The sequence below is a fragment of the Phoxinus phoxinus genome, assembly GCF_949152265.1.
Source record: "Phoxinus phoxinus genome assembly, chromosome: 6".
NCBI lineage: Eukaryota > Metazoa > Chordata > Actinopteri > Cypriniformes > Leuciscidae > Phoxinus > Phoxinus phoxinus.
The window spans coordinates 7,490,244-7,550,326 of NC_136881.1; the positions used below are offsets into that span (position 1 = coordinate 7,490,244).

Sequence of the window (60,083 nt, forward strand, 5' to 3'; positions counted from 1 at the left end):
AAATAATGTTTTTATGGGTTGTAACACAGTCTCATCTCAAAACGTCACATACTGACGTGGTTTGACCATACGGCAACATACGACGAAAAGGGTACCCCTATAACGTCAATATGAGACGGTTCAGGTTATGGTTAGGTTTAGGTATGCGTTAGGGTACCGTTAGGGGGCGCTGCTGGTGTGCTTATGTCTCCGTCTCATCTTGACGTTATGGGGTACCCTTTTCGTCGTATGTTGCCGTATGGTCAAACCACGTAAGTAACAGTCTAGGAATGTAGTCAAAGTTTTAAAAAAGATTTATCTTATTATGTATTTTAATAGAGATAATATGGAACTGGTAAAATAATATTGTTATAATATTGTATAACAGTTGTATTCGTGTTTCTTGATGTAATAAACACATCACCAGCCAGCAGGTCATATTATGCATAATGCAATGCGTCGTGTCTCGTGTCAAGTTATTTACAATAGTGAAAAGGACAGGGATTTTAATCGCGTAATCATTCAGTCGGTTGTACCGCTCGCGCCCGTTAATGAAAAGTGAAAGAAGACGGTAGTTTTCTGATTCTCAGCGAAATAACAATACAATACACTAACCTGCGTTAAAGAAGGTTTTAATTGACTGGGATCCAACAACTCTCCTGGCCTCCCTCTCCTTCTTTTCGTGGCGTTTCTGATAACCAGATTTGTATTTTCTTTTTCCCGACATTTTTCCAGTGAGTCAGTTCCACCAGATTAACGTCTTCAGGCAATGCCGCCTCAACTCTGATTGGTTCTCTTCACGAGCTGGGGCGGGGTATTTATTAATAACTAATAAATAGATCGGACTAAACCATTTTTAGGGAGGTAAGAGAAGCAGCTATTTGGAAAAAATATTTAACCAAGTTGCATGTTTTTTTGTGGTTTTCATTTTAAATCTCAGGCATACAACTAATACATATTATAATTATTCATGCAATAGTGTCCCTATAGTATAACTGCTGGATTTTGTGGGGCCCCCTGGGCAGCGGGGGCCCCTATAATTGTCACCACCTTTCACCCCACCAGCGACGGCCCTGAATAGAACCAAAATAATGGAATCAAATGTCATGATGCATTGCATTGTTATTAAAGACCTGTAATCAAATTGTTGTGATAGCAAATAATTACTCATATACGTGTGTATGTGAACTGTTTTTTGTGCTCCTGGGTTTGTGTAGAGATCTGAAGCTGGATAATGTGATGTTGGACGCTGAAGGCCACATTAAGATAGCTGATTTTGGCATGTGCAAAGAGAACATGGTTGATGGGATCACAACCAAAACCTTCTGTGGCACTCCAGACTACATTGCCCCAGAGGTGTGTATGAATGTGTATTGTGTAATGTGTATAGAGCGAGTGTACACCAGAAATATAAATGCTCTTCTGTGTAACAGATCATAGCATATCAACCGTATGGGAGGTCTGTTGACTGGTGGGCTTATGGAGTTCTCCTGTATGAAATGCTGGCGGGACAGGTAAACTAATGCTACGTTCATTCTGGGTCTAAATTCCGATCGGATGAGCCATTTTAAAAAGAAATTGTGATAGATACAGTGATGCCAATGTTTTTCCACCCTTTTAGCCCCCTTTTGATGGTGAGGATGAAGATGAGCTGTTCCAGTCCATCATGGAGCATCATGTGTCTTACCCGAAATCCATGTCAAAAGAAGCAGTGGCCATATGCAAGGGGGTAGGCGACACACACAAGCACACGCTTTATACATTTTGGTCTATGCTTGGATACACTAACAGACATTCTGACATGTTTGTAGCTGATGACCAAGCACCCAGGGAAGCGTCTGGGTTGTGGACCGGAGGGAGAACGAGACATTAAGGAACACGCTTTCTTCCGCTACATGGACTGGGAAAAGCTGCAAAATAAAGAAGTTCAACCCCCCTTCAAACCTAAAGCAGTAAGTAATAATGGAGCTATGTGTGTGCGTGCGTTTGTGTGTGTAGTTACATTTAGTTTCGATAGTCCACTTTAGACATTCTACTAACTTTTACATTTTTAGTAGACTGTCTGCTCAATATCTGCTATAGGCCAGGACACACCAAGTACGTTGGGAAACGTTACTTAGTTTTTCTGTTGTGTTCCGCACCGTTGGCTGTAGTCAGACGCCATCTGTTTTTTTGGGCTGATTCAGCATATTGAATCCCCGTTGGGCCATCGGTGAGAGAGAGCGAACTCTGAACTCGCTGTTCAGCTTAGCGAACGAGTCAGTGCACAAGAATAAAAGCAAATTTAATGAAAGCGAGCTAAGAAGTCAAGACGGTACTGACAGAATGCTTATAATTTTGCGTCATCTTGCATGAGCTTTCGAATGCACAAATATTTTTATAATAACATGAGCCATCTGGAATGAAGAAAGTGATCAACATGATTGATATTCAAAATTGTAAGCAAGCGCTGCTTTCTTCACGGTTTGTATGTTTGCAGTCCTAGTTTTGGTTTCCCTTTTTGAATGACGAAAATAGACTATTGATGCCTGCTGATACATACAGATATTAACTTATCAGAACGCACATGCTAGTTGACTAGTCCTTTTGGTGTTCAAGCACAGCTTTTTGGCCGAGAGGCGGCAAACTCAGTCGGCTATCGTCGCGGCTAGTTCTTTGACGTCGGCTTGGTGTGTCCCAGGCTTAACACTGTATTTTGATGGTCCCCCAAAAGACATTCTACTGACTATAAGTAGCTTTGCAGGTACATGTCAACTTATTCTACTAACCCTAACATAAAAGTCTAATAATACTCTAGTAAGAGTTAGTCTACGTGTAGTTGCAAAGTTACTAGTAGTAGAATGTCTAAAGTGGACCATCTAAATAGCGTAACTTTGTTTATATCAGGAGGGTGCATTGCAGCACATGTGGTAATAAAAGTACATTGGCATCCTTTTTACACTTCTCTATCTCCTAGCACAATGTATTTTAGCATATCTCTGTTATTTAAGTGCCTAAGTTTCAGAGATGATTTGGTGCATGTGGCCAAGATGCTGTGGTTCCAACAGTCTCAGTGCAGGAAGTAGCACGTCACAGTTCATGCTCCGCTGTTAAACCGCAAAGATTATGTGAACACTAATATGTGAAGGTTTGCTTTCAGATTCAGACGCACGAATGTTGTAGAAAACAATAATGGAGCATTTTAAGACTTTAAGCATTTTTTGACTGTGCAGATTTTATGGGTTTTCAGTGTTGTTTAGTGTGGTCTGACACAGGATGTGGAAATACAGTGACCCCAAAACATATTTGGACACTTAAACCACACGAAAATGTATGAATGGCATTTATTTTTAGGAAGTATAGCACACTTTAAGAAGAACATTTCATAAAAAATAAGTTATTAATGATAAAACAACAGCTGATTTGGCTGAACAATGTGCAAGCGATTAATGGTAATCCGCTGCTTTTTTATTCACACACACACACTACTGTTCTGTAAGATTTTTTTAAGCTTGCAAAAGAAATGTCTTATGCTCACGAAGGCAGCATTTATTTAAATAAATAAAAAAACAGTAATAGTGTGAATTATTAAACTTTAAAATAACTGTTTTCAATTTGAATATATTTTAAAATGTCATTTATTCCTGTGATGGCAAAGCTGAATTTTCATCATTACTCCAGTCGTCAGTGTCACATGATCCTTCAGAAATCATTCTAATATGCTGATTTGCTGCTCAAGAAACATTTATTATTATGATGAATGTTAAAAATAGTTGTGCCGCTTCATTTTTTTGTAGAAACAGGGATATCATTTTTTTCAGGATTCTTTGATGAATAGAAAATTTATAGGAATACTATTTGAAATTGAAATCTTTTTTAACAATGTAAAGTTCTTTACTGTCACTTTTGATCAATTTAATGCATCCTTGTTGTATAACGGTATTTATTTTATTTATTGATGGTAAAAAATCGTACTGACCCCAAATTTTTGTACGGTGTATACAGTATGTGCAATTTTATATTCATGACAATAATGCTAAAGTAATTGCCTATGTTTTATTGTTAAGCTTTTAAGCGTATATTGTATGAGTGTATCCATGGCAACTAGGCATTTAAAATCATGTCGTACATGTTAGGAGGGGCTAATGAGATTTTTCAGATCATTACTAAACACCTGCTCTCTTTTGCTACCAAATGCTTTTAATAGAAATTGCATTATGAGTATTCGTATTTGCATATATGAGTATTTGTGATGAATGTTTGTGTATAGATGACCATATAACAGTGCTACCAGTCAGATTAACGTTAGATAATAAGTGTAATAAAGCATTTGACTGTGGGCTGATTGGCCGGTTTAGTAAGCCCTGCCCCAGTTCAGAATAAACATTTAAATATTTCATTAAAACGATTTCATCCATTCACAGGTAAGTGATTTGGATACAGATACCTTATTATTTCCTCACTATCCCTCTTCACTCTCTCACTTCTTTTGAAATACTTGGAATTGTCTAATTCCACGGATCACATTTTTCTGAATGCTGCACATTCATCGGCTGAACACAAAATGCTGCTTTGACATGTTCTGTAACTTGCAGCATCAGAAATATGTTTCCACCACAGAAAATGATGTGCATGAAATGTTTTGCAGGAAGGTGACTGTAATCCTTTGACTGCCAATATATTTTAGTTATGCAATACAGATATGTGCTCATCATTTTCTATCATTACACATTCCCTCAATTAAGACTGTTAGTACAGAAGGACAGTTGTTGTTGTTATTACCACGCTTTTGGATTAATTTTTTTTCTCATTTCTTTTTTTCCACATTTGAGGCTTCCATTTGTCATGAATTCCTCACTTGGTTGCTCATGCCGTATCATCATTTTCCCATCCCATATCTCTCTTCTCTCGTCTTCTCCACAGTGCGGTCGAGACGCAGAGAACTTTGATCGTTTTTTCACCCGCCATCCTCCCGTCCTGACCCCTCCTGACCAAGAAGTGATTCAAAACCTGGACCAAGAAGAATTTCAGGGCTTCTCATACGTTAATCCAAGTTATGCATCTGTGAAATCCAAGTAGCCAGTTTTAGCCAAGCACAATATAGGGACCAATGAGATTACAGATCTTGAAATGACATAGTTTGAATGAGCCAATGAGAGTTCAACCATATTGATGGAGGTAATTTCAATCTATATTTCTTATTATTTCTTGTTTGATTCAAAGGATCAGGAGAGAGATTGACTAACTTTGTAAATGAACTTATAATGAGTGAGTGTGTGCGAGATTTTGAGTATTTAATTCTTGTATATCATGGACTGTAGTGTTACGGGTCTCAAAAAACTCAAAAGTATCTGGGTGAATCCAGTGTCCACGTCCCATTTCACCCCAAAATCAATATATTTAGCAAAAAGAAATGAGCCTGTTTTGGGAGCATAATGATTATTTTTTGTTGTTGTTGCATTGTGACAGTGTTGTCGTGACAATTTAATGGGAATCAAACAAATAACATGCTTAATTGTGATGAAAACGTCACAATAAAAATATATATATATCGTTTTAAAAATAGGTTTAATTTTCTTTATCCCTACAGAGCCCTGCACATAAAATGCGGGGAGAATGTGGCCATGAATTAAGAGTTCATTCCCACGACTTAAAAAGAGGGCGCAAATTATTAAAACGTGCTGACGTATTATTAAGTATATCATGCACACAATATAATAATTTGTACCTTGATTTTGACCAATTGTGGCCATGTTGTAATAACTCATTTCCTTGTTTTATTTAAATCAAAACGAGGGAACGAATTAGTTCAACGTGGCCACGATTTACTAAACGAGAGAACGAATTCTTAATTCGTGGCCACAAAATATATTTTTGTCCGCATGTCATGTCCGGGTGCTCCGTATATTCCAAATGTTTCTTCGTTTTCTCCAGTTTGGAGTGAAATGTGACCGGGACATGTCCGTGACAGGTTTTATGAGATTTCTTCATTGCCTCTGATGTAACATATCTTTAGAATTTTATATATAGCTGCCAAATCTATCTGTCTCCCTATAACACACACACACACTTACACAAACCATGCGCCTCAAATGAACCATTTACCACTTATTGATCAGGATGTTTACTGGGTCACCCCATTTTAGTGCTTTTTTCGTTTGGGTGTCGTACGTGTGTTTGTGTGAAACTGTGCCAAGTCAGAGATAAAAGTTTAGGAGCTGGTCATGCAACGTGTAGTTTTTCCAACCAGTGCTGCTTGGATACTCATAACCACATCCTTAAACCAACTGGAAATAATAGTGATGTAACTACAACAACTTAATTCCAGACATGATGATGTTGTAACTACTTACGAGAACATATCTTTTTATGTCATTATTCTGCCAAATCTGTGATGTATGACATTTTTTTTGACTTACCTGTGTTACCTGTGCCTGGCAGTGTTTGGATCAAATTACTGTGAAACTGTGGACAGACTGTTTCTATAGAGGAAAATATATGAATATGTATTTGGAATATATTAATGATCTCTGTATGTCTGTATATTTTCCTCCTCTGTGTTTATTCTTGCACACACAAACAGTGCCGAAACAAAGGATCTAGACGTTTTAGATGTGTACGTTAAAATATAGGCCATAATGTGCAACATCATTTTTAGATGAATATGAATACAGCTGGCTAATATATGTCTGCAATTTAAGAGATGTCTTTAATATTTCTCAATGTTTCTGAGTGTTTTTGAAAGAAGGCTGCATTTATTTGATCAAAAATACAGTAAAAAAAACAGTAATATTGTAAAATATAAATATGATTTAAAACACTTCTATTTTAACATGTTTAAAAATGTAATTGATTCCTGTGATATTAGAAATCATTCTAATATGCTGATTCGGTGCTCAAGAAACATTTCTTATTTTTGTGGAAACCTGAAACATTTTTTTCCAGGATTATTTGATGAATAGAAAGTTTAAAAGAACAGCATTTATTTGATATATAATTATGTTATCTTCATTGGTACTTTTGATCAATTTAATGCATCCTTGCTGAATAGAAGTGTTCATTTCTTTCTCTCTTTAAAAAATTATAATTATTTTTTTTAAATGATCCATTGAGTATGAAGAAAACAAACTCCAGCTACAGCGATACCAGATACTTGAGCAGGATAATCCAGCAGGGAAAGGATGATTATTGACATAAAATTGTGATAAATAGTGATACATGTTCACAATGTGAATAGTTAATAATTCTCCACAATGCAAGTACACGTTCACTAATTGACTAGTGTTCAAAATATTCTACATGCTTAATAACTATTTCCTGCAAAATAACCATCAGCGAACAGCAGATCCATGAGAACAAAAGGAGTGTTTTTTTATATCAATTGTGCATTTGGACTTATGATGACGCAGTTATTGAGTAGATACAGGGACCAGACTCTCAAGAAGTCCTTCTCTCCAAGGGCCCTTATTGTTGAGCTGGTTCGGGCCTCTAGCAGAAGGTAGGACCCTGTTGACTGTCCTGTCTTGACTGAAAGGGCATTTGGTGTCTCTGTTCCTGGTTTATGTGTTTAGCAGAACTTTCTTGAGCTGTTTGTCTCCAGTTGGTGCGGCTGGACTTGATGTCCAAATGTTCATCTCATTCTCATGAGTGTGTTTTAGATGTTAATGGTCCAGTCTGCTCTCCTCTGTTCTGTCCCTCTATGTTTCTTGTCTTTTAATTCTGCCTATTCCAGACTGACTCTCAAACTTCTGTTTTTGTCTCGAGTTTTTGATTCTGATGAAACCAGCTGTGGGTTTCTCTTCATCAGTTTCCTACTCTTGGTCTTTTCTGGCTGTTTCTGACTCTTACACTGATTATCCTCTGTGATGTTTTTGTGTGTTGTCATGCGTTCATAATGATATAGATGTTAGCTTTAAAGTCAACATAAAACCTAAATGGTCCCTATTTGATTACTTAATACATGATTTCTTGGTGGTTTGGCTTTTTTTTTCCAAAGTGCCTAAATCATCAACTTGCTCCGCCTCTGATATAATTTGACTTTCTGCTGATGCCACCAAGGCCTTGTGGGCTATTGGATATGTTAACCAATAAGCAATTTCCCATGGATCAAGTTTTTCTTGTTGAATATCCTGTTTCTGTCAGAAACGCACTGCAGTTTTTAAAAAAGTTGTAAGCATTTTGTAGAGATACTAAAAATATATATTTTTACAACATTTATTAAAGGGGTGGTAAAATGCCATTTTCACAAGATGTAAAATAAATCTCTGATGTCCCCAGAGTGTGTGTGTGAAGTTTTAGCACAAAATACTCCACAGATATTTTTATATAGCATGTTAAAGTTGTCACTTTTTGAGGATTTGCAAAAACGCACCGGTTTGTGCCTGGCCCTTTAAATGTAAATGAGCTGCTGCAGAGGGCGGGGTTTCAAGAGCTTGTGTGTGTTAGCAGCTGCGATTACCTCACGCAGACACACTAAAATGACAGAAACTGTTCTGCCTTTAATGTTAAAACGGAGTCAGACAAAGATGGAGAGACTCAAGAAGAACAGGACGTCTCTGAATGGTTAGTTGATGAATTTATGTTGCTGATGTGGAGTTAACTATCTTCAATTAGGATATTCTGTCATGATAATCTATAAATCGCTCGTATAGGAACTGTTGTGAGATGCACACAGAGTGACTTTCTATTGCATGTGAAAAGATGGATGCTAAAGTGTGAGCTGACTCACAAATGTACTCTTATACAACAACTCTTCCTCTTCTCAACATGGACTGTGTGTTCCCGGGGGCGGGGCTTATGTACATTTTAGGGTTGGTGATGTCACTAACCCCGGAGGAATGTCGTGTAGTCCCTACCAGCCATTTGTTGTAGTCCTTTTCTTTAAACGCAAATATCTTACTTTGCTTTGAACTTTAAACGTTGTAACTTTGCAGATGTTGTTTATGCTCAAACAGAAACATTACACACTTAGAAAAGTGAAATCATACTTTACCACCCCTTTAATGATATTAATTTATAAATATCTTTGTTCTTTCTCAACACTGTGATTAATTCATGTTAATTTATGCAACTTCAAAAGTTTGGGGTCTGTAAGATTTTAAAAATATATATACTTGTTTTATTCAGCAAGGATGTATTCAATTTATCAAAAGTGACAGTAAAACATTTATATGAATAATTTTGAAATAACTATTTTTTAAAATGCTGCTCTTTTGAACTTTCTATTTATTAAATAATCCTGAAAAAAAAATGTTTAATGGTTTCAACAAAATATTAAGCAGCTCAACTGTTTTCGACATTCATCATAATAAATGTTTCTTGAGCATCAAATCAGTATATTCGAATAATTTCTGAAGGACCATGTGACACTGAAGACTGTAATAATGTTGAAAATTCAGCTTTGACATCACATGAATAAATTACATTTTAATATATGAAATTATTTTTAAATATAATAATATTTCCAATATTACAGTTTAAAGAGACTTTCAAAAACATTCAAAAATCTCACTGACCCAAAACTTTTGCACAGTAGTTCTAACCTAAACACTTTGATAAACGTTATGATCAGTGTCATGGTCACATTCATAACTCTCTCTCTTTTTCTTTCAGAAAAATCGACGCGACACTGGGAATTTCGACAAGGAGTTCACCAAGATGGTGGTTGAGCTGACGCCAACCGATAAACTCTTCATTATGAATCTGGACCAAAATGAATTCCAAGGCTTCTCCTACACCAACCCTGAGTTTGTTATTCAGGTTTAACGCCAAACTCCAATCGATTGTTCCTTTAGGTCGTGTGAGAGGAGGAGACGCTCGTATTACCCAGAAAGCATTATTTTGTCCCAGTGCATCTTGATTGTCCTCTCTCTTCACTTAAAAAGGCACAAAACCAGCAGGATCAAACTGAACCAAACCAGGATTATACTCAGTTTTTCAACCAAGGCCTCGGAAACTCTTGAAATTGAATTTGACGGAGGAGAGAGAACGGTTATAAAAGAGTGTATTCATAGTCTCCATGAGAATGTCTTGTCTTTTCATCTCCAAGAGAATTATCCTACCTCTTTCTTTTATACATTCTCTCCATATATTCAGTGCAGCGCCTCGTTTCCAGATGAATTAGCCTGACAACATGCAGCACTAATGGATTTGTTTCTCCAGAGCTCATTAAGCCTTACGCGACCTTGAACCTTTCAAGTTCAAATCTGGTTTAAATTCGAAGCAAAGTTCCAGTGCGTCGGTAAATGATAGATACGCAAATATCCTCAAGCATAGATGTTCGTTTAAATGGTTGATATCTTTCAGCTTGCTCTGAGATTCTCGGCATTAGCATATCATCAGAAGCACAACAGTCAAATAATGATATCCTAATGGCCTTTAGTTTGCTACCGGCATAATGGCTTCTGTTCATGAGATGCTCTTAAAAATTAATTATTTGTGTATGTCATGATAGCTGGAGGGAATATAGGCCATCAGGCTTCATTTATAATTTACATGCAACTCAAAAGCACATCGAGCTTTGGAAGTCAACATTTTTATGTTAAAACAGATCACTTGAGTTTAGAGGCAAAAATATGTTGATTGTTTACCTGTATTATATCATTTGGTATATTTTAAATAAATAGAAATCTGGTATTAAAACAAAATCTTAAAGAAAGAGATTTCTGAAAAACATTGATATTTGAAATATGTGCTCCTGTTATGACATACTTATACATATTTATTATGAGATCAAAAGTCAATTTTATGACATAAAAAGCCATAATTATGATATTGAAATTTGAACACTAGGCCATTATGACATACCAAGTCACAACAACAAAAAGTCAAAATTAAAAACTAAAAAGCTGATTTTTTTTTTAGAATATATTTTTTTTGATTTGATAATATATAATTTTGACATTTAATGCCACAATTTATTTTATTCTTAGAATTAGTTTTTTACTAACTTTAATAAAAAAAAATGTGTCAGTTGAATTGTCTGATTTTGACTTTTTAGCTCATAATTATGACTCAATATGTCACAATTTAAACATTTAATGTCAGAATTATGATTTACCAAAGTATTATTGTTTTTTTCCTCTTTTGTGGTGAAATTTGACTTTGACTTTTTTTTTTTTCTTACTTAATTCCTATTTTAGGGTTAAAAAAACAAAGAGTTTGAGAAAGAAACTTTCTGAGACCCCGACACAGATTGTAGCATCAAGTGATATGAAACAAATAGATGAAAATAAGCTTGAGGATAATGAGACATCTTTTGAGGGCAAATGCTATTTTATGATATTGCAGACTTCTAGTTTGCAAAATGATGAGAATTACAAAAAGTGAGCCCTGACGTACTGGTAAATGTCATGCACTTTCAACCTTTATTGTGTTTAGTTTCACAAAATGTAATTTCAATTGATTTGCAAACAGATGACAGGCGCATGCGGTGGCAATCCTTGAGAAAGTGCGTTAGTGCTGTGAATTGAATTGGCATCAGAGGTTGTTCCATGCATATCACTGGCTGCAGAGAATGTGATTCATGAGCTGAAAAACTCCAACTAGCAGTCTTGACTGAAACCCTATAACATGCCATATATTTGGTTGGGGAGTCTGCAGTGTTTAGGGAGCTCATTATGTGCCATGTGTGTGTTAAACAGACTCCATAAGGAGTGTTAGTCTACCCTATGCATGCCTGGTAGAGCCCTTGCTCTTTAACTCGGTGTTTACTTATTAACCAAGTGTGTCAGTAATGGTTGGATCTGTTGTAGCATAGATCCTTATAAGGGTGATGGTGTTTAAACATTTCTATTTGTTAATGTTTCATTTTGTAATTAGATACATGAAATAGAAATATAAGTATTCTAGTCTTCCAAATGAAAACACATTGTGTGATCATGTAAACAGTGATAACATAAGTATAATCTGCTTTTCCCGAGGTGATAAATGGAAAAGTGAGGATAATGTAAAGATAATATTTATTGTATAGTGAATATGGAAGGATACAAGTTTATGAAGGACTTATATCCTGAACTAAAGATGTGAAAGCCAGAATGAAGGATAGACACGCTGTTATCTCAACTGGATGTTTTATGAGAACGTGCAGATTAAATAAGCGATTATACAAACTGACAGCCTTATTACCGTTCCTGTCCTGAACTATTAAATCGCTTTGGCATGTGTACAACTGTAAATTAATAATGTGGCCTTTACGTGATCAAAGTAATTGTCACACCTTTGAGGGAAAAGGAAAAAAAACGTGCACATTTTAGCATTGTAAACCCCTTGCCCTGGTTAATTTTTTTAGTTTTTCTATCATGTTTTAATGATGAAGACTTTAAAGGGCTTCCTGTACAAGAATCAATCCCCCAAAATGAGTTTATATACTATGCAAGACAGATGCATGTCAACAACGACACATACACATTAACATCCAGACAGCAGCAGTGGTTGGCTTTGGGGGAGGGCTATCGCTGGTGATCGAGATATATTTTGCATGTTATTTATTTATGCTATGTGGATTATTAAAGCTGAAGTTTTCAAATGCCAATCTGTGTGTTCATAACTTTAAAATTGTAAAATTGTGTTATGATGATGGGTCATCCTTGATCCTTGACGAGTCATGAATCCTGCAGGGGCCCATTCACAAGAAACTTGAACAAGAAATTGTCTGAAATTTACCTGAAGATTATGGGATTTTTTTTCTAGCATTTTATTTACAACAGTTACTGCCTAACTTTTGCCCCAGACATTGTCTTTATGGGAACCAAATGTCCCGACACAAGTATAGTAATACCAATTATTTTTGACCTTGTGGGGACCTTTATTATTGGTCCCCATGACAAAACAAGTGTATAAATCATACAGAATAATCTTTTTTGAAATCTAAAAATGCAGACAGAAAGTTGTGTGTGATGTGTTGGTTTAGGTGTAGGGTTAGTGTAAGGGGATAAAATATACAGTTTGTACAGTATAAAAACCATTGTGTCTATGGAATGTTCCCATAAAACAGCAGAAACCGTGTGTGTGTGTGTGTGTGTACACCATGATACTGAAAAACTGGGACAATTTTGTTGTTGTTGAGTTAAATCTAGTTGTTGTTTTATATAGTATCCATGGTTTTAATATAGCAGTCATTGTAGTAAGTCGTCATTGGGACACAAATAGTTTCCTGAGAATAAAAGTATTTAAAAAAGCAGCCAGCGACTGTATATTAGGAAACAGTCAGGCTTAACATTATCATTCATGTTACATTCAACATGACCATTAGAATTTTTACATAAGCAGAATACTGAAAAATTATGCTACAAAGTAGCAACTTAGCAATGAATACCTTAAAAAATAGCAGTGCCCATTTATATTGTTACAATCATTTTATCATATTTGTATGCAATTTTATTATTTTTTATAAGATGTACATAACATTTTTGTTTTAAAAAATTGTCTGCGAGGACTAAAACTAATTCAATTTAAGGTGGTCTAAAAAAAGAGAGAAAATTAAACATCAGTTAAATATATGCGTTAAAACGTGTTGCTATTAACGTGTCGCCCACGCAAAAAAAAAAAAAAAAGAAGTCCTACCCACTTCATTTTTTACAGTTTTAAAATGATGTTAAGTTAATTTGCTAGCTAGTGCATGCTCTTCTTTAGCCTACAGATGCTCTTTTACATTGCGTAACTTTGCACTATATCGAGCGCAAAGTAAGAGGCGGTGCTTTACATTCACGAGCACGAACAGAGACCCACCAGAAACTCGACCAAAACCACCTTAGCATGTTCCACAGGAATGCGCACACTTCAGTCATGGGCAAACTTCACTTATCTGAGGGAATACGGAGGAAATCTGACATCACCGCAATGACTTTTGGGAGAAAGTTATTCTTGGAGTTGATTTTTGATGTGTAAGGTAAGTTTGGAGCGTCAAAATGAGGATTTACCCACTTGAAGGAGATAATCCCGAATTATCTCTCTCACTTAACGCGTAAAAGTGCACAGCGTGAGGGACGCGTGCCAAAACTTCACTGACATGTTCGCTGACATGTGAGAGTTCATTAACACCAATGAATTTCCTTGTGGATACGCCGGTCGTGGCCCTCACGAGTGTACACTGATGCCAGAGAAACACGATGAAGGTGTGTAACCGTGGAGTGCAGATGCTCCTCACCACGGCGGGGGCTTTCGCGGCCTTCAGCCTGATGACCATCGCGGTGGGCACCGACTACTGGCTGTACTCGCGTGGAGTCTGCAGAACCAAGAGCGTCAATGACAATGACACGAACCGAAAGAATGAAGAGGTACTTACGCACTCGGGGCTCTGGAGACAGTGCTGCATGGAAGGTACAAAACTGCTTTTTACTGCATGTTTATGTGGATGTTACCTATTATATGTTTAGGTAATATTTCTAACATGATAATAATTTCCAGCTAAAACACCTTACCACTATAGTTTTTGTTGCAATACAACTGTGGTGTATTGGAAAAAAAATTGGTATTCATCAAATTAATGAATTAAATGACAGAAAGGTTATGAAACCTTCATGCAGTGATTGGTTGAGATTTAATGGTTGGTTTAATTTAATGTACTGAATAATTTAAATATTCTATAACACTTTGTTTTACTCTTATATAGTGTCATTGTTAGTAATAACTATAAATTATGCATGATTACATGCAACTAACCCTAACCCCGAACCAAACCCTTATCCTAACTAACCCTATACATGAAGTTACTTAATATTACTCAGTACTTAAATGTACAATTACAGTGACAAAGATACTTTCAAATGAAGTGTAATGAAGTTTTACCATGTTTTTTAGATGTTCCATGCTAGTATCATGCTAATCTTTGAAGTATTTTGGATTACTCATGAATATAGTAAACACTACTCAATATTCTCTATTACAGATCTATTATTCTATACAATCTCTCACTTTTTTTTGTAATGTGTTGGGTATAAATGTATCAAAGTTGGAGCAGAAACAAACCCCTTTCCTGTAGGATGATTTATTTATTTCATTATTGATTTAATTATTTTTACTTTCTCTCACAATGCGCCTTCCTCTAGTTTCGACCCATCTCTCACACCCTACTCTCTGACCTATATCAGTTCAACGTCAATTCTTTTAATGGAATGTGTAATGAAGCGTTCACTCTGTTAAAAGGGCATCAAAGTGGCAGCGTTCACTTTACGTGAGTGAATGCGAGAGCGAGTATGAGATGTTTATGATGAGTAGACAGTCATGAAAGATGGTTGGCACAGACCACACACTTTCTAGATTCAATTATGCACACATCAACAGAAATACAGCTCCTAAACATATGTGGCATCTTCCTCACACAATAACACGTACCGCCATGTGGTAACCATTTTGTTGATTTTGTTGTTGCACATAACAACTAAAAAGAGCAATGGAGACCCACTTTTTAAATCAATGCCTCTTTAATCAGCTTAGTTCATGATATTTGATATGTGGAATGACACGAGAAACTGTGTTTAAAAGAGAAATAGAGTGTTTGCCTGTCTGTGTGTTTTGAGAATGACTAATTAGATGGGAGGATATTGATATTGTTAATGATTTGATAGCATTAGTCCAATCATGTGGAAAATGGCATTGGCCATTAACTGACGCATGTGTGACTGTGAAGGCGTCTGGATGTGTGTGTGTGTGTGTGTTTCTTACAGGCATGTTTATTGGGGTTTGTAAAAGCATTGATCATTTCTCAGAGGACGCAGATTATGAACAAGATGCTGCGGAATATCTACTACGTGAGTATCTGCAAATGCTTGACATTCAGTTACAGGTCAAACACATGCAATAAAAAACATATAATACAAATAACACTTAAAACTCTATAGTGCCCACTTAAATACCAGTTACTGGAGTTATCGTCACTGTTAAAAGTGGTTAAAATATGAAAATGATGGATTCTGAAGACATTTTTCATATTCACTGTAAAAACAAAACCTCCAATGCATGAAGGAGATCCCATATTGAGTCATTATGATTTTACATTAGTTATTTAAAAAATCATAGCAACATTTGACTTTCAGTTCAATTATTCGCAACAAGGTAGCACTTTATTTTACAGTGACCTTGTTACACGTTACATTTAGTTACTGTAGTAATAACTATAAAATATGCATAATTACATGCAACTAACCCTAAGCCAAACCCCAATCCTATTTCTAACATGTAGTTAATTAATATTACACTGTACCTAAATGCATAATTACACTGTAACATGGACACCTTAAATAAAGTGTAACCCACAACAAATACTGACTTTAGATCAGAGACACTTTATGTACTTGTGTGTGAAAAGAAATAATATGGCAAAAATATATACAATCAGTTACGCATACACTTTTGTTGTGTGTGTGTGTGTGTGTGTGTGTGTGTGTGTGTGTGTGTGTGTGTGTGTGTGTGTGTGTGTGTGTGCGTGGCAGGTGCTGTGCGTGCCTCTAGTCTTTTCCCTATAATGAGTGTGGGACTGCTGTTCATTGGTGGAGTGTGTGTAGCCGCCAGCGAGTTCTACAAGAGCCGACACAACGTCATCCTGTGTGCAGGCATCTTTTTTGTTTCAGCTGGTATGTCCATGCACATATATAGACTTTTACATAGTTCTTTAAATAAGTATGCATCATAGATGTTATTTTCAAATACATATAAATATGAATATATCTGTATGTGTCAATCACAGGGTGAGCCACTCCAATAGCAGCCTATTGAAAGGTCAAGATTTTGCAATATTTGTAGCTTTTTAGCCTTTGACCAGTAGGTGGCACTGTAACCAAATTTATGGCAATGACATGGAAGCTAATTTCTGCCACATGCAACACAAAATATCATGCTTTAGTAAATCATAACAGACCCTAAACAAAGCTCTCACGCAGTGAAAACTATATCGCGGAGCAAATAGGACACTGACAACGCGTCAACAGACAAGTCAGAATTACTTTTAGTATGAAACAAAGTCTTAGCTTTCAAATTTTGTAAATTTTTAAGAAACTTTAAACAATAAATACCATTTTGTTGCTCTTTGTGTCATGACTGATTGCTGTAGCGCCTCAGTTCCAGCAGCACGTGAACCGATAATCTCTTCCTATAGTTCTAGCACGAAATAAACATGAATGAACATCAGAAGTTATGTTGTTTCAACCGCGGAAAGACACTCCATTTTTCAAGTTCATGTTAACCGACGCGAACTCTCCAGTCTGGTTTGTTTGTTGGACAAAATGGCAGATTCACAGATATGATTTGTGAGATCGCTTGTCAATCAAACTCCTGGAGAAGGGTGAATTAAGAAAAGTCATAATAATGGCATAAAGAGTAGAAATTATGAGATAAAAAGTCAAATATGACAAAAGGTAAAAATTATGACAAAGGTCATTGACAAAACCACTTATGACAAAAAGTTAAAATAATGATAAAACGTAATTGTCATAAAAATTAGATTTGATTGAACTTTTCATTTCATAATTATGACTTATTTTCCCCACAATTTTGACTTTTATCTCATAATTATGACTTAATATCTCATAATTTATTCTCTTTATGTCATAGTTATGATTTACCGAGGCATGATTTGATTCTGGGTCCCCCTCTGTACTGTGGATATCATGTCCAGTACCCCCTCTCTGATAAGGGCCCCTTTAATCATCCTAACATGATAACTTCTACTGACATTTAGCTTACTTCTAGGCACATTTTTGAACAAATATGTCCATTGAAACAGTCCACCGACGTGGATTGCAGCAAAAGAAGAACAACTGATCGCATGTTTTTCTTTCAGGTCTCAGCAACATCATTGGCATTATCGTGTACATCTCGTCCAACGCTGGCGACCCCAACCAGAGCGAGTCCAAGCGCAGTCACTGGTACGGCTGGAGCTTCTACTGCGGTGCTCTTTCCTTCATCATAGCAGAGACTGTGGGGGTCCTGACCGTGCACCTGTTCATCGACACGCACCGTGTGTTGAGAGCGCGTTCGCATCGCACTCTCCAAACCAGCACGCATTCCCTGCAGCATCGCTCGAGCAGCTACCGTTCCCGCTACCGCTGGAGGCAGGGTCAAAACCGCTCGTCTGACTCCCGGTCTCGCGAGCCCTCCCCTGCCCGGCAAGGGAACGACCTTGGGCTGTACGCCCTGGGACGCGGGCTTGCACCCACAGCTACTCACGCGCTCGCGCACAACTCCCTCAGCACTGGCCATGGTTTTGCACATTTTCACAACTCTGTCATTGCTAACAACAGCTTTGTAAATCGTCAGAACTCTGTGAAATCGGAAAGAGGGCTTCCGCACATACAGAACTCGCTGAGCACCGAGAAAGGGTTTGTGTCACCAAATGCACACGGACAAAATTCCGTCAAGCCGGAAAATGGAGTCATGCTGTCGCAGAACTATAAGCTCAACTCAGTGAACGCCAGTAAAAGCCCAGTGCACGCGCATAATTCTGGGAATGACATTGCACACATGCAAAATGCTGTAAAAGAGCCCTCATATGTGTCTCAGAGTGGCACTGCGACAAGAAGAACAACTCCAGTGTGAAATGAAATGCTGCTGCTATTTGAAAAGCTATATGAAAGATCTGAGTGAAGATTAGCTATGACATTCACTGAATATGTGCATATTATTTGCTTTTAGCTTTATGTACTAAATTAAGGTGGCAATTAATTGGTGCTGTTTATTGACCCTCTGCTGTACCTTGTCCTTGGATGTTTTTTTTCGGATGCAATACTCACAATGGCCACATGAGCAGCAAAGTGCATCTGTCATGTCAAACAGAAACTGTCAGTATTGGTTCATCCACCATTTCTAGATCCGTATGTATCGTAAAATCAATCCAGTAAAAACATAATGCATGACTCTCAAGTCAGTGCTGAGACATCTGCAAATTCCCGCCAGTGGTAAAACTTAATGTAAGGATGTTTTTAAGTCATAAAACACAAACTGGTAATGTATGCTAGTGTTTGGTAACTGTTCAAATTTGTATTATCCTCAAAAGCTAAATTCTCAGTGCAGTATAGTAGCAAGTTGCATTCGGTCTTTGGTGTAAATTTTAGGTGTCTATTGGATTGGGTGATTTAACAGACAATTTTATACAAATTAACTGACAACACAATTGATAGGACAGATGGCCTGGAGCAACGGGGTTTAAGTGGATTGATTTTAGACTCAATGAGGACAGAACAGGATGGTGACATTAGTGTCTGGCCTGTGACACACATGACTATGACTGAACCTTGAACCCATGTTTTTGCATATTAGCCAATCGGAAAACGTAGAAGCGTCTCACTGCCTCAGTCATTTCACATGTCTGGGTTCTCTAACTCCAGGGTTGTTGTCACACATCGGAAAGCAGAGTGGAAGTGTTGCGAAATATTCTCAAAAACACATTTTTGTTTAAAGATTTTTGTTTTTTTAATATGAAAAACAATAAAAAGGTACCGCATTTTATTTCAATTAGCACTTACGAAAAAGTTAATGTACACTACCTCTTAAAAATGTGGGGTTGGTGGGATTTAAAGAATTCTCTAATGCTCAACAAGGCTGCATTTATTTGATCAAAAATACAGTAAAAACAGTCATATTGTGAAACATTGGTACAATTTATAAAGAACTGTTTTATGTTGTAATCCATTTAAGCTGTAATTTATTCCTGTGATGCAAAGCTGAATTTTCTGCATCATTATTCCAGTCTTCAGTGTCACATGATCCTTCAGAAATCATTCTATTATGCTGGTTTGCTGCTCAAGAAACATTTATTATGTTCAATGTGAAAAACAAATGTGCTGCTTAATTTTTTTGTGGAAACTGATTCATTATAAAGTTCAAAAGAACAATTTAATGTGTTCTTGATAAATAAAAGTATGAAAAAACCTTACTGACCCCAACGGTAGTGTACATTTTGCAGAGTACACTAGAAGCAGATTTTTTTTTTGTTTAGAGTTTTTATTAAGATAGATCTATATGGTACAACAATGGTGTATCTTAAACAGATCAAATATTCTCACACAGATGAAATATTCGCACACAGATGAAATATTCTCACACTTGGCCAGAAGTTGTACTGTTTTTCTGAATCTCCGTTAAGCTGTCCAGCTCTTCTCTAAATCTACAAGTTCCATTCCTTCACAGTAAGAGCGAGGACGAGACGCTTTCACCTGGATGATCAGCACAGTTTTGTGTCATTCAACTACAACAATATAGATATAGAGTCTGTATTTGTGTCTTACCGTAGTTGTATTCCTGGTGAGCTGCTGCAGTAAAGGGAATGGCGTCCATTGAATCGGCTCAATCGGCCAGCTACACACTGACAGGTCACTAGCCTTCCCAGAATCCATCACACCATCTGCCAAGCTGCAGTTGCTGAGATCCCAGCCGTACTGAGAACTGTAAGCCCAAACATGCATAGAAAAATCAAGTAAACAACTACTATTTATGTAATATGGTATTTTGGAATATTCACTACTGATCAAATATTGTGGGGGGGGGGGGTGTTGAAAGAAATTAATCGTTTTATTCAGCAAGGGCTCATTAAATTGATCAAAAGCAACAGTAAAGACATTTATAATGTGACGATTCCTATTTCAAATAAATGCTGTTCTTTTAAACTTTCCATTCATCGAAGAATCCTGGAAAAAATTTAGCGTGGTTTCCACAAAAATAGTACGCACTAAATATAAAATATTCTTAAGAACTAAATATTAAATTGATTTCAGAAGTATCATGTGACACTGATGACTATAAACTACATGCAGCCTTGGTCATTTCAAAATCAATACAAATCTTACCAGCCCCAAATTTTTGAGCAGTAGTGTACCTGTAGTGAGCACTGTGATATTGACAGTGTATTTTCAAGATTGCCATCGTATTACATGGCACCGTGTCCAAAAAACAATGGTAAACCATTGTTTATACAATAATATGCAAATAATCTTACGGTACCCATGAGGATATATGGTGTTGATGTGTGTTCCACTTCCATGATATGTGGATACCACAGAAAGAGTGTCATCGTGGTAACAGCAGGTACGATCAAGTGCTCTCAGATGTAGTAATTCATCTGAGCGGGTGAAGGCAGGGTTATCCAACGAGTCCTCAGAGCCTGGCCAGGACCTTCCCCAAAAACGAGCCGAAAGCTCATCAAAGTGATTGAATCTGCGATAACTGTATCCACACATACAGAAGAAGTATATTTAAAATTCACATTTAAGAGTGTCTGTGTGTGTTCACTTGACCCCGTACCTCCCTGTGTCACTTTCAGTGGTGCAATCTCAACCTATGGTTTGTTTTAACTAGCCAATGATTTCCTGCAAACTATTTCCAATAACAAAACCAGGCTACACAACAGATGACTTTATGGGAGTGAGCGTGTGTTTTTAAAATGATTGCACATGTGATACCTGCTGCGTGTTTGTTCCACTTTGGCTTGCATAAGCTTGCTTTTAAAGCGGCGCACTGCGAGATAAGACAGAAGAGCCATGACTGTAGTGACAGCGACCAGTACCCCAAAACACACGCCCACCAAACGCGGTCGGGTCATGTGGAGGTCACAGCGCTGCCCCATAAACCAGTAATCCTCCCCAACAGGACACCTGCAGAAAGACAGAGTTTAGTCAAACCTGCAGGTCACTTCAGCAAGTATTTTGAATTAGTTCTCCTAGAAAGGTGCATTTAAAAGCTATCTATATCCATCAGAAGGTTTCTTTGATAAATGGGAAGATCTTGACCTGCAATGAGGACCAGATTTTATGCCGCAAGTCAAACTACACTGTATGTACTGTAACTGTACATGTAACTTACTGGCAGATAGGCTGTTGCCCGAGGCGATGGACACAGATGCCCTGATGCCTACAGTATTCAGAGTGGCACACAGATGTACATGTGGTATTACTCTTCGAAGAAACACACTGGAACCCAGATGGACATTCAAACAACCATTCACAAACATCTGTCTGCAAACCTGAGAAAGAAAGAAACAGAAAAAATAAAGGTGGGATGAATGTTTGAGATACTATGGAGACCCTAATGGGACATGGTGATGGTAAAAAAAAAAAAAATTAAACAGGAGGGGAAATTATTTTCCAATGCTTTTGCATTCTCTTGAAAAAGTATTGCATTTCCCCGTGAAACTTTGCGGAAATAATATGAGGTGGAAGGAACAAACTATATTTCAGTGATTTTGAGAGCAAATGCAAAGTTTCTCGAGTGACACAAATGTTATGCAAGAGAACGTAAATGTTTTGCGAACAAATGCAAAAAGCATCAAAAAATATATATTTTTTTTAACCATAAAATACAAATAAATGCTAGAGGTATTAAAAAAAGTAACTGGTTAAGATCTAGTTGTTCAACACTCACCTCCCACAGTCATATTTTTGACTCTAACTCCTCCCACTAATATTCCTGGTAGTGGGTTTAACCCCGCCTCCTGTAATAGAGACTCCACCCTTCCCAGCCAGGAGAGCGCTTCCACTGTTTGGAATTGAACTACTGTTTGCAGAACTGGACCACTGATGAAAACACCCATGACAGAGTCAATCAAAAGGAACTTTAAGGAACGCCTTAAGACTGAACATGTAATACACATCGCTGACATTGCTGTTACAAATTAGTGTTTTTGTAGTTTACATCAACAACTTCTTCTCAAAGACTCACTGAATGAAAAGTTTAATCAATGATTACAGTCAAATCTAGTCACTCAGCTAACTCACAGTGACTTCAATGCACATCTCTAAACAGATGAACTGCAATTACAGGCCAGTAAAGCTTTTTACCTGTGCCAGTTCACATGTTGATTCTTAAATCCAGAAAGTCTCTGAAGAAATGTCTCCACCTGCAGGAGCGGATGATTACCAAACATCATTGCAATGCCAATCAAATGTCATCAACCATCCTCTGACATGAATGTGCATCCCGTTCAAAAGTTTGAGGTTAGTAAGACATTTAAAAAAAAAAAACCATTCTGAAAAAATACATTAATTTGGTCAAAACGGACAGTAAAGACATTTATTGAACTTTCTTTTCCTCAAAGAATACAGATTTTTTTTTACCAAGGTTTACACAAAAATATTAAGCACAATTGTTTTCAACATGAGCACCAAATCAGCAGATTAGAATGATTTCTGAAGGATCATGTAACACTGCCGTCATAAAACATAACATAAAACATTTTTTTTATTGTAATAATACTTCTCAATATTACAGATTTTACTGTATTTTTGATCAAATAAATGCAGCCTTCTTAAAAAAAATTATAATACCAAACTTTTGAACAGTAGTGTATATAAAGTAATTCAAATGGTTTCACCTCAGGCAGTCTCAGACTAGGGACATAATCCTCTTCCAGGATGATTTGTAAGAGTACTTGAAATGTTTTCTCTGAAAACAAAACAACAAATGTTTTTCAATAAAACAAAAAAGATCAATTTTCACTCATAAATGTGGAAAAGTGATAAATTAAGAGTCTTGGAGAAAGCAAAATTGACAGAAATGTTTCTCACCCTTGATGATCGCTGGCTGGTCCTCCACTATGAAATAATGCCGTCCGTGTGGCCACTTCCTGTCAAGGCTGGATGCAGTAGAAATGATCTGAGATGTTTGGGTGACTGCTGTGTGAGCTTTTGTTTGAATAAGATAAGAGCTTGTGGTCATGTGTTGGGGAGGTCTGACAGTGCTGGGTTGAGACACTGGAATATGCGTATGGACCCGGGCTGAAGTCGTTTCAGTGGATGTGGCATGTGGATTCATCTGCAGGGTAGTCATCGAAGGTGGGTGAACCGCAGAGGTCTGACTGGTTTCCCAATATGTAGTAGTCGTACTAACAGGTGGGCTTGTTTGAAAGGCATGATCAGTTGTACTGACCTGAGAGATGTGGGGAGCTGTGATGTCAGATGATGAAGTACTCAATGATATGGTAGTGTGGGCAGTAAAGCCATTAGTGTTTTTTGTGGATCCATTATGAATGTCATTAAATGATGATAATCCAAGTGTTGTCTTCGAACTTGTCGCACTAGTCTGAGTAGGACTCGAATGACTTTCACCTACTGTTGGACCACTACTCATCTTGTTGATTTCAGTTGCATCAGAAAATCCCACATTGCTCTGTGTGTTTTCAGAAGATGGAGTTGAATACTGAGTTGTAAACGTGTATATAGGGAATTCAGTATGCATACTTGATTTTGTGTTGGTATTCTGGACTTGTGATGGGGACACTTCAGGTTCCTCTACATCGGTGTGGTTCTCAAATCTCAAATATGTAGTGCTATCTTCAACCTTGAGGTCCGATGTCACGGTAGGACTAATCTGAGGACTTGCAGAACTCGACAAAGAGATTGATGGAGGGTTGGTAATGGGGCTTTCTTGTTCTCCTCGTACTGTAGATGGTAAATACGAGGTGCATGCACGACCGAGACAATCACTTCCAGGTGGTGACTGACCCTCGTCCTCTTCTGGTGTACTAGGACTTTTAGTAGGAGTCAGGTTTGGAGGGATGGTAGTTGGAAAAGTGGTGAAGGCACTGATTTCGTTATTGTTGTGTGCTGTCAGATCAGACGTTGATGCAGATGCGGAACTGGTTTCTTGGGTGCTTGTATTGTGCTGACTTTGGATGGTGTGTGAGATGCGAGTGGTTGATGCTTCCGAAGAAGTTAAAGTTGGAGTTGCAAGTGTGTTTCGTGAAGTATGCATGAACTCTCTTGAGGTTGTTGGCTCATTCTCAGTGGTAAGATTTATTGTCGGCTCACCTATTCCACTTGGAGATGTGGAGTAACCTGAGTATTCAGTTGTGTCACTATCAGAAAATGCTAATGGTTTGGTTTGATTAACGTTTGGGACCTTTGATACTGTAGCAGGCGTAATACGAGTGAGTACTGAATCATCGTAGATTGTTTGATTTTGATTAGTTGACCTTGGAGAGCGATCTGTCCTGTCCATATCCGATGCTATAGGCTGGTCATCATCTGTGACTGTGTTCGAACTCCAAAAAGTTGCATGAAATTGACTCGTTCCGACGTTCTCTGATATTGTAAACACATCCTTTTTTGGGACCGTCACTGTTGTAGCTTTAGCCTTGTAAACAGTGTCACTAAGGAAGTCTTTATGTTTCGAAGTTTTGTCGAATGGCTGAATGTTTAGTGGACTTGCTGTAATAAAGCTGGAAGTCGGAAACATTGAATTTGGATTACCTCTTTTAGCCATTTTAGACTGAATTGTGGTAAATGCATGTGTATATGTGTGCTGTGAGTGTGAACTTCCTTTATGCAATTCAGTGTGTGCAACATCAGTGGTGGCTAAAAGTGCACTTGTTTTTGTCGCAACATCAGTTGCCTGTGTGGCTGTAGTTTGAACAGACAGCAATGGTGATTGTATTTTAGTGGGAGCCAAAGAAGGTTCATGAGACGACCCGATGAGCGTGTTCATGTGTGTGTCAAGGGCAGAGTTGGTGTGCGTATCAAAATAAGAATGTGTGCCAGCGAGTGTGAGGTCGGAGATCCAGGGTCCAGCCGTTTCCTGTCCATTGTTGGTGATTTCCTGCGGAAAGAGGGGTCTGTGCTTATCGGCCAGGTCAGACACACCTCCGCCCTGCCGTATATTCTCGCCCCTGAGAGTGTGTGTTTTGGGGGCTGCATTGCTGCTCACTGGAATGTCTGGGGTGTAGGTTACATCATTTGAGCCACTCGGAGAGGGAGACACTTGGTCAGCGTCAAAGTGGCTGTAAGGAATCAAAGCAAGAGTGTGACTGGCCTCTGACATGTTCCATCCTGAGAAAAAAACACAAGAGATGAATGGAAACAGGAATTATCAGATTATTTAAGACAAGATTCTGGGAAATAAACAAACATACAACGACCTTCTCACTGGGTATTTTTCATACTTTTCACTTACACTACTGTCACATGATCCTTCAGAAATTATTCTAATGCTGATCGGTGCTCAAGAAATGTTTCTTATTATATTATCAATGTTGAAAACAGTTGTGCTGCTTAATATTTTTGTGAAAACAATGATAAGTCTTTGGAATTCTTTGATGAATAGATATTTTCGCAGTTATTTGAAATTCATTGAAACGTTATTGTCACTTTTGATCAATGAATGCTTCCTTGCTGAATAGAGTATTTTTTTCTCTAAAAAATGTAAATCTTGGCTCACCCCAGACTTTTGAATGATAGTGTAAATAACTATTTTAATAAGAAAATATTTTACTCTAATATTTTATTGATGAACCCTGACAAAATACATCAGCATAATAAGAAACTTGTTTCTTTTCTGATGTGCTCATCTGAAGATTAGCAGATTATATGTGTACAAAAAGTACCCCTTACCCAGATGTTACTGTACCATGTCCTTACAGAAAAAATCATGGTATAGTGATGGTAATACTATGGTACTTTTAAATTTACCATGGAATTCATGTAATTTACATGGTATTTACATGGCAATCTATGGTACTTCCTAGAATAACATGGTACAGGTACAAACTTTCGATACTTGGAATTGGCATGATAGTATGTGTCCAAAAAATGTCTAAAAATGTGTTACTATGTCTAAAAACATCATCATACTGTCATGTAAGTGACTTCATTAAACTTACTCAGATGTAATGTGGCAAATGGTTTGTCAGTCCTTCTCAAGCTCCATTCAATGATGGTTCTCCCAGTGCCAGAGAATAACGCCCGCTCCTCTTTTTCATAAATCAGTGTATCCCCATTTCCAAACTGAATCCCAATAGCACCTTTCCCAACAGAAATGACATCTATCCAAACAGTTTGTTTTTTATGTGCATCAATAATCCAAGTGCAGGAAACATCCAACAGTTTTTCAGTGCTTCCGTTGGTTATTCTGTTAAATAAAAGGCTGTCTGGGTGTAAAGAGTACCGGATTGAGCCGCTCCTCTCTCCAAGAATTTGACCGCCACAGTCTTGCCTCAAGTTTAACAACGTGTTACCTACAGAGAAACAACATTATCATCATATTCTTTTTCAATAATTCAGCATTACATGTTTTTATTTAAAAGTTATAGGCCATGAATTTCAGTAGGCTACCATATTTCAAAGTCACAGTATTAACATCTGATACTAGCACTATTGATGGTTCAGTAGTATAGTGAATTTAAAGGTTAGGATGGTTAGATTTTTTGTAGGGATATTATATATAAATCATTTTTTAAAAGAATATAAAATATTGCTAATCGATACATTTGAAATATAAGTTAGGCTAAATATGTCTAGCATTTAAATATCTCCTCGTCTATTAATGAAATGATCTTCTTACCTGGAGCGAAAATAAATAACAAAACAAAGACAAAACGAAACATTTTGCGAGCCAAAACATTCCAGGAAGGAATCCGTCCCCACAGTTAATTCCATAAAGAATATTTTGCTGCTCTAAAATATGACGTAGACAATACTTAAACTAGTCGAAAAGTATGTGTAACGTGGATGAATAGCAGTTTTCAATCTTTAAAAAGACCTTTATAGAAGAGTCAAGTTCATCCTTCAGTCCGCCGCAGAAACTTGAATAGAACTGACTGCAGCTCGCTTTAATGAAGCGCGCGCGTGTGTTTCTGTGAGCGCGCGAGCTCGCCTACCAGGGTGTAGAAAACGGCATCGTGCAAACATATGATTACGATTAGGCATCTTTTTTTGTAAGGGAAAATGGGACGGAAGCGGTTAAAAGTTAAGGGGACAGAAAGAGGAGATTTCAAGATTAGGTTAATGACTCAGGTTGTGTATGTTTATGTCGTGTGAGAGAAAACAGAGAGAGTGTTTGTTTTCGCTCCCCTGACGAGCTCAGCTTGTGCTGTCAATTCAAACTAGAAAATAGATTAACATAGAAGGTCATTCAGAGATCATTCATTGTCAATGTTGAGTCAGTGGCTGTTTGTCTATTTACACGGCAGTTTTTAGGGATTGAATGCACCTTAAAAAAAAGGTAGCCAACTAAGGATGGAATACCATAGGCTATTACCACAATATATTTGTGTGAGGGTAGGCCTACTATCAGGTTTTAAACACTAGTCCACATCAGTTTCGGTAACACAATTTGTGAAGCCAAGTGAAAACTAAAACGTATTTCAAACTCTAACATCATTGCATTTAAAACTTTGCTTAACCATTCCCAAATGCACAGGAATTCTGACACTCACAAACACACAAAAAAGAAGGAAATGCCTGAAGCGTCCCTCCCTGGCTTCTCATCATCACAGTGAGAGGTAGGCCTAAGTTCACAGACATCCACTGACATTAACACAATGGGGGGGAGAAGGGTTTATTACACCTGAACAGGAAACGTGGGCTTATTTAAGTTCAGAAGTGGAAGACAGGAGTGTCTTTTAAATCCAAACCTTTTGAACTTAACATCAACTAAGGTTCTTCTTTCTTTCATTTCTTAAGTCGGAAGATTAAATGTTAACCCAAGTCTGATTTTAGGACAATGCCATATTGCTTATTTATTAAGTCTAGAAAAAGGTTGTATCATGTAAAAAATCTTCTTCTTTTTTTATATGTAATCCTAAATGATAAATTGAAGAATTGATAAAGATTAATTCTCACTGAATTTGTATTCTCTGCATTTTGCTCCTCAAGCAGACTATTTTTACTAATATGTGTACCGGTAATATTGAATAATCTGAAGGAAATACAAGGAGACAGACACATTAGTCCTTTTATGTTCAAGAGCAATTCCTGAAATACACAAACTTTAGAAATGGCATTAAAGGAATCCATGTGCATATGTGAACAAGAATGTGAAAGTATCACTATTTTAAGCCACGCTGCAATAAATGTTAATAGCTTGGTACTATTCAGGGTGTGTGGGTTATAGTGGAAGATTAAATTAGTTTTATTAGCATTTACTTCAGGGGGGTGACGATTAAGTACTGGACACAAAATGTTTCCTAATATGACCCGTTTAAACTCTTGGCTCCAACTCTGGAAAAGTCTTGGGGTACATTTTTAGACTTGGTAAGCATTTCCAGTAGGTGGTGCTGTAACATACCAAATACAACAACTTCTAAATGTGAACTCTTGCAGTTCGTTACCATTCAAAGGTTTGGGGTTAGTAGGTTTTTTGTTTTGTTTTGAAGGACATTAAATACTTGTATTATTCAACAATGATGCATTGAAAAGATAGTAGACAATTATAATCTTATAAAAGATTTCTATTTCAAAAAAAAAAATGTTCTTTTGAATTTCATGTTCTTCAAAGAATCCTGATTTTTTTTTTATCACATTCCTCAAAAATATTAAGCAGCTCAACTGTTTTCAATATAGATAATAACAATAAATGTTTATTGAGCAGCAAATATGCATATTAGAATGATTTCTGAAGGATCATGAGACTGAAGACTGTAATGATGCTGAAAATTCAGCTTTGACATTACAGGAATAAATTACATTTTAATCAAATAAATGCAGTCTTTGTGAGAATAAGAGAATTCTTTCAAAATCATTAAAAATGATTCAACCCTTATCACCCCCAAACTTTTGAACGGTGGTGTACTTCATATTGATACTGAATCTTACAAATACTAAATTGCGATTACATGGTTTATATTTCATAAAAAAAAAAATCTAGTCAAAAACAAAACTAACTAACCGATCAATGAGCAAACCAATCACACTAGCAAAGATTCACAATGTGCATCCGAACCCAAAGACATAAACAAGGTCCTTTAAAGTGATTTAAAGTCTTTATTATTGTAGTATTTATATGAATAATTGACTTTATTTGCAAGCTCTTATTGTATGAATGAGGAGCTTGTGCATGCATCTAGCACAGAATGCTGCAGACCACAAGCGGCTACAGACAAAATGATGAACACCGATTTAAACATGTATCTAAATACAAAAAGAATGAAGAAGAACAGCAGAAACATAAACAGTTCATGAGAAAACCTCCATGGTCTCTGTCATCTGATAGGATGATTTTTATCTGGATGAAAAAGAACAAATAAACATTCAGAAGCATTATCTCCACCTGAAGTGAATTTGTGAATGGTTAACTACACTCACAATGAATGTGTACACTCATTCATAGACATCCTTCTTGTCTGCGATGTACTGAACAATCTCATGTGGAGTCATCAACTTCTCTGCCTCGCCATCAGGGATCTCAAAACCTGAACATGTGAGAAAACACTGCATTAGCTTGGTAAATCATAAGCATTCATATGGATTGCACATTCATAACCTTCAATTGCAAGCATCAGATTATATTAAACTAACAAGAACAATGCATACATTCAAAGAATGCATAAATACAAAACAATGGTCAAAATGTGCTACTAGGGAAAACTGATCTGTTAAATGTAATACATGATATTAGATTATAAATAATTGTAAATGCAAGTACAAACCAAATTCATCTTCCATAGCCATGATGATCTCCACCTGGTCTAAACTGTCCAATCCCAAATCCTTCATGAAGTGGGACGTAGCCTGAAGCTATAAAGATTTGATCATCAAACAATTAATCTGTAGAGTGCAATATATTTGAAGCTAATTTGAAATATTTCAGACTAATATGTTGTCCATCTGATGGTGTATTTACCCTCTCAGGGTTGATCTTGTCATAGAGCTTCAGGACGTAGAGGACACGGTCATGGATAGTCTCTAGGCTCAATGGGGGCAAGTCACCGTACTGCCTCCACTGTAAGACCTGAAATGAACCGCCAGAGATCTGCAAAAGAAAACAAAACGTGTATTTTAAACAAAAAAATATTTTTAACAGACAACAGTGTTGTTTTAATATAATTTAGAATTGATTATGGTATTAATGTTTTGAATTTGCTTTAGTTTTTTTTTTTCATTTTTAGTAATTTTGTTATGCGCTATTGACATTTCTAATTTTCTATTTATTTAGCTTTATTTTAATTTCTTCAACAGCTTGTTGCCAAGGAATTTTTTTTATTGAAGTTTCTAGGTAGTAAGTATCTAGGCCTATTATTTATATTTAATTTAATTTCAATAAACGAAAACAGTTTAACAGTTTTAGTTAGCAATAACAACACCGAACAGAACTGTTCAGTTCAACGATAACTGGTTATATATGAGTATTATTATGAGATAATAAGTAAACTTATATAAACTATATATGACAGAATATCAATGTTAAGTAATGAATAAAAGAAAATTGCTGCCAATATACTATACCATTTTTTTTTTTACTTTTAAACATTCATAAAGGTATACGTGCAATCTTGTAATGCAATATAAACCATTATAACTGTAGAAATCATAACTGATTGCAGAAAAAAGAGATCATTTAAAGGTGTAAGTTATGTCACATAAAGATAAGATAACACATTAAATTAGAAACATTATCGTTGACTACATTCAGCTTTTTTTTTTTTTTTCAAACCTTTTCCGTTGCTGCACCCCGTACAACATACACTGAAATTAAGTGAGCAGAGGCAGAGATGTTGAAGTCATTATAACTAAAGACAAGGGTAGGTCATTCGATGTCATCAGTCAATCACTAACACACACACACCTGCGCCAGCGAAGACTTGTGTCCATTAGTCAGATGTGAAAATGTTCGGCCATGAGTGAGCGGAGGTGCTGTTAATGTCGCTGCAGTATTTACACGGTTAAAATACACGGAACGCTGGTTCAGGGATCGGACACACCGGGCAATGATGCGCGCCGCCATGTTTCTCAATCCGCTCCCACAATGCACGAGACTGCAAATGCGCATGCGCGACAGACTGTTTTCACGTAACACCCTATGGTAACACCCAAAACAGTTTTTCGTATTACTTTATATATGTACATTTTGATGTAAATAATTAACATTTTATTCTGATCACACATACTATATTACATAATAGTACATATTCAAAGAATATTCTACAACATAAAATATCAATGGAGAGCGTCTAAAATTACCATAAAAGCAATGTTGTGACCTTTTTTTGTTTTATTTTTATGTTGCGTTGAAATCGGCATTCATAAAAAAAGGGAAAAATAATATAGTTCAACACTCTCCTTAAAACATTAAGAGTTTTTAATCTTTCACAGAAAAAAAATCCCAGAATCATATTTTATTTTGTAAAATATATTTTTACATATCACATTCAAAAAGTACAAATATTTCTCTGGTTATGCATATATTAACAAACAAATAGTTGTGCCAGTATTGAAATTTAACTAAACACAAACACAAATCCATCTTGTGTAGTAATCTTGAAATTCCTCAATTTTTTTAAATGATTTTAACAGTGTAATATTTTGTATTGTTCAACAATGGTGTTAAATAACACTTATTTTTTTCATTTAACAAGTAATTAAAGTTGGATCCGTTTATGTAGATTTATAATGAAACACACTAACATCCCCATTTAGATATCCCGTCAGCAGAGTGTTTGGCCCTGCCCATCGAGCTAGTCGACACAACTCATCCAGCACAACAACAACTTTAGCCACGCTTCCTCTGAGATCCCAAACAGCAAGATGACCAGACTGAAAAACGCCAACAAGCCCAGAGCCCAAGACATCACCATCTATTAACCTAGAGAAAGAGAGTAATGTTGATTCAACTGTACAGTTAACATTGAATACTAATATCACAACATTTATTTCTTCAAGTCTTACTGCTGTTTGTGTTGATCAGGATAGTTTATAGAGGTCAGTGTGATGTGTTTGCCAGTGAGAGGATTTGTTGCAATCAGAGTAAAAAGGCATGCGTTACTCTCTTCATCGCACACATTTCCTGCATTTTGAAGCAACACACACAGCACACCCTGCAGGAATGAAAGCACAAGGCCATTACTGACACATACTCATTCTAGTACCACAAGAACAATACACTTAACTTACTCTGTAAGAATATCCCTTCATGCAGTTTGTCATGGTTAAAGTCTTTTCAAGGTTTATAGTCTGAAGCAGCTGGCCTGAATTTATGCTCCTGAAATACACAGTTATGATAAAATAGATAATCAATTATAAAATTAAAATACTAACAAAACAACATATAAGAAGTACTAAAAGTCATTTACAGACTCAAAATTTAATACAGGCGTCAGTACCATATCAGAAAATAATGTAATCAGAAGGTAATAATAAAAAAATCTCAATGTACTGGATGGATACAGTTAAAAAAGTTTCCTAAAAAAAAAAAAGACTCAATATTGCCCAATTCATCACCATATGAGGAGGGTTTTACATTCTGTCCAACCAATCAGAGCATCCTTTTCCCCCTCTACAACGGCAAGGGTCCGAATGTTCTGCTTAGCAGAGACAAAGGGAAGAGTGTTCCCTACCCTGAAACACAAGTAAATAATGAATAGTTTTACTAAAATATTTCAAGTGAATGATATATTAAAAAGGTTTCATACACATGATGGTTTGTTACCTTCCCTCTTGAGTCACTGTTAACACATTGACTCTTTGTTGATCTCCAGGGGCAGAGCAACACACAAGCCGACAGTTAGACACACCCACCACTGCTTGCAATGTGTCCTTGCACACCACGTTCTGAGAGAACGTCCCATCCATACTTTGACAGCAGAGCACTCTGTACTCAAGAACACAGAGTGAATTAGCTTAGCGTTTAAGTTTATTGAATTCTTGCACAAAAAAACACATCTTGGTCAGTCTTCATAGGGTTTGGGTTCAGTGAGAATGTTTTCAAAAGAGGAATTAAAAAACAATTGAGGTGATGGGAGACGAAAATAACATAGTTTTGGTCCACATAATGGTTGCCATTTTATATTATGCTATTCATATCACCTTGCTTCTGTGATTTCCAAGTGACCCAGAGTCACACAAAGCAAGCCTGAAGAGTCTGGAATCTCTTGCAAAGAAATGACGGGCTACAAATACAAACACAGGAGTGAAATCAGAGGGATGTAGACATATTTTTTTTTAAATATATTGTGATAAAGAGTTAGTCACCCACAAGTGAACATTCGTTCATCATTTACTCGCCCTCATGTTGTTCAAAACCCATAAGACAATCTTCAAAACACAAATTAAGATATTATTAATGAAACCTAACAGGTTTCTGTCCCTCCATTGAAATTCCAGGTAACAATAACTTTTATTTACACCTAAACAAGGATAAACACACATACATAGAGCACATCACATGTGGTAAACACAGAATCTCAAACGTGCGTACGCGTTTCACGAGAATCAACGAGACTTGTTCTAGCGTAAGACGCTAGCATGTGATGCACGCATAAGCTTCAGGGTTTACCATACGTGATGCTCTGTGTGTTTATATGTGAATAAAAGCCAAAATGAAATCTCTGCATCATATAAAATGATCATATCTCTTCACAAGATTTGGATTAAACCACTCAATTTATATTACCGGTATATTATAAATTCGGTTTACAATGCCTTTTAGAGTTTTTTAGATCATTAAGTTTGGGTTATTTGAACTTTCAATGGAGGGAAAGAAACCTCGCAGGTTTCATTAAATAATATCTTAATTTGTGTTTCAAAGATTAACCAAAGCCCTACGGGTTTGGAATGGCATTGAGGGTAAGTAAATGAAGACAGAATTTTCATTCATGGGTGAACTACCCCCTTAAAGTTGGCATAAAACAGAAGTTGTGATATCTTTTCTGCCCTATTGTGATGTGTATCCAAGTGGAATGGCTTCTGGAATGAGAAAAAAAAAATGTAAGGCGGGTTTCGTCCTCTGTAATTGATTGGATCGTAGGAATTTGAGTGTTGTTTACTAAATGGAGGCAGATTTCAGTGCCAATTTGCAGTCAGTTGTGCAGGATATTTAGTTCCACCATGAAGAGAGCAGGTGCCTTTTCGAGAGCGAGAGGAGGATGAGGTTTTTAATTAAAGATTATGAAGGCACATGAATTAAAAAAAAACTATGTGCAAAGATAAAAAAATTATAATAAATACTGCAACATTCTGTAAAATAAGAATAATCAATTATGATATCATGATGACTTTAAACTTCCATGCCACATGTCTTCCATGCAATTCTTTTAATTTACGCTGTGATTTACGATGAAATGCTGTAGCAAACTGGATTACCTGTGCAAATCTCCAGGTGTGTAAAAGACTCCATGGCTGAACTCCTTTCATCTGAGCCCAAAGACAAACGCTCCATTCTCCTGCCACACAAATGCACCAGTCCTCCGACGGCCATCGCACCAAACACAAGTCCAACACGCATCCGCCCTCCAGTGCCTGAATACAAAGACAAGCACCACCCACATACATTTGCAGGTAATTATATAATCAAGCACATATATCATTGCTTTGCCTATCAATAAATTATTTATTATCATTTATTGACACCTTAAAAGTGTGCATCTCTTGCAGGACTGCAGAACAACCAGCTGCATCGGAGAGTGATGTGGCAGTTAGGGTTTCCTCATGTAATGTCCGATTGTTGGATTCATCAGTGTTACGTTCCTCTGGGTGAGTTCTGTTATTGTCGGAAACTGTCGTTGATTCCGTTCTCTGATTGGTGGAAGTTTCCAAAGAGGTTGTCTCAACAGGAGTTTGACCTACATTACCAGATTCAAACTGTTTCACATTTGTAACGGCATTACTTGTAACGGCAAAATTGTTCTGGGTTTGGATTTCAGACTCCGAAAGATTTTTCTGAGAAAGTTGAACTTTATTTTCTGGTGTGCAATTGATTTTATTTCCATATTCAAGATTGCTTTCTGTATCGAAACCGCATTCACGTTCCAGTTCCTTTTCCGAGATGCATGAGGACTCCCTTTCTGGGCTGTTTAAGTTTTCATATTCCAGTGTAGTGTTGTTTCGGGATGGAGTACCTGGTTTCACAGTTTTTTGAACTTTTGTCATTGTTTCTTGACTCATTTGAGTTTGATTCTGTGTTTCAGAACCTCCCTGATCTCCACTTCTAGTAAAAAAACTTTTTTTGATGATCCCTGATGTTTTTCCTGAGACTGATTCTGGAGACACACACCCCTTAAGTGAGACTGAAGAGGGAGACCTAAGGACACCAGACGAAGAAAAGAGAGGTGACCGGAGGTCTATGGGTGAACCTGGAATCAAAAAGTGAGGGGACATTCCCAAAGATGGTAGAAGAGGATCTTGACCTTTCTGTATTTGTGGGGTCAGAGATGGACTTAAATTCAGTATCTCGGGGCAAAGTGAGGTGTTCTCAGAGAGCATGTGTGATTCTTTTAGCATCTGGTTTATGTGAAGCTCACTAATGTTTTCAGATTCTGAAGATTCCACTTTTTTATCATTACTTATTCCTTTGTCTGTTTCAGTTTGGCAAAACTGTCTGCTGTCCATCAGATCTGAAGAGATGGTCTTTGTTTCATTTACAACGTTAAGGTCCTTCTGTATTTCTGTCTGTGATTGGTCAGTGGGGTCTGAATGACAAAGTGGTAAACTATCCTCATGAGAAGAGGTAGTTAAGGGTTCTGGAGTAAAAAGTTCCCTCTCTGAGTAGCGTACTTCACAATTACTTACTCTTCCACTCACTCTCTGGCACCTGCTTCTCTGCCGTGTGTTGTACACTAGGGGACGCTGTGCGAAGGGTTCTACGGCTGAAGTTGATGAGCGCAATAGTTTGAGCTTTAGTTGTCCAAAATCCTCATCAGGTAGGTGGAAATCCTGGATATCAACAGCGGCCAACAGTCTAGCTTTCATATCCTTTTCTTGAAGAGCTTGAATGAGTGAAGCTAATGATGGCAGAAGAGGTGACTGATCTAAAATGCAAAACGTATTCACAAACATTATTGTGTACATGACTGTTACACAATAATTCTTATTCACATCTATACATTTGGCAGATACTTTAATAGAGGGTATGCACATGATGTCACAGTGGGCTGGAGTCACTGTGGTTACACACACTGAGTGGCAGCGTTGGTGTTTTGCTTAAATGCCGCGAAAAACACACACAACGCATCTAAAATGGGAAAGAGCTTCACGATTGACTGTACAAATAGATTCAACAAAAAATCATTTTGTGTCAGATATGTTGGATTTCGGGGTAAAATTATAACCTAGGTTATTTAATGTATTGACAGCTCATCAATTAAATATTTAGCATCTTATATTCTGCGTAACTGTAAAGTTTTTTTTCAACGTTCGTTAACTGTCGAGTTCAACTGCCTTTAATTTAAGAATATAATGGTTTGTTTTTTCAGTTTCCCCAATTTAAACAAGTCATGTTACAGGACGTTTTGCCACTGTCAGGCTGAGAGGTCATGTCTCGGCAGGAAAGTGACGTCAATGCATACCCTTTATTCAAACATTTTATCATTATGTTCAAGCATTCCCTGGGAATTGAACCCATGACTTTGCCATTGCTAGCGCCATGCTCTAAGGTTTGAGCTAGGAATAAATAAATAAAAACATTCATAAAGAAATCTTACCGTCTTTATTAGAACTTGTCTGAAACTCTCTTCCAGTTTGTCCACGTTTTCTTCGGAAAATAGGGTATACATTTGAACCCGGGAGGAGTTGGGAATCAAAGTAAAGTTGAGAATCTGGGAGATGCTTAAAATCTTGAGTAACTCCTTGCTCTGGACTTGTCTTCAAACTCACTATAGGCCCAGGCGACTGGATTGGCCAAGGTTCTGTCTGTGGCCGTTCGAGGACCAACTGTGATTGGCTGGGTGACTCAGTGTCAGATTTTGATTCAATAAGAGACTCTGAATCTGCCTGAGAATCACTTGCAGGATGTGGTATTGTACAATCTAGGGCAGCTTTGGCACATGAGGATCTACCTGTAGTGCTTCTTCGACGCCCTCTCCTCCCTCTCTGGCCTTTTCCTCTGGATCTGGCCTGGTACAAATCAGAATCCACAAGAAGTTGGGAATCAAAGTAAAGCTGATTATCTGGGAGATGCTTCAAATCTTGAGTAACTCCTTGCTCTGGACTTGTCTTCAAACTCACTATAGGCCCAGGCGACTGGATTGGCCAAGACTCTGTCTGTGGCTGTTCGAGGACCAATTGTGATTGGCTGGGTGACTCAGTGTCAGACTTTGATTCTATTAGAGACTCTGAATCTGCTTGAGAATCACTTGCAGGATTTGATATTGTATTATCTAGAGCAGCTTTGGCACATGAGGGCCTACATACAGTGCTTCTTCTACGGCCTCTCCTCCCTCTCCGACCTCTTCCTCTGCGTCTGGCCTGGTCTGTGGACTTGGAGACTGATGATTCTGAATGCTCTGGGGTCATATGACCTCTACCACTCACTTGCGATTGGCTGAGCCTGCGTCTGCCCCGCCCCCCAGTGAGCTGGCTGTAAATGACAGCATCTAGATCGATAGAGCTGTGAGATGCAGCCATACGCCGTGTCGTCCGAATATAATACTCCACAGGAAACGGTAAACCCTCAACCAGCGTGCAAGAGTCCAGAATGCCAGATGAAAACGAGGAATGTTTAATATCTATCCTGTCATCATACCCTTTATTTGAGTCTGTGAACGACTGGTTAGTTTGATTAAGCATCTCTTCTGATTTGTCAGTAATCTGTACTGCCTCAGATGGCTGAGGGAAAGATGAGGTTTGAATAGACACTGCTGAACTTGACTGTATATTTTTCTCAACAGGCCGATCAATCAGAGGTACGTTAACTTCTTCCTGGCTACAGTGAATGTTTTGAATTTCTAAATGATTTTCTTTACTTGAAATCATTAGCAGTTTGTTATCTGATTGGATCACAGAGGAGTCCTGTTTTTTCTCCCCCTCAGCTGGCATCATCTTAATTTTTCTTTCTTTTTTCTTTTCACAGTCCTTCTCTTCCTTCTTAACTTCATTTCTCACTCCTTTCCGACCATTCTCTTTATCAGTACATTCACTACCCTTTTCACGAATATGGTCTCCACTTTTATCTCTTTCTTTCTCTTGGCTGATGTCAGTGTCTGATTCTCGCTCTTTGTTCTGTAGGCGTAATCGACTGCGCTTAGAACGCAGGCGGTGGCCAGGGCTTCGCCTGCATGCAGGGGAGTACAAAGGCAGTGTGGATGCAATATCTGCAAGTTGCAATTGTATTGCAGGGATTTTCTGTACTGTAGAAAAACCAGAGCTGTGTCTTTCTGCAACTATGTCTGAAACAGAAAAAAGAAAACCAGTTTATTAGTATTTGGAATTAATTACCATCTGAATTGTTATGCATTTAACAACTTTTTAAACTTTTTGTTATTTTAACAGCCTTTAACATTGACATTACAACTAAGTCTAGGTAAATAAATGTTTTGATAATTTTTCAAAACATGGTTCATACGTCCAACTACTTAGATAAAGTGCCTTAGCTTAGTAATAATGAAAAAAGGTTGTAAATACTAAAACTATTAAAAAAGTATTTAAAAAAACTGTTTTCATTCATTGAAATATAAAATAAAAAAATTAGATGAAAAAAAAACTGTTGCATAATTAAAAGTACTACTAAAATAACTAAACCTGAAATAAAAATAAATGAAAGAGAAATATAAATATTTAATAAATAATAAAAATGACAAAAGTACACAACAAAATTACTAAGACTAAAATGTTCATTAAATCTGAGAAATTATAATAAATAAAAGCTAATTCAAAACATGAATAATACTATAATCGTGTATAAATAATATCAAATAAGACTGGTAAATCTATTTTCTGTATCTATTCATGTTTGATTTCACCCTGAAGCTGGCCTTACTGGTCCGTAATTGCAGATTCTGATGGTTTTCAGAATATTCTGGGGTCGGCATGGAAGTCTCAATAGATGACTCAGATGTGTGTGAAAAATCAATCTGTGTAAATGTGGTGTGGTCCGAGTCTCTGTTCTGCACACGCCTGCAAGTGGCATCATGATGCTCTGCTCTCTAAAAACAAAAAACACACAACATTCACTGACATGTTTTAACAAGTTCAGTTTTATGACAATTCAAGCTCTATTATACTCCAGATATCAGTGTTTTAACATCAGTTTATTTAAATCTTGCATAATTACATATACAGCATGTCTTTACCTGCAGTCTCTGTGCTGTCCTCTCATACTCTCGCTTAAGATGCTCCAGTCGTCTCCTCAGCTAAAACAATAAATTAATGACAAATAAAATGTTTTTATCCCTGTCATATTCAGCAAAATCATTAAACACTAAACAATTGGTGGTATGAACAAAACAAAATGGTAATCTTACAATAATAGTATGGTACCTTTAAATGTACTACTAGGGTACAGAGAGGATATTATAATTATGTTATGTTAAATGGCACTACTACAGCAAGTATGCTGAAATAGGTACCATAGTATTTATATAGTAGCCTACTCCAGTGTAATTCAAAGAATGCCATGGTAACGTTACAAGTAACTGTACGTTAGGCTAACTTACATGTCCAAAACAACATAGTATGACCATGGCAGGTTAGTTTTCTAAACCTTAATATCGGCTTTTGTCAAATGGTGCTTCCACAAATATATAAACATACGAACTTACGGTCTCTTTATCTTCGTTATGGAGAATCTCCTCTGACATCCTGTAAACTAATATGCTAATGTTATTTATTTATTTATTTACTATATGCAGGTAACGTTATACATTTGACATGAAAACATTACGAGAATCTCAACTGTAAACAACCATACAAACATCTGACCGAGATGCACTTATGAATAAACACCGGTTTGGCTGCCCAAACGATCATTTAAATTTACTAAACGTTCGTTTACATACCCAAACCCAGGAGAAAACTTTTACTCTCAAAAGTTGGTTTTGTCTTCTGTTTCTAACCTGACGAGACTCAACCCTTCCCGCGAGTTCTGCCTGCAGACAAAAACACTCGATAACAGATCACATTCTGTGACCTTGTGTTACTCGATTTTGCTAATGGTATTTAAATTGTACATTATAACAATATACATATAATCTATCATATAATCAGATTAAATTACCTCTAGTAGAGCAGAATTTAGATTTAGACAGACGTGCGTTTGCATTATCCTTCTCATCGGGATTCTTTAGTAATGTCTGTTAGCAGACTTTTTCTGAAATGATAGGCTGATGTATTGGGTGGAGTCAAAAGGATTGTTGCAATGTTACCAGAGTGGATTTAGAAGGGGAAGGGGTACTATGGATCCAGTGGTATGCCTGGAGGAAGCCATCAGAAAGGCTCAAGTGAATAAAGAGACTGTAGTGGCAGTGTTTTTTGACATAGAGAAAGCCTATGACATGATGTGGACAGAAGGACTATTAATTAAATTAAATCAGATGGGAATTAGGGGACGGATGTATCAGTGGATCAGAGACTTCTTATCTGAAAGAACATTGAGAGTTAAAATTGATGGGGAAATAAGTGAGAGTTTTAGAGTAGAAAATGGAACCCCTCAAGGAAGCATTGTGAGTCCTTTATTATTTGTAATTATGATAGACCAGATATTTAAAGACTTGCATGGCCTAGATGGAGTAGCGTTATTTGCGGATGACGGTGCAATGTGGAAGAAGGGAAGGAACATTGAGTTTATTGTGCGTAAGATGCAAGATGCTGTGAATGTAGTTCAGCAATGGGGAGTGAAATGGGGGTTTAGAATCTCAATAGAGAAGACAAAGGTTATGTTCTTTACAAGGAAAAAAATTTGCCGAGAATTAAAAATAATGGTGTCTGGTAAAGAGCTGGAGAGGGTTGAGATCTTTAAATATCTGGGAGTCTGGTTTGATAAGAGGTTAACATGGGCGTGTCACATCCAAAAGATGGTAGGAAAATGTAAAAGGATACTAAATGTCATGAGGTGTCTATGCGGGATAGATTGGGGTGCTACAAGGTCAGCATTAAAAACCATCTATACAGGTCTAATGAGATCAGTGTTTGACTACGGCTGTATAGCATATGGATCAGCCTCCAAGACAAGCTTAAGCAAACTTGATGGTATGCAAAATCAAGCAATGAGGATAATTAGTGGAGCAATAAAAACTTCTCCAGTAGCTGCAATTCAAGTAGAGGTGGGTGAGATGCCACTGCATTTGAGGAGGGACCAGCTAGCACTGGTATACTGGGCAAATATCAGGGGTCATAAAGAGAACCACATGTCTCAGACAGTATTAAGAGAATGTCAGGAAAAAGAAAGTATGAAAGTTAAAAGTTATGGGTGGGTTATAAAAGATAAGGTGAATAATATGGGAATTGGTTCACTGAACATCAGCCCAACAGTGGCATATCCAGTAGTGCCTCCTTGGATGTTGGAAGAATTGAGGGTTGATTTAGGACTGTTGGAGGAAAGAAAGAAAGATGGAGTGGATAAGTGTGGGGTAAGAAATTATATAACAGGGAAATACAAAGAGTGTGTAAAGGTTTTTACAGATGCGTCTAAAAATATGGAAAGGAGAGTAGGGGTAGCTTATGTAATCCCTGAGATGGGAATAGCAAAGGCAAAAAGGATAAATGATGACTTATCAGTGTACACTGCTGAACTGGTTGCCATATGGTTAGCACTCGTGTGGATAGAGTCTAATAATTGTCTGCAGGCAGTGATTGCCTCTGATTCAAGTTCAGCAATGTTTAGTGTTCAGAACTATCGGTCTGATTCAAGGGAAGATATTTTAATCGAAATTTTACAGCTGGCAAATGGAATACAAGCATCAGGAAGGAGGGTGACATTCTTATGGGTTCCTGCCCATATAGGAGTAGAGGGTAACGAACTGGCCGATGAGCATGCAAAGAGAGCAACAGACAAAAGCAATATAGATGTAGATGTAAAGTACAGTAAAGCAGAAATAAAAAGTATAGTAAAGGCTAAAACTATTAAAAAGTGGCAACATATTTGGGATAATGGGTACACAGGAAGACATCTTTATAGGATACAAGGGAAAGTGGGAAAAGACACACACATAACCGGAACAAGACAGGAAGAAATTGTACTAACTAGGATGAGGTTGGGTCATACAAAGTTAAATAGTACAATGTTCTTAATAAAAAAGCATGGAGATGGAAATTGTGAGTATTGCCAGATACCTGAAACAGAGCATGTAATAATGCAGTGTCATAAATACAATGAGGCAAGGCAAAGGCTTGTTAATGAGTTGAGAACAAAGAAAATGTATTTAGACACTAAAACACTATTGAACAGAAGCTCAAGGGAAAATTTTGGTTTGTTATTATTTTTTTTGAAAAGTACAGGCCTGTTAAAAAGGATATAAGGGGTTTTTTTTTTTTTTTTTTTTTTTTTATATTATTGTTTTTTTTATATTAGTTTAATTGCTGGTATATTTAGTTTGTTTATAACAGTAAATAATAGCAAGTAATTCCCGTGCCTTACTCCAGTCCAGTGGTGGCGGTAATGCACAAGAAATAGTTGCAAACCGCCAAATAAAAGAAGAAGAAGAAGAAGAAGAAGAAGAAGAAGAAGAAGAAGAAGAAGAAGAAGACTTTTTCTGAGTAGCATATCTAACTTAACGTTATCTGGCTCTTCCTACTGCTAGCTGCTACCAAATACTTTGTAGACGAATTATATATGTAGTCTTAAAGGGACTTTGCTGCTACTTTGCAAAAGGACCCGAAGATTTGGGGCTGATGTGCTTGGATTCAACTTTTGTCTCGCATCTGTAAGGTTATCGACAGCAGTGTGGTAGATTAAATATTAGCTAAAGGTGTCTATTTGCAGAGGGAACGGTGATTCCCTCAGTAGTCAATTAGCCTACATAAAGATCACGTGTAGTATAATAATAAAGATAAAATAGTTATGTTAGCAGTGTAACAGTTCGTTTTATTGAAGCTGCTGCTCATGACAATCGTCATTACTTAAATAAGCCACTTAAATTATAATGAATGTCCTACCATATGGCCCATCAACCCCTAATTTGAATTAAAAATTTACTTGAAATGAAATAAACGTTAACTGAAATAAAATATAGAACAACAAACTTATTTTATTTCAACTAGTTGCCAAAGCAACATCACTTTTTTATTTAGGCCTAGTTTAACTTGTTGGTTTAGTAGCTAAAATAACTGAAACTAAAACTGAAATGAAAAGAATAATAACCAAATGGACATTTAGATACAATACAAAAAGGAAAATAGGCTACCAAATAAAAACAAATTAAATATATATAAAAACTAACTGAAACTAAAACTGAAATGAAAAGAATGATAACCAAATGGACATTTAGTTACAATACAAAAAGGAAAGTATAGGCTACCAAATAAAAACAAATTCTCTATATATATGTATATATAAACTATGACAGTATCTCAAAATAACACTTGTAGGCACTGTAGAATGATTTGTACTTTTTCTAAAGAAAATGTGAGTGGTGCTTATCCATCTCACTTCATTGACACTGGTGCAACCACCTTGCCACAAAGACTCCTTCAAGGAAAAAATAGGCCTACTTTTTATTACTCTAGAAAAGTGATAGCATGTCGCCTTAAGGGAGGGTTTGCATCAACAGGACATTCATTCTTTCCAAGCATGACAGCAAGGGTCCATGCAAGGACGGTGGATCTCCATACGTCATGGTTCCTTGAAGGTGATAGTGTTGTGTACAATGTGCATTTGTGCAGTAAAGAGGACGTCTACCATTATGTTAATCCTGGGGCTTTACACAAAATGTCAGCTCTCTGACATTTGCTACTGATGTCAAAAGGTCGCTTTCACCTGAGACCTACAACAGCACAAACAGGCTTATAGTTGCTCTAATAAATATAATAACAATCACATAAACATTCTTTAAATATGCACTATAATACTATGCTGCATTAAATATACTAACAGACAATGTTCAGAAAAGGCAGGACTAAAAAAAGCCAAATGAATCATGTCTCTATGTTATTCAGATGCAGATATGGAAATAAGCACTTTGACTGCATTCAGACTTGCGTCAACTGTTTGTGTGGAAAATGTCGGTGCTCTGAGGTGGGCCCGTGTGTATTACCATCCCTATCTGATGCCATGATTTTAATATGCAATGAACGGAAACTCACCTCTGACGTGATGAGCTCATGAAACACTTGTTTGGAGTATTACTGACCTCAGGATGCTCTTTCTGTCTTCACTTAATGACAATCAGGCCTTGCCTGAGTCTTGAAAAGCAAAAATTTGCTGCATCATTTTATATATTTTAAGTATTAAGTATTTAACAGTTTTCAAATGCAAGGACAACATGAAACATGACTATTAAGCTCATTTGGGTAATTTCCTGGAGTCTCAAAAGTCTTGAAAAAGAGCCAATACATCGAGATGATTAAATATTAGACATAAAATAGCAGGCTTGTTCACACATTAGTTCAATAATTAACCCTGATGTTAGATATAGGTGTACTTGAAGGGCAGAGTAAAAAAAAACTTTTCGATAGTTTGCCAAACCACCTACAATAATCAGGCCATGTACCAATTCTTACCATATGTATCCTATAAAAGTTTAAAACTGTCTCTATTTATTAGCTATTTTATTTTTTTAAACAGAACAAATGTAGCGATACACTTTTCAAGCAGTATGCTTTCACTGGAAAAAAATGTGTCGTAGATTTACTTTGAATCAAGAAATTACTTGCAAATTTTACAAATAATTACTAAGGAACAGAAAGTAGTCTGATGCATTGAATTAAACATGGAATTTTGATGTAGAAAGACTGAAATAGTATTTTTTTGTAAAACACACTCCAGTGATCTTTGTTTTATTTTATTTTTTTAATTAAATATTTTTTTCAATCATACTGTCACATTAAATTTGACTTTGGAGGGGTCTTATATTGAGTTGTTTCATATTTGTAAATAAATAGATTATGATCCACAAATAAATGTACAGAGATTAAAAAAGAATTTACATTTTCTCATAGAATATGATAGACAAATACATGTTTCACAAAAATGACTTTAATTGATAAATAACTGATATGTGATTATCCAATTTAATAATTTAAAAAAAAATGTTTCAGCAACCACAAAAGTAAGGTTATTAATTTCACCTGACAATCATGACTGAGGAGTGAGGAGGTATAACCAGCAGTGCCCTTGTTAAGTTACATGTCGGCTACTCACTAACAAGTCAGTTATAATTATAATTACATGCAACTACGCCTAAACCAAACCTAATCCTAACCTTAACAGTAAGTTAATTAATATTATGTAAATATATAATTGCACTGTAACAATGAGACCTTAAAATGAAGTGCAACCCATCATTTAATTTTTTTGATATATATTTGCTCGAGATTAATACACCCCAAAAGTTTGCGCCCAGAAATGTTCCTGACCGCTAGCTGAACTCCTGAACGTGAAACTCTACAACACAGAAACCCACGCACCCTTCACGTCACTCGCGTTCCCATTGGCTACGACTCAAGTGGTAGGCTACGTAGGACGCATTCAGGTAATATAAAAAGGCAGCATCCTTGTCTCTTCTCTACACTAGTACACTCAGTCAATACCGGTTATCGAGCACGCTCAAAGTATTAAATGTGCTATTGAGTCTTTGCTCATCAAAAATCTCTTCGGCAGAGTCAGACTAGCCTACGTTATAAAATTGACGACTGGACTGGAGGAATGTCTTTGTTGGTGCGGGAGCATCGGACTGTGCGCTTTGTGTTTCTGGGCGCCGCCGGGGTTGGAAAAACTGCCCTGATCACCCGCTTCTTGCAGGACCGCTTCGACTCCAAGTACACGCGGACGGTGGAAGAGCTTCACGCGCTCGAGTACGACACGGACGGCGCGACGGTGCGCATTGAGATCCTGGACACGAGCGGCAGTTATGCCTTCCCAGCGATGCGCGCTCTGTGCATCCGAACCGGGGACGCGTTTGCGCTTGTATACGCCGCCGACGAGCCAGACTCCCTGGATGAGGTGCAGCGACTCCGTGAGGAGATTCTGGAGTTGAAAGGGGAGAAGTTTACAGGCATCACGGTGATAGAGAACAAAGCGGACCTGGGCAGTCGGAGTCGCCAGGCTACAGCTGAGGTGATGCGCGCGGTGGAGGAGGACTGGAGCGCGGGGTTCGTGGAGACGTCCGCGCGCACTGGCGAGAATGTCACAGGTGTGTTTCGGGACTTGCTTCAACAGATGAAGTTACCAAGCCGTGTGAGCCCGGCACTGCGCAGACGGACGCAGACAATGACCAGAGAGGTTACAGATACAGAGACGCGGAAAAAACCTACAATGAAGAAGAACAACAGCTGTATCTTGTCTTAATGGACATGTGACATTATTATATTTTGTTATGCATCATACTGATGCTTGAATGATCTGGATCAAATAGACCCCAAATGTTGGACAATTGAGGGACACTGAATGTTGATACTTTATCATAATCATTTAAGGGTTTTCTTTAACTGTTATGTCTGATCTCTCTAACATATGTGAATAAATAAATTATGTTTCAATCAGAATGTGTTCTACTCTGCATACTCCTTAGCTTGTTCCATAAAAGGTAATATCAAATGTGTGCACTTGTTTAGGAATGCAGGAGAGACATACTTATTCGTTAATATGACAACATTAGCTTGAGTCTGGTCAGATCAAGCTCAAAATGATCACCTTCTGCTCCCAAAAGAAAGAAAATAGCACTCTTTGCATTTGACTTAGAACATGTGAAGGGTTTTGCTACATGTGCCGAATGTCCTGACATTCAGGAAATAAAGTCAGCTCTGCACCTTACAGATGGACTTTTTTTTTCATCAGTAGCTATATCTGTGTGCTCATGACTCAACACATGTCACACCCTTTCTTTGCTATTGGGATCAGACATGATGGAGCACATGGGCTCTGCAAATAATATCATCAAACAACCTTAATGCTCCAAAAATAAAAACAGTGCATTATTGCCAATGAGTTCGACCATGGAATTCATGCAAGATAGTTTGTGGCTATTTTGTGGCTTATCAACTTAAAGGGTTAGTTCACCCAAAAAATAAAATTCTGTCATTAAATACTCACCCTCATGTAGTTCCTCCACAAATTAAGATATGTTTGATAAAATCTGGGAGCTTTCTGTCCCTCCATTGACAGCTACGCTACCACTTTGATGCTTCAAAAAGTTCATAAAGAGATCGTAAAATGAATCCATATGAATTGAATGGTTTAGTCCAGGTTTTCCCAAGAGACAGGATCACTTTATTTAATAATATCAATAAATTGAATTTATAATGCACTTTTCTAGTACCCAAAGGGCTATAAACAGTTAAAACAAATTAAATACAAAATGTAATAATACACTAATCATCTAAATGTGTCTTGGCAATTTTAAAAAATATAAGTTTTTAACAACTTCTTGAAACTGTCTAATTTGTGAGCATTTCTGACAGTAAGAGGAAGTGCATTCCAAACAATGGAGAAGGCTCTCTTACTCATGGATCTTAATCTACAGGCCGGCTGCCGAAGAGTTAAAGAATCAGCAGACCAAAGAGAATGAGAAAGGCACATAAAGCTTAACTAAGTCACAGATATAAGAAGGGACATTCCATGCACTGCTTTGTAAGTTAAAGTGAGAGTTTTAAAATCAATCCGCGAATGAACAGTGCAGACTGGACGCCTGTAATGTGCTGACGCGATGAAGTGAGAACACTTGCTGCTGAATTCTGGATATACTGTGGCCGCTTGATAGATTTGCAGGTAAACCTAAACAGAGCATTATAATAATTTATCCTGGAAGTAACAATTGCGTAAATAAGCCTTTCAGCATCTGGTAATGTGGGGAAAGGCCTAATAGCAGCAGTGTTTTTTTAATGATTTTGTACTCTTAATGTGTGAGTCTAACGTCATCAAAAATGACACCAAGGTCACACACAAGAGTAGGTGGAGCCACGGCGCTATTGATCAAATTAAAATTGATATGGATAGCAGCTGGCACCAATGAGAAGAACCTCTGTCTTTGAACAGTTTAACAACAACAAAAACATACTGTATATATATGATGCATCCACATGTTTATATCCTGTACACACTCAGAAAGAATTGAGGTGACATTAATATCAGACTTAGAGCTGATATACATCTAAGTGTCTTCAGCGTAACCTAAGCCATAATTCCTAATAATTTGCCTCAAAGGAAGCATATAAATGCTAAACTGCATAGGACCCTAAACAGATCCCTGAGGAACACCATGGCAGACATGTTCAACGTCAGATTAATTGTCTCCCGAGACAACAAACTTGGAAAGATCTGTAAATATTACCAGTATATATTAAGCAGTATAATATTAAGCACCAGAAATACCAAGCAAACTCTCAAGTCTATTAAGCTAAATTATTTGTTAGTCAACGGTTCACAGCCATAATAGCACAACACAATCGAATAGTACAATTGAAACACAAATGCGAAAAACTTGGTCTGCCAAATACGCATTAATATTGGTAAAGACAAAATTAAGAATAATTTGAACGTTGATACCAGCAGTTGCTGACCAAAGATAGATGACTATGTGTAGGTGGCAGTATTTCTGAACTGTCTAATTTAGCCTATTTATAATTTATTCAGCTTTCAAGGAGGCTTACATGTTTTATGCAAAAATTGAGTACTTCCTTTCTCACTGCAATCAGGCAACCCACCTCTTTATATATGCTAAAATTATCTAACTGCCATGACAACCTATTAGAGAGACACTTATGCTGTTTTAAAAGTAGGTGTGCATTTGTGAATGATCTAGACCGTAGAAAGTCGTGAGTGCCACAATGGAAAAGCTTTCATGAAAAAAAGTAAACAACCTTATTAGGAAACACTTCACATTATTCACAAAGAAAAGCACCTAGCTAACCTAATGTCACGTCTTCTTTTTATGGGTCAATTAGCTATATGGAAGAAAAAAAAGTTTGCATATAATAAAAAATGTTTTCTCATGCATTCATGAATGCTATGAACAAAGATATTATTTTAAAGTCAGAAACAATTGAAGATCATGATACTGAATCTAACTAAAAAACTAAAACACATCCAATAATGTAAGATATTGTAATACATATTGTTTGTTACTGCTCACTGACCTTGCAACATTGTTTTGGTTTTGTCACAAGGGCACCTTTTCTTTTAATCTCTCTTTCTCTTCTTTCAAACCTATATACACACACACTTGTACAAACATAAAAACGTGTGCAATGATAGGTGACACTATTTTTTCCCCTCCACAATCAAAAATGTGCCCTTATTTGACCATTCTCACACACAAACATGCACAAAGGTAAACAAAGCCTTAAAAACACGTGGGATAACTGGCTAGAAGAAAGACTGGAGCAAGATAGTAAATTTACTTTTCGTGATTAGATACACATGAATGAATGTGTATAAACAAAAACCCCAAAGTGCACGTGGCACGATTAAACAAACGGAATAATGCACAAAACCAAAGGATTAGCATCTATATAATGAGCAAATAATATACAGTAGTCCTGTCCGCAATTCAATTATTTACTTTTAAAATGTATATACATTTACATTTAATTAATAATTTATTTAATTATTACACAATAGTAGTTTATATAATAGAGCATTTAAAACAGAGACCTGATAAAATGTATAATTTATATTATAAATCATAAAACCCAATACTGTTTACATTGTCCAATACATGTTTTCCAAAGTTAAAGGGTTAGTTCACCCCCCCCCCCAAAAAAAAACATTTTTTTTCTAAACCTGTATGAATTTCTTTGATCTGCTGAAAACAAAAGAAGATATTTTGAAGAATGTTGGTAACCAAACAGTTGATAGGCCCCATTGACTTCCGTATTATTATTATTTTTTCCATACTAAGGAAGTCAATCAACTGTTTGTTTACCAACATTCTTCAAAATATCTTCTTTTGTGTTCAGCAAAAGAAAGAAATTCATACAGGTTTGAAGTAACTGAGTAAATAATGCCAGAATTTTCATTTTAGGGTGAACTATCCCTTTCAAATCCAGAGAACACAAATAAAGTTTTTTCAGAGCGTGCACGCGGAGTCACATGATGCTTCGCTGTGTTTGGTCAGAATTTAAATCCCAGCAGCCAATCAGAGGCGGAGATAACGAATCGAGCACAATTCAAAAAGTAGCAGGGACTCACTGCATTCCCATCCGAGCAGCGGGCCGACGCACTTCCTTCATGCTCGTTTCATTTTAGACCTTTTAGCGAAATCCGACAGATGCGTTCTTTAGGGTAGTGAATATAGGGGTTTTAGATTAAATACACTGTTTACTGTGGGATTTCTACTTGTTCAAGTTATTATTTGAATGTAGTTTTCGGTGCTTCGCAACGGATGTGGATGATTGGCGAATTGCGTGCTTTTTCGGGATAAAAGAGCAATAATCTTCGCCTCGGTTATTTATTTTTGAAGACCTTAGTGTGCCTTATTTTACTTAAACCATATTGTAAAGTGTGCAACGATGAGTGCTGGAATTGCAAAGACGGCGAAGCCATCGACTCATGTCGATCCCAAATCTGCTCCTCTGAAAGAGATTCCTGATATTCTAGTGGATCCCAGAACCATGAAGAGATACATGCGAGGTCGCTTTTTGGGAAAGGGGGGATTTGCGAAATGCTACGAAATCACAGAAATGGACACAAAGGAGGTTTTTGCAGGGAAAGTGGTGCCGAAGTCGATGCTGCTGAAGCCGCACCAAAAAGAGAAAATGAGCTCAGAAATCGCCATTCACAAAAGTCTCGACAATCCGCACGTAGTGGGATTTCACGGTTTTTTTGAGGACGATGACTTCGTGTACGTGGTGTTGGAAATCTGTCGGAGAAGGGTAAGAACAGGGAAACCAATTTGAAAACAGACCGTCAACGGTCAGTATTCCTGTCACTGGCTGATAGTATGTTAACGTTACAACGCTTGAGGTTAAATGCATTAAACGAATGAAATCCTATTGAGATTAACAGGTATTATGTTTACAAATGTGTAAATGTTTATTCATCTTAATGTACGGTTATGGTATATAAACTAAAACAAGTTCTACTCGCGTAACGTTATGCCGCTAGTGGATTTTAAACTGGAGGATGTGACGTCAGTTGATTTTGTGTTTCTCGGAGAGATTGTTGTTTATAACGAACTCCGTCAGCATTTTTTTTTCCGCGTTCATCAGTTTTATACATGACATGTGTAGAATATGTAAGTTCAAATAGTCCTCAAATACTAGCAGTTAAAGAAATTATGAAACACAAAAAAATGTCCAATAGGTTATTGGGGAATTCTAATTTGATTCCAATTTGGTAACTTATGATTTCTGATTTGTGTGTGAATAGTTTGTTTGAACTGTCCGCCTGCTCTAGTTTTTGATTTTAATTTATTTTTTCCCCCTAGTCTCTACTTGAATTGCACAAGCGTAGGAAGGCAGTGACGGAGCCTGAGGCTAGATACTTCATGCGCCACACTATTCAGGGTTGTCAGTACTTGCACAACAACCGGGTTATTCACCGTGATCTCAAACTAGGGAATCTGTTTCTCAATGATGACATGGATGTGAAGATAGGTAAGCAAGCAATGGTGGTTGTTTGCCACTTTTTTTTCCTCTTGACCTTTTTTTTAAATCAAGACTAATTTTAATTCTCACTCTTTAGGTGACTTTGGTTTGGCCACTAAGATTGAGTTTGATGGTGAGAGAAAGAAGACCCTGTGTGGCACTCCAAACTACATCGCCCCAGAGGTGCTCTGCAAGAAAGGCCACAGCTTTGAAGTGGATGTATGGTCATTGGGATGCATTCTGTAAGCCCCACTTTGATTTATAACTATGAAATATAACTTATTGGCTTATCCTTGCACAATGATTCATTTTTAATAACTGAGTTATGTCCATCAGATACACGTTGCTGGTTGGAAAGCCGCCATTTGAGACATCCTGTCTGAAGGAGACCTACATCAGAATCAAGAAGAATGAGTACACTGTTCCTAGAGTAAGTATCTTTGCATCAGGAGTTTGCCTTTTTATATCACAATCCAATCAACAAAATGCCCAACCTAGATTTTTTTTCTGCCCCTATGATCCATTGATCCTGTCGTGAAATTTTGAATCCAACTTAAGTAAAAAGTGAATCTGGTCTGTGAGAAACAGATTGGTGGCTTATTGCATTATGCCTTTTTTTTTTGTCTTGTTTAGCACATTAACCCAGTTGCTGCTGCTCTGATTCGTCGGATGCTGCACGCTGACCCTACACTCAGACCTTCTGTGACCGAGCTGCTGGCCGATGAGTTTTTCACCTCCGGTTACGCGCCTGTGCGACTGCCCACTTCCTGTCTCACTGTTCCTCCCAGATTCTCCATCGCCCCCTCCAGTCTGGATCCTGCCCTCCTTCGTAAACCCCTATCATCACTTAATAAAGGTATGTGTATAGGCAAATCCATGCTTAAAATGCAAATTGTATTTTGGCACACCTGCTTTGTGTGTTGGTTTTCCCCCTTCGTTGATTGTCCTGTCACTTTGAAATAAAGTAAAATGGATGCCTGTAAGTTACCTGTAACTGTTCTTCTGTGTTTACAGGAACAGACAGTCCTATTGAGAAAATGGGGAAAATGGAGCAAGCGCAAAGGGAAGATCTTCAGCAAAGGTCAGTTTTGTGTAGATATTGGAGAACTATTGACAATTTAAAGGGTTAGTTCACATGAAAATGGTCAAATTACTTTCCAAACCTGTAAGACTTTCGTTCATCTTCGGAACACAAATTAGGATCTTTTTGATTAAATCTGAGAGCTGAAAATCTTTCTGTCCCTCCATTGATGGCCTACTTCAAAAAGTTTATAAAGACATTGTAAAACTAATCCATATAAATTGAGTGGGTTAGTCCAAATTTTCTGAAGAGACACTCACTTTATATGAACAGATTAAATTTAGGCTTTTATTTACAAATACACATTGTACTGCAAACAGAAGCTCAACTGAACCTCCTTGACGCGTGAGAACAAACCTCTTGAGGAAGCTCAAACGTGCTGCACCTGCATAACACGAGAATGAACCTCAATGGTTCTCGTACGTCATGTGAACATGCTTAAGCTTCCGTTTACCACAACTGATGGATGTTGATGAATGTTTATATGTGAATAAAAGCTTAAAATAAATCTCTTCGTCAAATAAAGTGATCGTGTCTGTTCAGAAAATTAAACCGCTCAATTAATATGGATTATTTTTACGATCTCTATATTAACTTTTTAAAGCGTCAAAAGTGGTAGTTGCATAGCTGTCAATGGAGGGACAGAAAGCTCTCAGATTTCATCAAAGATCTTTTGTGTTCCGAAGGTGAACAAGTCTTACAGGTGTTGAACGACATGAGGGTGAGTAATGACAGAATTTAAATTTTTGGGTGAACTATCCCTTTAAATCTAGTTTTGAACACCCATTTGGCCAACACTATCAAAACCATGATTATTAAGAGTTGTGAACTGGCTTGTTCTAGTCTGTTATAAATTCAGGTTTTGGGCTTACATTTGTATTCAATGGGCTTACAACACAAAATTTATATTTTGCGAAGGGATGGAGCTGAACAACCTGACTCCAACCTAAGTGACATGCTGCAGCAGCTGGCCAGTGTCAACACTGCCAGGCCTTCTGAGAGAGACTATATTAGACAAGGTAACAACCTGAATTCTCTGCATCTTGCAAGTGAAGAGTTGTTGCTATATTTTAATGGAAAGAGTAGGCACTTGTATGATAGCAGAAATCAAAGTATACTTCATGCATTTATACATAATGGCAAACAAAATGTATTCAGTTGGTGTTTTTTTGTAAGTTTAAAAGTTATACATTATCAAACTATTGACAAATGTTTTTTTCTCTCTCCCTTTACAGAGGAAGCTGAGGACCCCGCTTGTAATCCTGTTTTCTGGATTAGTAAATGGGTTGACTACTCTGACAAATATGGTCTTGGTAAGACACTATGCTGACATGATATGCTGTAGTCAGAAGCCAAATTGAATTTGTTCGTGATTCACTGAAATGTTAGCAGGTAAAAATTTATGGCAGAAACTGCAAAAAAAACAAAAAACATAATAATTGGTAATTTGGGGTTTTGTGTGAAATGGATCTGGTGGGCAGAATCATTGACCGAAAGTATTGTTTCATTAGCGCTGCTTAGATTCATAGCATGACTTTTATTGCATTTCATCTGTGCACTCTGAGGTGCAAGTTATTTATTATATAAAATGCTGGCAAATGACCATGGTATCAGCGGGATAATACACGGCTATCTGTGCATTAAACGATTCGAATACACTCCGCAGAGGCAACCACCTTAGCCGTGGATTATCCCTCGCATGTTTGTGATATCAAACTTGTGAAAAATTGAGAGTATCGCAAATTTAGATGAAAGCATGTTAATCAGTATCCATGTTATCTAAAAATATTGCCCTTATGATACTGTATTTTCCCCCTTCACAGGTTACCAGCTGTGTGACAATAGCGTAGGCGTTCTCTTCAATGATTCCACCCGTTTGATCATGTACGCTGATGGTGACAGTCTGCAGTACATCGACCGCAACACTGCAGAATCCTACCTCAGCGTTCGCTCCTACCCCTCGGCACTCTCCAAAAAGGTCGGTCTGCAGTGGAAATTATGTAGTTCAATGAATGAGTTTCACAATGGTTTTTGGTTATCAATGTTTGCTGACCCCATTCCCCCCCCCCTCTTATAGATTACACTCCTCAAGTACTTCAGAAATTACATGAGCGAGCACTTGCTGAAGGCCGGGGCGAACATAACACCTCGCGATGGGGATGAACTGACCCGGTTGCCTTACCTTCGTCACTGGTTCCGCACCAAAAGTGCTATCGTGCTGCACCTGAGCAACGGAACTGTGCAAATCAACTTCTTCCAGGTGAGAAAATGCCTTGTTAGCGCCCTATGAAACTTTTTTTTAGTTTTTTTTTTTTAGTCGGAGACAGTTGCGTTAAAATCTGCTTTAGTCGTTGGAAACGGTGTTCAGTCTTAGAATGTTTCAGCTAGTCAAGTGTGTCCCTGGCATTAATGGTTAAATGTTATAATCAAAAAGAATGTCTAATTTAAGTTGTTGACAGTTAACAAAAAAGTTCAATGTTTTAATGTCCCCAAATTCTGTGCTTTCAGTAATTTTTTTTCTAGATTCCAATTGAATGATTTAATAAAATAATTGAAGCATGTCTAATCAATTTATTTCATAAAACTTTAGTAACTAATTTTTTAAAAACAAAATAGGGCCATATGAAAAGTTTTTTTTTTCCAGAAATTTTTCTGGTTTTAATTTAATTCAAATTTGTCAAAAATGGTGGTAATCAAAAAGACATTAAACAGCAAGCAGACCTCATTTAATTAAACTCTTTGCGGTTTGTTAGTCTCACCTCCATATCTCGATTTGATTAAAGTGTAATTTTTGCAATTTTCAAAACGCTTTGTATTTCTATGTATGTAAATGAACAATGTTTACTCGTTCTCAGTGTTCCCTATAGAGAAATTAACGCTTGTCAGCAAAAGTCTGCCAGACGAAGAAAAATGCACAATTCGGCAGACTTGCCTGAAAATTGCAACAAGTTTTGATCACATGTGGCCTAACTAAAACCAGTTGCTGTTTATTAAACTTTAAAGAATAGTGGTGTGCTGGTTCTTTTGCATTTCTGCGATGTTCTCTTTCCATGGAGCACCTTTTTAAGGGATGTTTAGATGAGCGCATACAATGAATTTACAGTCCATCCAAAATTTAAATTCTGACATTCTGTGATGCACAGTAAATTTTGTTTTTGACTTGATTCTGGGTACTTGTGACATATCGAACAAAATACAGGAGGAGCTAAATTGACACTGAACTGTTTTCTTTTTGTGCCCTCCAGGACCACACTAAGCTTATTTTGTGTCCCCTGATGGGAGCAGTGACGTACATCAACGAGAAGCGAGAGTTCTGCACCTATAAGATGAGCTTAATCGAGGAGTTCGGCTGCTGTAAAGAGTTGGCCAGCCGTATGCGCTACGCTCGCAACATGGTGGAGAAGCTTATGGCCTGCAAAAGCACAGCGGCAGCCGCTACTTCAGCTCGCTAACCCACTGACATCACAAATTGTATAGCTATGAGGTCCCCATCGATTCTGGTCTCCCTCAATTGAGTCTGAGGGCTCTTAAATATTCCAGCAGTGCAACTTGTACAGTTTTCTGGGTTCTACACTGAATTCCTCCTCTGGATCTGTTTACTCTCGAACTATCATTTGTTTTTCTGGGTTGGGGAGTTTGTGACCGTGCTAGCTGTCTGTATCATGTGAATGCTCTTTTGTACATGTTTTAATGTTTTAGAACTTGTCTGTTTACCTTTTGACTGTTCCTGTATAAAAGCTTTTGGACATTAATCTTTTAATTTGTAAGAGAATATTTGAAATAAATTTGTATTCCAAAATAAAGATCTTTTTAGAGAAATTGATTGTTAGATATTGTTAATGATGAATACAAGTTGATGAATACAAGTTTATAATTACAAGTTTATTTAAAATATAAGTGTGCTTTGGAAATTAATGTTTTGTTTGAATCAATGAGTTTTCTATCAACTTTTAATATTTCACTCATTACTTCAGATAAACAACTCAACCCACCATATTTGTTTAAAGCTGCAGTCCGTCGTTTTTCCTCTTTGTCGCCATCTCTGTTAGAAATCTGCAATTGCAGTTATTCGCGGAATTATTAACTGTGCGTGGGTAGTAAATCGGCATGAAACAGCGCGGATGAACACAATGTATTGAGGCTGCCGCGTCGCTGTGGATACTGTAACGTTACTGTCATCAGCAATCTCAGAGTATACTTTTTGAAAGTGTCAACATTAGAATTTTCATCGGAAAATGTCATCTGAACAAGTAAGTAACATTCACTTTTGTTCTGACCAAATTCGGTGGGTGGGGGGAAGCATTGCAGTAGCTATATCATGCTGATTAAATCTAACGATTGCTTATATCACGTCAAAACGTGAAAAATATATTTTTTCTGTAGCCAATCTGAAGTCCGAAGTCTTTTGGGTTTTACAACTGGTGAATCTCCAGTTGTCCCTGGTGATTGTCGCTTTAAACTTTCGGGATCATACCAAGTGCTAAGCTAAACCTCCACTCCACCTCCATCATCCACACACGCTAGCCGGGGACTCCTTCTCTCTGTGTACAGAAGTGACGTAATGACGCAAAGACATGCTCGAAATTCCCGCGGAAATCCACCAGTACCACTGGAATTAAAATCATTATTACAAGCTTACCGTTTTGAATCGAGGTAAGGCAAGCAGATCGTTTTGAACACTGGCTGGTTACGTTTTTTTTCAAAAATGTCTTTTTTGATATTTTTAAACCCAAAAAAGTGCCGGACTGCAGCTTTAAGTTTAAAGTAAAATATGGTTTGTGGTAAACCTAAGTTGATCTTACTTGGATGTTTGATTCTACAATGTAAATCCCACACTTGCCCTCTTAACGGTCTTATCTAGTAACTTATTAGAAACATACATTTTAAAATGGGCATATTGGCTTCTAAATTTGAGTTTTTGATATGGGGGTTGTGTTATGTTGTGGAACAAAACATCCAAATATTTACCACAGAATTTATTTCACTCAAACTTAAAATAGGGAAGTCTTGAGGGAACCACTGGTGAATTAGTCTTCTGGGTTTTTACATCACCGTTGTGCAGCTCTATACTTTTATTCACCAATGATGTATTTAATAGAATAAAATTGACCGTAAAGATATTTCTGTTAATGCTGTTCTTTTGAACTATTAATCAAATTCTAATATTTCATATGGTATTTTTGATAAGAAAAATACAGCTTTGGTGAGCATGAGGCTTTTTTCAAACTCAAAATCTTACTAACCCTAAACATATTGGATATTTTTGCATTCGAGGAAAGACTTGATTTTGTTCTCTCAGTAGCCGATATTCACATTGCCACTGAGTGCACGAACAAACATTTACTGTTACTCTTGCTTTTAAAGGGTTAGTTCACTCAAGAATGAAAATGCTGTCATCATTTACTCGCCCTCATGTTGTTCCAAACCTGTATGAGTTTCTTCTGTTGAATGCATAAGATATTTTGAAGAATGTTTGTAACCAGACAGTTGACGCTAGACTTTCATAGTAAATGTTTGCAACACTCTTCAAAATATCTTCTTTTGTGTTTAGCAAAAGAAAAAAACTTGTACAGGTTAGGAACAACATAAGGGTGAATAAATGACAGAATTTTGTTGTTTTTGGGTGAACTATCCCGTTTAGCTTGAGTAACACTGGCCATCACAAAGCTGACAAATTATTTAAACACTATTTTCTGTATATTTGCAAAATAAAAGCATATACCACATCATAATGTTATGGAATAGATAGGATATACTTTTTCTGTTAGGAGCTGGCTGATTTATCATGGATAAAATAAAACTGCAAGGAAAACTTAAATACTAACAAAATGCTTAAAAATACAGTTTATTTAATTTTGTGTGTGTGCACCAAACAAAAAAACAGTATAAAAGTATAACCAGAGCCCAAAGTGTTTAGCAAGGCACCAAGTCAGTGTAAAACATGTTTAATTGAAACATTTGACATCAAGTTAGTCGGTTGTAGATGCAATAGTAAAAGGGCACATAAAAGTACCATGGTACTAGCATGTTTATGTACGTGCACCATGGTAATTTAATGATATTTTTGAGTAGCTTGTAATTATCCCAGTGTGTAATACCACCTGATTCAATCAGTATTTTATGCAATGAAAATCCAGATTTTTTTTTGTAAAACATAGTATACATTTACTCAATATTTGGTAGAAAAACAAAGGCACTAGTATTTCCACATTTTGGTGAATAGTTCCAGTGGCAAATATCCTCAACACTTAATTTATAAAAATAAATGTTTTTTTTTTAAACTAGCAGTATAAAACTAGTGTACCGCAGGCTGTAAAAATACTTTAAGGAAACACTATATTTGTGTTTCAAAGCTGTAACAAAGAGAGATGAGGATGAAACTGCAATGTGTGGTAGACTGTAAAAGATCCGTAAATGTAGCATGAAGCTGCAAGTAAAATCACAAAGGGAAAAAAACAGTTGCAATTTATCGAATCACACAAATACATGAACAGTACACTTGGTGTACAATATGACACATAAAAAAAAAGAATATTTCTTGTTTTTAGTACACAAATGATCAAAGGTCTTCATATATCTGCAAATATCAATGGATGTTGTGCTGGCTTTTATCTTTTTTTTTTAGCATGTAACCTGACTAAAGCTATAGTTCACCCAAAAATGAAAATGTTTATGCTCATTTATTAATGACTCTCTCTGTTCTGGCTTCAGGACACTTGAAATATACTCCACAAGATGGACCACAT

The 60,083-nt window shown here is 37.0% G+C and overlaps 7 protein-coding genes across 8 annotated transcripts in view; 4 read left to right on the forward strand and 3 right to left on the reverse strand.

The window, feature by feature from the left end:
* prkcba (protein kinase C, beta a) overlaps positions 1-6,476 on the forward strand; it is a 25,553-nt gene extending 19,077 nt beyond the window's left edge. Inside the window, exons 10-14 of the mRNA XM_079615681.1 lie at positions 1,197-1,335; positions 1,413-1,493; positions 1,601-1,708; positions 1,791-1,931; positions 4,882-6,476. Of these exons, the coding sequence (XP_079471807.1) occupies positions 1,197-1,335; positions 1,413-1,493; positions 1,601-1,708; positions 1,791-1,931; positions 4,882-5,037 (625 nt within the window). The 3' untranslated portion in view covers positions 5,038-6,476. The remainder of the gene's footprint in view (positions 1-1,196; positions 1,336-1,412; positions 1,494-1,600; positions 1,709-1,790; positions 1,932-4,881) is intronic.
* Positions 6,477-13,670: 7,194 nt separating this feature from the next.
* cacng3a (calcium channel, voltage-dependent, gamma subunit 3a) lies at positions 13,671-19,496 on the forward strand. 2 transcript variants are annotated; one of them, XM_079615625.1, is made up of 4 exons: positions 13,671-14,277; positions 15,587-15,707; positions 16,389-16,529; positions 17,735-19,496. In XM_079615625.1, the coding sequence occupies exons 1-4, from the start codon at positions 14,203-14,205 to the stop codon at positions 18,487-18,489; spliced, it is 1,092 nt and encodes a 363-aa protein (XP_079471751.1). In that variant the 5' UTR covers positions 13,671-14,202; the 3' UTR covers positions 18,490-19,496. The 2 variants fall into 2 exon arrangements, with proteins under 2 accessions (XP_079471751.1, XP_079471750.1); XM_079615624.1 differs by having other exon boundaries at positions 13,677-14,277; positions 15,624-15,707.
* Positions 19,497-19,814: 318 nt separating this feature from the next.
* On the reverse strand, positions 19,815-27,501 carry LOC307000202 (uncharacterized protein). Its single transcript, XM_079615623.1, has 11 exons — positions 27,217-27,501; positions 26,537-26,890; positions 23,448-25,706; positions 23,255-23,325; positions 22,722-22,780; positions 22,306-22,457; positions 21,748-21,907; positions 21,348-21,539; positions 20,890-21,111; positions 20,178-20,334; positions 19,815-20,105 (listed from the first exon to the last, which is right to left on the reverse strand). The coding sequence occupies exons 1-11, from the start codon at positions 27,257-27,259 to the stop codon at positions 20,031-20,033; spliced, it is 3,744 nt and encodes a 1,247-aa protein (XP_079471749.1). The 5' UTR covers positions 27,260-27,501; the 3' UTR covers positions 19,815-20,030.
* Positions 27,502-29,957: 2,456 nt separating this feature from the next.
* ndufab1a (NADH:ubiquinone oxidoreductase subunit AB1a) lies at positions 29,958-31,676 on the reverse strand. The gene is made up of 4 exons (XM_079614848.1): positions 31,438-31,676; positions 30,496-30,624; positions 30,302-30,389; positions 29,958-30,064 (listed from the first exon to the last, which is right to left on the reverse strand). Exons 1-4 carry the CDS (start codon positions 31,639-31,641, stop codon positions 29,973-29,975), a joined length of 513 nt encoding a protein of 170 aa, XP_079470974.1. The 5' UTR covers positions 31,642-31,676; the 3' UTR covers positions 29,958-29,972.
* Positions 31,677-31,708: 32 nt separating this feature from the next.
* Positions 31,709-43,489, reverse strand: palb2 (partner and localizer of BRCA2). Its single transcript, XM_079614849.1, has 15 exons — positions 43,263-43,489; positions 40,795-40,881; positions 40,577-40,666; positions 40,340-40,386; positions 39,872-39,931; positions 39,559-39,724; positions 37,286-38,968; positions 35,217-36,613; positions 34,950-35,105; positions 33,675-33,757; positions 33,298-33,459; positions 33,090-33,206; positions 32,763-32,850; positions 32,538-32,686; positions 31,709-32,454 (listed from the first exon to the last, which is right to left on the reverse strand). Exons 4-15 carry the CDS (start codon positions 40,376-40,378, stop codon positions 32,247-32,249), a joined length of 4,308 nt encoding a protein of 1,435 aa, XP_079470975.1. The 5' UTR covers positions 40,379-40,386; positions 40,577-40,666; positions 40,795-40,881; positions 43,263-43,489; the 3' UTR covers positions 31,709-32,246.
* Positions 43,490-45,856: 2,367 nt separating this feature from the next.
* On the forward strand, positions 45,857-47,477 carry rasd3 (RASD family member 3). The gene is made up of 2 exons (XM_079616773.1): positions 45,857-46,204; positions 46,333-47,477. Exon 2 carries the CDS (start codon positions 46,378-46,380, stop codon positions 47,017-47,019), a length of 642 nt encoding a protein of 213 aa, XP_079472899.1. The 5' UTR covers positions 45,857-46,204; positions 46,333-46,377; the 3' UTR covers positions 47,020-47,477.
* Positions 47,478-50,814: 3,337 nt separating this feature from the next.
* Positions 50,815-58,455, forward strand: plk1 (polo-like kinase 1). Its single transcript, XM_079615306.1, has 12 exons — positions 50,815-51,542; positions 52,097-52,265; positions 52,354-52,498; positions 52,593-52,686; positions 52,890-53,112; positions 53,271-53,337; positions 54,256-54,356; positions 54,573-54,650; positions 55,161-55,315; positions 55,415-55,597; positions 56,583-57,336; positions 58,089-58,455. The coding sequence occupies exons 1-11, from the start codon at positions 51,180-51,182 to the stop codon at positions 56,787-56,789; spliced, it is 1,785 nt and encodes a 594-aa protein (XP_079471432.1). The 5' UTR covers positions 50,815-51,179; the 3' UTR covers positions 56,790-57,336; positions 58,089-58,455.
* Positions 58,456-60,083: the final 1,628 nt, after the last annotated feature.

What these genes read in the sequence shown, in the direction of transcription:
- palb2 (XM_079614849.1), bottom strand. Translation starts at nt 40,378, where the DNA reads ATGTCAGAGGAGATTCTCCATAACGAAGATAAAGAGACC. An exon ending in GACAAGTTCTAATAAAGACG is followed by an intron (nt 36,614 to 37,285) that starts GTAAGATTTCTT and finishes TTTGCATTTTAG; the next exon opens with ATCAGTCACCTCTTCTGCCA. An exon ending in ACAGTGACTCAAGAGGGAAG is followed by an intron (nt 33,207 to 33,297) that starts GTAACAAACCAT and finishes CTTGTGTTTCAG; the next exon opens with GGTAGGGAACACTCTTCCCT.
- rasd3 (XM_079616773.1), top strand. Translation starts at nt 46,378, where the DNA reads ATGTCTTTGTTGGTGCGGGAGCATCGGACTGTGCGCTTTGTGTTTCTG.
- plk1 (XM_079615306.1), top strand. Translation starts at nt 51,180, where the DNA reads ATGAGTGCTGGAATTGCAAAGACGGCGAAGCCATCGACTCATGTCGAT. An exon ending in CCTATCATCACTTAATAAAG is followed by an intron (nt 53,113 to 53,270) that starts GTATGTGTATAG and finishes CTGTGTTTACAG; the next exon opens with GAACAGACAGTCCTATTGAG. An exon ending in AGGGAAGATCTTCAGCAAAG is followed by an intron (nt 53,338 to 54,255) that starts GTCAGTTTTGTG and finishes TATTTTGCGAAG; the next exon opens with GGATGGAGCTGAACAACCTG.
- cacng3a (XM_079615624.1), top strand. Translation starts at nt 14,067, where the DNA reads ATGAAGGTGTGTAACCGTGGAGTGCAGATGCTCCTCACCACGGCGGGG. An exon ending in TGCTGCGGAATATCTACTAC is followed by an intron (nt 15,708 to 16,388) that starts GTGAGTATCTGC and finishes TGTGCGTGGCAG; the next exon opens with GTGCTGTGCGTGCCTCTAGT. An exon ending in CATCTTTTTTGTTTCAGCTG is followed by an intron (nt 16,530 to 17,734) that starts GTATGTCCATGC and finishes TTTTTCTTTCAG; the next exon opens with GTCTCAGCAACATCATTGGC.
- ndufab1a (XM_079614848.1), bottom strand. Translation starts at nt 31,641, where the DNA reads ATGCGCATTTGCAGTCTCGTGCATTGTGGGAGCGGATTGAGAAACATG. An exon ending in ACAAGTCTTCGCTGGCGCAG is followed by an intron (nt 30,625 to 31,437) that starts GTGTGTGTGTGT and finishes TTTCTTTTGCAG; the next exon opens with ATCTCTGGCGGTTCATTTCA. An exon ending in ACAAGATCAACCCTGAGAGG is followed by an intron (nt 30,390 to 30,495) that starts GTAAATACACCA and finishes AAATCTTTATAG; the next exon opens with CTTCAGGCTACGTCCCACTT.
- LOC307000202 (XM_079615623.1), bottom strand. Translation starts at nt 27,259, where the DNA reads ATGTTTCGTTTTGTCTTTGTTTTGTTATTTATTTTCGCTCCAG. An exon ending in CAAAAATATGACTGTGGGAG is followed by an intron (nt 21,908 to 22,305) that starts GTGAGTGTTGAA and finishes TTTCTTTCTCAG; the next exon opens with GTTTGCAGACAGATGTTTGT. An exon ending in GGGCAACAGCCTATCTGCCA is followed by an intron (nt 21,540 to 21,747) that starts GTAAGTTACATG and finishes GTCTTTCTGCAG; the next exon opens with GTGTCCTGTTGGGGAGGATT.